The sequence below is a fragment of the Marmota flaviventris genome, chromosome 10 (assembly GCF_047511675.1).
Source record: "Marmota flaviventris isolate mMarFla1 chromosome 10, mMarFla1.hap1, whole genome shotgun sequence".
Lineage (NCBI taxonomy): Eukaryota > Metazoa > Chordata > Mammalia > Rodentia > Sciuridae > Marmota > Marmota flaviventris.
The window spans coordinates 37,369,357-37,439,292 of record NC_092507.1 but is presented as its reverse complement, the minus strand read 5'-3'; the positions used below and the strand labels follow the sequence as shown (position 1 = coordinate 37,439,292).

Sequence of the window (69,936 nt, the reverse complement as noted above, 5' to 3'; positions counted from 1 at the left end):
CTTATCTCTTGGTGTTTTCCTTTGTCCACTTGAGACACATAGACTCCTTGCTGTCCCCGTATACGCAGATAAGCTCCTGCCTTGGGGTCTTCACTCTAGTTGCTCCCTCTTCCTAGAAACATGTAAATCTCACTAACCTCCCTTGTCTCCTTCAAGTCTATGCTAAACTCTCAGCTTCTTAATAAGGACTGCTTTGACAAACCAACCTGAAAAAAATTAAACCTGCTCCCTCCACCTGAGGTCCCCTATCTCCTCACACTTCTTTATTTTTTCATTTATAGTATTATTATTGTCTAACCCACTGCATATCTTAATTATTATACTTATTGTCTCTTACTGCTCTCCCTCTCTAAAAATAAAGGTGGGGATCTTTGTTAGTTTTATAAACTGAGACACATCAACTGCTTCAAATATTGCACTAAAAACCTATGTTTTAAAAAATTATATTAACACAAATATTGGAGAATAAGTTTCAGTTCCAGGAAATACAGACATTTCAGAGACATCTTATGTTTCATTCACTGAATATCAGAATACTTGGAAAGAGTCAATATTCATGATTTTAAAAAATCGTTTGTCCTTGTCTGACTAGTGATTAGGCAAAAGTTTGTTTTGACCTCATTGGGTTGCATTGGATTGGTGGGGAGGCTTTTCAGGGTGTAGGATCAGTTCCCGAGCCATGGGGCTCTTAGTCCTATGAATTACATGTATGGAAAGCACCAGCTCAAAATAGCTTTAGACCACACCAAATATTCACAATGGCATAGCAGAACTCTTGTCTGACTCTAGAGCAGCCTCCTGGATTTATTTCCTCAAACAACATTGCAGGACATAATGTGGTGTTCTAGGTGGAAGAGGGTTTTTTCCTCTGGGAAGAAAGACATCAGATTTCCAGACAAAATGGCTTGTGTCATGTTCCATATGCACAAGCTAGTAGGCCAAACCAGATGCTTGTTCAGATGAACAGGAGAGAAGGAAATTTTACATAAACTATGTCTTTGAATGTTTTCAAGAAGAGTAATGCCAGACCCAAAGAGTACATTGGATAATTCAAGGCTGCACATATTCTGATAGACAAGAGGACTAAAGGATTGATTTGGGACTGACCTTATCATGGTCCCTGTAAACCTGTGTTTAAGTAATGGATCAGGTTTAGGGAGAATAGCTTAGCTCTGCCTCTTGTACTCAGAGGGCTCATGAGACTGAATGGATGAGGAGAAATAGAGTGTCCTGTGCTCACCTTTGTGCCAGCCTTACAATAATTCATACCTGGCTCAGCCTCACTCTAGAACTGGTTTTATTTTTCATCCACCCAGTCATAAATACTTCACCAAACTGGTTTGTATTTACTATTCCACGGTGATGGTATCTTGAGTGGGAACCTGCTTTGTATGAATCATCATTCGTAATTGGGTTGGTCCAACACCCCAAGTTTTCTAAGAAGTAAGATCAGTAACTTTCCAATTCAATTAACTCTTCATTTCTGTTAACTCTCCATTTCTATTAGGGCGGAAAATGTTTCTGCAGATGACAATTTGGTTGGTAATTCTGCTTACATTTCTGATCATATCTATATTCCCTATCATATATATCCATGTTACAACACGAATCAAAGGAAACCGAGAAGGTAAGTTGGTTTGAAGAGTAGGAAAGGCAAAGTGAGAGAACTAAAGATGCATGATCTTTTATTCCCTATTCTGTGCTCAGTACATTCTAAATTCTTGGGTGACCATTTATATACGTGTGCTGCACTCATTCCTTTCTCCTAGATATTTTTCTCTTATTGCTGGAGCTGCTTTCAGTGCTATATATATGAAAGCCTGAGCTTTTTTTTCTATTAGATCATTATAATTATACATACTAATTGGATTCATATTCACAAAATAACACTTTCAAAGAATTTGGTTTAAATCCCCATTTCCTGTGCCCTTCCCCACCCCCCTAATTTTCTCCCCTCTCTTCTATTGATCTTCCTTTTACTCCATTATTTATTTATTTTTATTGAAATTTTCTACATACATATACATGTAGGTGAAATTCTTTTTGGTACACTTACATATGTATATAACATTATATAGTTAAATTCATTACATATTTCTACATTATTCCCTTCTTTCCTCCCTCCTTCTCATTCTTCTTCTACCTTATATCTTTATGATATACTGTCTCCTCCCCTGCCATCTTCTTTCCCTATTTTGATTTAGCTTCCACATATTAGAGAAAATATTTGGCTCTTGATTTTCTCAACCTGCTCTATCTCGTTTAGCATGATGTTCTCCATTTTCATTCATTTGCCAGTAACACCATTATTTTATTTATCTTTATGACTGAGTAAAATCCATTGTGTATATATAACACATTTTCTTGATCCGTTCATCTGTTGATGAGCATCTAGATTGATTTTATAATTTAGCTGTTGTGAATTATGCTGCTATAAACATTGAAATGCCTACGTCTCTATAGTATGCTGATTTTTGTTCTTACAGGTATATTCCTGAAATATGAAGGATATAGTGAGGTAGCTGGGACATATGATGGTTCCATTCCTAGTTTTTTTGAGGAGTTTCCACACTGCTTTACATAGTGGTTATACTAATTTGCAGTCTCATCATCAACATTTGAATATACCTATTCCCTTATATCCTCAGTAGATTTATCATTGTCTGTGTTCTTGATAATTGCCATTCTGAGTGGGGTGAAGTGAAATCCTAGTGTAGTTTTGATTTGCATTCCCTAATGCTAAAGATGTTTAACATTTTTTCATGTATTTATTGGCCATTTGTATTTCTTTTTATGAGAAATGTCTGTTTAGTTGGATTATTTGTGGGTTTTGGCATTGAGTTTTTTATATATGTGGATATTAATCCCCTATCAGGGGATTGGCAAACAATTGTTTTTTTGGCTGACAAAGATTGCTTTTTCCCGTTCTGTTGGCTTTCTCTTCACTATCCTAATCATTACCTTTGATGTGCAAAACCATTTTATTTTGATGGCATCTCATTTATTGATTCTTGGTTTTATTTCCTGAGCTTTAGGGGTCTTGTTGAGGTCAGTGCCTCATCTCTTATTATTCCAAATGAATTTAAAGACCGATTTATCTAGTTCTGTGAAAAATGTCATTGGTATTTTGATGGGTAATTGCATTGAATGTGTATACCTATTTGATAGAAGAAAACACATGATGACCATTCTAACAGTTGCATGGCTTCTGGTCTACTTCCTAAGCCTTTGATCCATTTTTATTTGACTTTTGTGCAGGGTGAAAGATAGCTAATTTTATTCTTCTATATATAGATATATAATTCCCCTAGTACAATTTGTTAGAAAGGTTGTCTTTTCTCCAACATACACTTTTAGCATCCTTATCAAGTATCAGATGTCTGTAAGTATTTGGGTTTGTCTCAATGTCTTCTATCCTCAGTATTCTATTTCATTGGCCTTCATGTCTATTTTGGTATCAGTAACATGCTGTTTTTGTTACTATAGTAGAATTTGAGGTTGGGTATTATGATGCCTCCTGCATCATTTTTCTTGTCTAGAATTGCTTTGGCTATTCTACATCTCTTATTATTCCAAATGAATTTAAAGACCATTTTATCTAGTTCTGTGAAAAATGTCATTGGTATTTTTATGGTAATTGCATTGAATGTGTATACTACTTTTGATAGTACAGCCATTTTGGGCAACATTAATTTTGCCTACCCAAGAACAAGGAAGGCCTATGCATCTTCTGAGTTCTTTTTTTATTTCTTTCTTCAGTATTCTGTCTTACCATTGTGAAGTTCTTTTGACTTTTTTGGTTAGATTAATTCCCAGATTTTTTTAGGTTATTGTGAAAGGAATGTTTTTCCTGATTTCTTTGTCAATTGAATTGTTGTTGGAATACAGAAAAGCTATTGATTTATGAATGTTGATCTTGTATCCTGATTCTTTGCTAAATTTAGTTATCAGCTCTAGAAGTCTTCTAGTTCAATTTTTTGGGGTCTTTTAAATATAGGATCATGTCATCAGAAAACAATGATAGTTTGATGTCTTCTTTTCTGATTTGTATCCCTTTAATTTCCTTCTCTTGCCTGATTTCTCTGTCAAGAGTTTCAAGAACTATATTGAATATAAGTGATGGGAGTGAATATTCTTGCCTTGTTCCTAATTTTAGAGAAAAACTTTTAGTTTTTCTCCATTTAGTATGATGTTGACTTTGGGTTTGTCACATATTTATATTGTTGTGGTAAGTCCCTTCTATCACTAGTTTCCCCAGTGCTTTTAACATGAATATTTGCTATATTTTTATTAAAGGCCTTTTCTGCATTTATTTAGATGATCATACAATTTTTATTCTTCTATTTAAATGATGAATTACATTTATTTTTGCATCTGTTGAATCAACATTGTATCCCTTGAATAAAGACTGCTTGATTATGGTGTATTGTCTTCTTAATATGTTTTTGAATGTGGTTTGAAACACTTTTTGAGAATATTTGCATCTATGTTCTTCAGGAATATTGGTTTGTAGTTTTCTTTCCTAGATGTATCTTTATCTGGTTTTGGTGTCAGGGTTATAGTGGCTTCATATGATATATTTGGGGGTGTTCCCTCTCTTTCAATTTAATGGGATAATTTGAGAAAGACCTGAGGAAAATCTGGTAGAATTCTTCTGAAAATCTATCTGGCCCTTGGCTTTTCTTTGTTGGTAATCTTTTAATTGCTGTATCAATTTCATTACTTTATATTGGCTTATTTAGGTTTTTCATATCTTCCTGGTTCAATTTGTGCAGGTCATCTGTGTCTAATAATTTGCCAATGTCTTCTAGGTTTTGCAGTTTGGGGGAGTATGTTTTTAAGACAGTTTCTAATGATCCCCTGGATTCAGGAGTATCTGTGGTGATATATCCTTTTTCATGCCTAATTTTATTGATTTGTATCTTCTTTTTCTTTTGGTTATTTTTGGCTAAGGATATGTCAATCCTTATCTTTTCAAAGAGATAACTCATTTCTCTTTTCATCCTGTGTATTTTTTAATAATTTATTTTTTAGTTATAGGTGGACACAATATCTTTATTTAAATTTTTATGTGGTTTTCGATTAGATCATTATAATTATACATATATAATATGTATATGTTATCGAACCCAGTGCCTCAGTGATCTTAATATTTCTTTCCTTCTACTAATTTTGGAATTGGTTTGTTCTTTTTACTCTAAGGCCCTCAGATAGAGCGTAAGTTTATTCGAGATCTATTTTTTTTTTTTTTAGTGTAGGCACTGAATGCATAATTTTTCCTCATAGTACTCCTTTCATACTCTCCAAGAGATCTTGATATGCTGTATCCTTTTATTACATTGGTTTCTAAGAATTTTTTTACTTCTTCTCAGTTTTTTTATTTGGGCCATTCTTCATTTAATAGTGTATTGTTGAATCTCCATGTGTTTATGTGGTTTCTGTCATTTTACTTGCTGTTAATTTCTATTTTCATTACATTATGATCCAGTATGAGGCATAGGATTACAATTTTTTTTTGTATTTTCTAAGACTTACAGTATGATCTAGAATGTGGTCTATTTTGAAAAAAGATTCCATAAGCTGATGAGAATAAAATAAATTCAGCTCTTTTTGAATGAAATATTCTGTAGATGTCTATTAAGTCCATTTGATTTATAGTATTATTTAGGCTGGATGTCTCTTTATTGATTTTATATTTTTATGACCTATATATTGGTGACAAGTGTATATTGAAATCTCCCAGTATTGTATTGGGGTCTATTTTGGATTTAATGTCAAAGAGTATATTTTTAATGTAATTGAGTGCATTGACATTTGGGGCATATTTCTTCTTATTAGAGTGTTTCCTTTACCAAGATGTAATGATCCTCTTTGTCTCTTTTAATTAATGTTTGTTTGAAATCAGTTATGTCATGTATGAGAACAGCTACTCCAACTTTTTTTTGAACACCATTTGTATGGAATACTTTTTTTCCATCCTTTTACCTTCAGCCTGGTATCCTTACCTATGAGATGAGTATCTTGCAAATAGCATATGGTTTGATATTGTTTTTTGATCTATTCTGATAATATATTTCTTTTACTTGGGAAGTTGAGACCATTTATGTTCACTGTTATTATAGATATAATAACTTGCTGATAGATATAATGTAACTTCCTGCTATGTTTATTTTTTTGTTATATTTAATTGTCTTGGTTCTCATTTAGATGATTGGTTTTCTATTGATCATTTTAGTTTGTGGATTTGTTTTTAGATTCTTCTGTGTGCAGTTTATCTTTGAGTATTCTTTGTAATATTGGCTTGTTTGTCTTGTATTCTTTTAGTTTATCCTTGTCATGGAAGGTTTTTAATTACCCATCAAATATGAAAGAGAACTTTGCTGGGTATAGCAATCTTGGTTGGCAATTGTTTTCTTTTTAGAGTTTGAAATATCTCATTACATACCCTCCTTGATTTTAGGGTCTGAGTTGAGAAGTCTGAAGTGAGCCTTAATGTTTCCCTCTAAATGTGACCCAATTTGGACACCCAACATGGTGGCCAGTGGGGAGGCAGCACTTTCAGTACCTCCGCATTAACGGGATCAGAGAGACGCATTAATACACCTAGATTTTTCCTGCTGAGAAATTTCTAGCAAAATTCCGCTGAAAGGAGACCTGCCGGGAATTAGTAAGTTTATTGGAGGTGAAAGTTTGCCCCAGACGAGTGAATCTCGGCCACGTGGCGCAGAGGTCCAGTCCCGCCGGCCACCGCCCGCCCATTGCGGCGAATGTTCAAACGGCCCCCGCCGGCCCAGATCTGTGAACGGCCCCTGCCGGCCCGGCGAACGGCCCTCGACCGCTCGGCTCAGGCAAACAGCTCCCGCCCGCCCCGCTCTGCGAACGGCCCCCACCCGCCCAGCTTGGCGAAAGGCCCCCGCCCGCCCGGCTCTGCGAACGGCCCCTGCCGGCCCGGCGCAGTGAACGGCCCCGCCCGCCCGGCTCATCTAACGGCCGCTGCCCGCCCAGCTCAGCAGGCGACGTGAAGGGACTCTAACCAAGCCTTTATGAAATAGCAAATGGGAAACTAAAACCAGAGACTGAGTCAGACCAGAGACAAGCCACTCCCACCCCTCCCTTCGGACACTCCGGCTAGGAGCCTGGGGCCCGCCATAGCAGAGAGGTGACATCACCAAAGTTCCGCCAACGAGATTCCTTCCCAGCGGAATCCACTTTAGCAGGATACAAGGGGCAGAGCCGCCCCCCCCCATGCCTGCAAGGTAGGTGGAACTGCGACCTCCGACAGAACAGGCCCAGCGGCCCGCGGAGGGGCAGAGCCGCTGCCCGCGCCTGCAAGGTAGGCGGACCTGCTACCAACCGGCAGAACAGGTCCAGCGGACTGCCGGTGTGATAGGCACATTGCCCCAATTGGAGGAGGGGCAGAGCCGCCACCCGCGCCTGCGAGGGAGACTTTGCAACTATACAAGAGCAATATAAATTTATAGGGGGAAAATTCAATAACACAACAGTTTCATCAAGCAGAAAGAAACGCAAACAGTATGAAAAGACAAGGAAAGAAAGGACCACAAGCAATACAGTTCAACTCAACGATGGAAGAGGTAATATCTGCAGCAGATGGAATGTCAGATAAAGAATTCAGGATATACATGCTTCAGATGATCTGGAGTCTCAAGGAAGACATTAGACAGCAAAATCAGACAATGAAAGATCACTTCGACAATGAATTACATAAACAAATCCAAGAAGCAAAAGACCAACTATACAGGGAGATAGAGGTTATAAAAAGCAAACAAACAGAAATCCTAGAAATGCAGGAAGCAATAAACCAACTTAAAAACTCAATTGAGAATACTACCAGCAGAGTAGAACACTTAGAAGATAGAACATCAGATAATGAAGACAAAGTATTTCAACTTGAAAAGAACATAGACAGCTCAGCAAGACTGTTAAGAAACCATGAGCAGAACATCCAAGAAATATGGGATAACATAAAGAGACCAAACTTAAGAGTCATTGTGATACAGGAAGGTATAGAGGTCCAAACAAAAGGAATGAGCAATCTATTCAATGAAATAATACGAGAAAATTTCCCAGACTTGAAGAATGAGACAGAATCCCAAATCCTAGAAGCCTACAAGACACCGAATGTGCAAAATCATAAGAGATCCACACCTAGACACATTATAATGAAGATGCCCAACATACAGAATAAGGAGAGAATTTTAAAAGCTACAAGAGAAAGGAAGCAGATTACATTTAGGGGTAAACCAATCAGGATAACAGCTGATCTTTCAACACAGACTATGAAAGCTAGAAGATCCTGGAATAACATATTTCAAACACTGAAAGAAAATGGGTTCCAACCAAGAATTGTGTACCCAGCAAAATTAAGCTTCAGAATGGAAGATGAAATTAAAACCTTCCACGATAAACAAAAGTTAAAAGAATTTGCAGCTAGAAAACCATCTCTCCAAAAAATCCTTGGCAAAACATTACAGGAAGAGGAAATGGAAATTAACAATGAAAACTAACAGTGGGAGGTAGTACAGTAAAGGGGGGAAAATAATCAAAGAGGAAAACAAACCATGTTTAGAAACATAGATAAACACACATGGCTGGAAGAACAACCCATATCTCAATAATAACCCTAAATGTTAATGGCTTAAACTCACCAATTAAGAGACACAGGCTAGTAGAATGGATCACAAAACAAGACCCAACAATATGCTGCCTACAGGAGACGCATTTGATAGGAAAATACATACATAGACTGAAGGTGAAAGGTTGGGAAAAAAATCATTTCACTCATATGGACTTCGGAAACAAGCAGGAGTGTCCATACTCATATCAAATAAAATAGATTTCAAGCCAAAGTTAATCAAAAGGGATAAACAGGGACACTACATACTGCTCAAGGGAACCATACACCAACAAGACATAACAATCATAAATTTATATGCACCAAACAATGGTGCAGCTATGTTCATCAAACAAACTCTTCTCAAGTTCAAGAGTCTAATAGACCACCATACAATAATCATGGGAGACTTCAACACACCTCTCTCACCACTGGACAGATCTTCCAAACAAAAGTTGAATAAGGAAACTATAGAACTCAATAACACAATTAATAACCTAGACTTAATTGACATATATAGAATATACCACCCAACATCAAGCAGTTACACTTTTTTCTCAGCAGCACATGGATCCTTCTCAAAAACAGATCATATATTATGTCACAGGGCAACTCTTAGACAATATAAAGGAGTAGAGATAATACCATGCATCATATCTGATCATAATGGAATGAAACTGAAAATCAATGATAAAAGAAGGAAGGAAAAATCATGCATCACTTGGAGAATGAACAATAGGTTACTGAATGATCAATGGGTTATAGAAGACATCAAGGAGGAAATAAAAAAAAATTCTTAGAGATAAATGAAAACACAGACACAACATATCGGAATCTATGGGACACATTGAAAGCACTTCAAAGAGGAAAATTCATTGCTTGGAGTTCATTCCTTAAAAAAAGAAAAAAAACAACAAATAAATGATCTCATACTTCATCTCAAAATCCTAGAAAAAGAAGAGCAAAACAACAGCAAAAGAAGTAGAAGGCAAGAAATAATTAAAATCAGAGCTGAAATTAATGAAATCGAAACAATTGAAAAAATTGACAAAACTAAAAGTTGGTTCTTTGAAAAAATAAATAAAATTGACAGACCCTTAGCCATGCTAACGAAGAGAAGAAGACAGAGAAGTCAAATTACTAGCATACGGATGAAAAAGGCAATATCACAACAGACACTTCAGAAATACAGAAGATAATCAGAAATTATTTTGAATCCTTATACTCCAATAAAATAGAAGATAGTGAAGGCATCGATAAATTTCTTAAGTCATATGATCTGCCCAGACTGAGTCAGAAGGATACACACAATTTGAACAGACCAATATCAATGGATGAAATAGAAGAAGCAATCCAAAGACTACCAACCAAGAAAATACCAGGACCGGATGGGTATACAGGAGAGTTTTACAAAACATTTAAAGAGGAACTAATACCAATACTTTTCAAGCTACTTCAGGAAATAGAAAAAGAGGGAGAACTTCCAAATTCATTCTACGAGGCCAACATCACCCTGATTCCTAAACCAGACAAAGACACTTCAAAGAAAGAAAACTACAGACCAATATCTCTAATGAACCTAGATGCAAAAATCCTCAATAAAATTCTGGCGAATTGAATACAAAAACATATCAAAAAATTGTGCACCATGATCAAGTAGGATTCATCCCTGGGATGCAAGGCTGGTTCAATATATGGAAATCAATAAATGTTATTCACCACATCAATAGACTTAAAAATAAGAACCATATGATCATCTCGATAGATGCAGAAAAAGCATTCGACAAAGTACAGCATCCCTTTATGTTCAAAACTCTAGAAAAACTAGGGATAACAGGAACATACCTCAATATTGTAAAAGCTATCTATGCTAAGCCTCAGGCTAGCATCATTATGAACGGAGAAAAATTGAAAGCATTCCCTCTAAAATCTGGAACAAGACAGGGATGCCCTCTCTCACCACTTCTGTTCAACATAGTTCTCGAAACACTGGCCAGAGCTATTAGACAGACGAAAGAAATTAAAGGCACAAAAATAGGAAAAGAAGAACTTAAATTATCACTATTTGCAGGTGACATGATTCTATACCTAGCAGACCCAAAAGGGTCTACAAAGAAACTATTAGAGCTAATAAATGAATTCAGCAAAGTGGCAGGATATAAAATCAACACGCAGAAATCAAAGGCATTCCTGTATATCAGCGACAAATCCTCTGATATGGAAATGAGGACAACCACTCCATTCAAAATATCCTCAAAAAAAAAATAAAATACTTGGGAATCAACCTAACAAAAGAGATGAAAGACTTATACAATGAAAACTACAGAACCCTAAAGAGAGAAATAGAAGAAGATCTTAGAAGATGAAAAAATACACCCTGTTCATGGATAGGCAGAACTAACATCATCAAAATGGCGATATTACCAAAAGTTCTCTCTAGGTTTAATGCAATGCCAATCAAAATCCCAACGGCATTTCTTGTAGAAATAGAGAAAGCAATCATGAAATTCATATGGAAAAATAAAAGACCCAGAATAGCAAAAACAACTCTAAGCAGGAAGTGTGAATCAGGCGGTATAGCGATACCAGACCTCAAACTATACTACAGAGCAATAGTAACAAAAACAGCATGGTACTGGTACCAAAACAGGCGGGTGGACCAATGGTACAGAATAGAGGACACAGAAACCAATCCACAAAACTACAACTACCTTATATTTGATAAAGGGGCTAAAAGCATGAAATGGAGGAAGGATAGCATCTTCAACAAATGGTGCTGGGAAAACTGGAAATCCATATGCAACAAAATGAAACTGAATCCCTTTCTCTCGCCATGCACAAAAGTTAACTCAAAATGGATCAAGGAGCTTGATATCAAATCAGAGACATGGCGTCTGATACAAGAAAAAGTTGGCTCCGATCTACATACTGTGGGGTCGGGCTCCAAATTCCTCAATAGGACTCCCATAGCACAAGAGTTAATAACTAGAATCAACAAATGGGACTTACTCAAACTAAAATGTTTTTTCTCAGCAAAAGAAACAATAAGAGAGGTAAATAGGGAGCCTACATCCTGGGAACAAATCTTTACTCCTCACACTTCAGATAAAGCCCTAATATCCAGAGTATACAAAGAACTCAAAATATTAAACAATAAGAAAACGAATAACCCAATCAACAAATGGGCCAAGGACCTGAACAGACACTTCTCAGAGGAGGACATACAATCAATCAATAAGTACATGAAAAAATGCTCACCATCTCTAGCAGTCAGAGAAATGCAAATCAAAAACACCCTAAGATACCATCTCAATCCAGTAAGATTGGCAGCCATTATGAAGTCAAACAACAACAAGTGCTGGCGAGGATGTGGGGAAAAGGGTACACTTGTACATTGCTGGTGGGACTGCAAATTGGTGCAGCCAATTTGGAAAGCAGTATGGAGATTCCTTGGAAAGCTGGGAATGGAACCACCATTTGACCCAGCTATTCCCCTTCTTGGTCTATTCCCTAAAGACCTAAAAAGAGCATACTACAGGGACACTGCTACATTGATGTTCATAGCAGCACAATTCACAATAGCAAGACTGTGGAACCAACCTAGATGCCCTTCAATAGATGAATGGATAAAAAAAATGTGGCATTTATACACAATGGAGTATTACTCTGCATTAAAAAATGACAAAATCATAGAATTTGCAGGGAAATGGATGGCATTAGAACAGATTATGCTAAGTGAAGCTAGCCAATCCCTAAAAAACAAATGCCAAATGCTTTCTTTGATATAAGGAGAGTAACTAAGAACAGAGTAGGGAGGAAGAGCATGAGAAGAAGATTAACATTAAACAGGGTGAGAGGTGGGAGGGAAAAGGAAAGAGAAGGGAAATTGCATTGAAATGGAAGGAGACCCTCATGGTTATACAAAATTACATACAAGAGGAAGTGAGGGGAAAGGGGAAAAAAACAAGGGGGAGAAATGAATTACAGTAGATGGGGTAGAGAGAGAAGATGGGAGGGGAGGGGATGGGGGATACTAGAGGATAGGAAAGGCAGCAGAATACAACAGACACTAGTATAGCAATATGTAAAACAGTGGATGTGTAACCGATGTGATGCTGCAATCTGTATACGGGGTAAAAATGGGAGTTCATCACCCACTTGAATCAAAGTGTGAAATATGATATATCAAGAACTATGTAATGTTTTGAACAACCAACAATAAAAATTAAGGGAAAAAATGTGACCCAATTTTTCTCTCTTGCAGCTTTTATTTTTTCCTTATTTTCTGTGTTAAGTATTTTGGTTCTGGTGTGTCTTGGAGAAATTCCCTTCTGTTGAAATCTAGGTGGGGTGGTTGTCTATCTCCTTTCTGATGTGAGGAAGTTTTCTCTATCTAATTGAAAATGTACTTCATGCCTTTAGCTTGTATCTCCTTTTTCTCTTTTACCCCAATGATTTTCAGGTTTAGTCTCTTGATGTTGTTCCAAAGTTCTTCTATATTTTGATCATATTCTATTATTTTTTCCTTCATTGTATTTTGTGTATTCAAATCCATATACCCTGTCCTCAAGACTAAGTGTTCGGTCTTCAAGTGCTGAAGTTCTATGTCATACAATCTAATATGTTAGTGATGCTTTCAAGTGAATTTTTATTTGATTCATTGTGTCTTTCATTTCCAGGAGTTCTGATTGATTTCTTTTCAATATTTCTATTTCTTTATTGAAATTATCTTTTATTTCTTATATTTGCTTTCATAATTCATTCCTTAGATCTTCTTTCTCATTGAACATTTTGATCCTTAGTGAGATATATATATAAAATCTTCCTCTGGAATTTCCTCCAATTCCATTTCTGTGGGATCTTTTGGGGAGAATTGTGAATTTTGATGGGGGATTTGTTTGTGTGTTTCCTCATATCATCTGAGGTCCTGGACTTGTGCAACAATTGAGGTGGGTTCCCCTTCCTTTTTCAGGTGTATTTTTGTTTTTGATATTTGAGTAGATGTATAGGTTGGAGACCTAAGGTTTCTCCCTGTTGTTCCTCCTTGTGGCATGGCTTTTGGTTTGTGTTTTCATCTTCCCAATTCTTTGAGTTAAATAAATGTTTAGGCTCTGTTCTGCATTTCTCCCAAATTCCTGGATTTTCTGTTTATGTTTTTACCTGCTCTTTTAGACTAAACTCTATTATTTGATTCAAATAGATAACTTTTTCCACCACTCTATCTGTGGGGCTTGGGGAAAATCCATACACCAGAAAGCCACAAATTCACAACTTTAACTCCGGTTAGTTGCTATTGCACAAAACTGTTTTAGCTCATCTATTTATTGACAGTATTCAAGTTTCAAGAATTTTTTTATTATTTCTCTGCTTCATTTCACCTTTGAACACATTTCCTTTTTCAAAATCACATATATGCTTCTGTATATCTTACATTTTTTTGATCCTTCTAATTCCACATATGTTGTTCCAGATAGCTCTTCAGAGATTGTTGTCAAAGATCTTTCTAAATTGACCTTTACCAAGAAGATTACCTCCAATTATACAACTGTTTCCTACTGACATAATTTGAGCTCCTAACATTTTATTTGTCTTTATCTAGAAAGTGTTTTTGAATCCCTTCAAGTGGAACATTTTCAAGGGAGCAAAGTTAATTCCATAGTAATAATTATCATCATAAGACACAGTTTATTGACTTTTTAACTACTGAGAAACCCTATTCCAAGCACTTTACAGTATTTAAACTCTATATTGAATTAATAAATATTAATGTATTTAACCTCTATAATGAATTTTGAACTAAATGTTATTATTATCACCATTGATAAAACGAGGCATTTAAAATTGAAATTGTGGAGCTGATATGATAGAAAATGGGCAAGGGGTGGGGAGAATAGAAGTACCTTGGATTAGACAAAGAGGAATAAAAGGAAGGGAGGGAGAATGGGAGTAAGAAAGATAATAGAATGAACCAGACATTACATTCTCATGTGCATATATGATTACATGACCAATGTAATTCTACATCATGTACAACCACAGGAAGGAGAAGATATATATATATATATAAATTCTACTGTCACATATAACTAATAAGAACAAAAAATGGTAGAAAATAATATTGAATATAAGCCATAGGGACACTTATATTCTACATTTTAAACACTCAGTTAAACTGTTGCTTTAACTCTGTAGCAGAGGAATGGGCCCACCCATGGTAGTAACCCTCACAGCATGAAATAACTTCATGGAGAAAAGAGATAGCTGAATGATACTAGCAAGATATGTGCTAAATAAGATGTTAACTATTATGTTGTCTAAAGACCCTCTTACTCATGATATTCTTGTACATAGATATTTTATGATCCCTTAGGCAGTTCAGAGGTTTCCAGAGCTATTCTCCTCCAAGCCTCTTTCAGAAAGAATGATAATAATGATGATAATTCCATCTCTTGCTCTCTAATGAAACCAATTGATGGGCTAAAGGGAATAAGGATGAGTTGCTTTCTTCCAGACCAGTTTAGCCACAGCCCAAATGTCCTATCCTAAAAACAGCTCTGCTTCTTGTTCCTATCATCAACAGCTCTCTGACAGTCCTGTTCTAAATGAAAATTTGGAAATTGTATCAAAGCATAGCTCTTGTTTTCCAAATCCAAAGTACTTACCCATCAACAACCAGTGATTATTAACATTTTTCTTCTTCAGGTAGATGCTGCAGCAAGAATTCTCAGTTAGTGGTCAAAATTATCATCATTTCTTCATTAGTTGTAAACATCATACTTGGTACCTGTTTGAGTATATATCAAAAAGGTATGTGGAATCAAAGGTATGGAAACTTTTGTAATTATCTCCTTTACCAAATGCCCAGTCACTGCTAAGACACTTAGCCAAAGGGGAGTGATACTTATTTTAACTACAGGAACAAGAGACCCTTGGACTAGATGTCACAGGGTTTGGAGGATTCCAACCTCAGTGATTTTATAGGCTTAATGATACAATACAAATTGTTGAGGCTTCTCCTCCTAGAGGAAGAATTTCTTCAATTTAATAGTGTTATTTTTGCCCAAACTCAAGCCATCATCATTTTACCAAATGTTACTCTAATTCTTTCTATAATTTTCTCCTAGAAAAAGGAGTATTTCTCTATATATTAAGGGTTTTAGGTCACAGATTTATTTCAGATATTGTTGCAAAGCAAAGGACCTTCTCAAAATGATCCATTACTACATAAGAATTTTGTTTATTGTCAGGGTGTGCTGGACACCTAAAACTGATCCTTCTCCTCTTTGGTTCTCTTTGAGAGTGAAATTAAAATGGTAATTATGCAAGTCTTGGAACAGTTGAAGTCAACATTTGAAACACACCCTTTATATTACCTTTGCAGTCCCATGGAAATTGTATGTACAAGATAATGATTAGTGAGATAAAGTAATTTTTTATAATAAGTCAAAGTTATGGTAAAAATCATAATGCAGATGTCATGTAGTAGGGCTGGATTCTTTATAGGATTTTAAAATTTTTCTCCAGTGAAATAAAGACACAAATATTCCTTTGTAATTGATATAAGATATTTTGTTTATCCATTTATCCTCCAATGGATGATTGGGTTGTTTCATGTTTTAGCACTTAATGCCAAATGCTACTATGAACATAGTCATACAAATAGCTCTTCTAGATCCTGTTTTTAATATTTTGAGGTATATACACTGAAAGAACAAACAAGGCTCATCATCGGAGAAAATGCCCATTTATTGAGGAACAGCTCTGCTTATTTATAGAGCTGGGGGTGGTTTTACAGTTATGACAGTTTAACAGTTTAATGGTTTGACAGTTGGCATGGGGTGCTGTCTGATTGGTGGGTAAGGATGATGTGAGCCAGCAGGGCTAGTCTGATTGGTGGGTAAGGATCATGTGAGCCAGCAGGTCTAATCTGATTGGTGGTTAAGGATCATGTGAGCCAGGAGGGCTAGTCTGATTGGTGGGAAAGGATCATGTGAGCCAGCAGGGCTCACCATTGGACGGCTCTTCTCGGGGGATGGGGAAGTTAGTCTTTGGAGCTGGGGTGACTCCCAACATACACAGAAATGAATATTTTGGATCCTATTATTAATATATTTTTCTTAGGAATTGTCATACTACTAAGTGCTATAATAGTTACATTTGATGCACGAAAGTAATTTCTAATAGGCATAGCTATACAGTAATGAAACACATCACTTGATTGTTGGTGATGGTGCTGCCATCACAAAAACAATTACCTATATTATGAGCTGTAGATTTCTTCATTACAGAATCACCTAGAAAAGACACTTTAAGTTTCTGAGTATTCTATTCCACCATATCCCTTATAAGGTCCTAGGGCTCTGAGGACTAGATAAAGAAGATAAGGCATAATGTGCCCATCTTTCCTTAAGACTCTGGCCAGCAAAAGCAAGTACCATGGTGCTTGAGTAGAATAGGTATTAACCTCTTCCAGCTTTAGCCTTAATGTGATCATCTTTAGAATCATCCCCCCTGTAGCCCAACCTCCTTCTCCCTGACTCATATAAATTCAGAAAGTATGGAATAATATTAATCTGAAAAGTAAATCCACCCTAAATATTTAATCCAGCACTCCTTACTGAGATGCATTCTTCCTAATTCTTGCATCTCTCCCCAGTCCCTGCTTCAGATCCACTATTTGAAATGAATGCTGTCTGGATCTGTGATATGATCGTGATCCTGTGTATTCTGATGGTCTTCATCACCATGATCATTTCCCTTATTTACTTCAAAGTGAAAGGTAAATGGAATAGGAAATTCATAAAGCATGGTTCCTCCAACTGATGGCTAGAAGCATCAGTTCAGAAGCATGGACTCTCTGATCTTCATCTTAAAAATTGGAGAAAGGAATGAAGACCTCTGACCTATGTAAGGACTTGTGGATTGTATCCTTTTTGAGGTTTCTGGGGGTTCTACCCATCTTCTACCAGTTTCTCAGAATCCATTGACAGTCTCAACTCTGATTACACAATTATGACCCCTTTCCCAGAGAAACCTGGAAGGCCCAGCATTGTTTCATCCAGTCTCTGAAATTCCTGTATACTGAGCTCTTTGAAAGGCTCACATGATTTCTTCTCATTTTATATTCAAGTTAGAACTGAACATTTAAAATCATATTTTTCTCTTTCAGAAACATGTAAGTGTCCATAGGTGTAAGACCAGAAACATTTTTGAAACTATAAAGGGCATAAATCTTTGAAACATTTTTTTGCCCTAACTTGGGCAAAAAAAAACAAAAACAAAAAAACTTACTCTACTGCACATGTAAATTCTCCTGAAAATAGAAGGAAAGATAGAACTAGTAACCCATGAAGGAAAATTTTAATACTTGATTCTTGTGTCCTACCAAAGTCCTACAATCTTTAAAAGTTCTATTAAAAATATTTACATGACATATATCAAAGTATATGACTTTATTATACTCAGCTTTGCCTCTTAAATAATAATACAAATCTATGGTGAGTTATTATGCACAATACAGAGAAAATATTTTTGTTTTTGTTTAAGTAAAAAAAAAGAAAGAAAAGAAAAGAAAAAGAAATTGTCTTCTGTGTTTTCAACTAAAGCTGCATCTACTGGCTTTTGGTTTTCTCTAAGCCACCTTCTGAGAACAGCCAGGTGTTGAGTTTGTTAGTCAGGTAGAACAAGCCAAATGACAACCCCAGTCAAGATGTTATTCACTATTGCAGCATTATAAGAAAGATGCTAAAAAGAAATGTAGTACTGTCTTTCCACTCATTATAGTTTGGATCTAGAATGTCCCCAAAAGCTCATGTGTGGAAAGCATGGTCTCTAATACAGCAAGGTTCAGAGGTGGAGCTTTTTGGTAGTGATTAAGGCTCTGACCTCATCAGTGGATTAATCCTCTTAATGGATTTATGGATTTATAATTTGTACTACTGGGTGGTAACTGTAGGCAGGTGGTCATTAGTGGAAGAGGTAGGTTAGTGGGGTTGTGCCCTTAAGGAATATATCTTGTCCCTGGCTTGTTTCTCTTTTTCTCTTTCTTTCTTTCTCTCTTTCTCTCTTTCTCTCTTTCTCTCTCTCTCTCTCTCTCTCTCTCTCTCTCTCTCTCTCTCTCTCTCTCTCTCTCTCTCTCCTCTTCCCCACTCCATAAGCTGAGAAGCTTTCCATTGCCACACCTCTCCATCATGATGTTCTGCCTTTTGACCTACTGCAAGGGAGTTAGCTGACCATAGACTGAATCTCTGAAACCATGGGCCCAAAATAATCTCTTCCTCCTTTAAGTTTTCTTTTCAGGTATTTTTAAATATTTTTTTAGTTGTCAATGGACGTTTATTTTATTTATTGATATGTGGTGCTGAGAATCGAGCCCAGTGCCTCCACATGCTAGGCAATTGCTCTGCCACTGAGCCACAACCCCAGCCCATCTTTTCAGGTATTTTGATCACAGGGATGAAAAGTTGATTAACATGGTGCTGTTCTTTTTCCCTCCTAGACTAATACTTGAGCAAGGGGCAGGTGATGTGTGGCACAATTGAGGGAAAGTCTCATTACAAAGGGTTTTCGCCATTTGTGGGTTAGGAGCAGGGATGAGGGTATACAGGGAAGGGCTAGGAATGGAAATGTATTAAGTCAGAATGGATAAGGTCTTACTGAAGATGTTCCATAAAATACAAGGCCTCAGCAGAGATGATTGAAAATTGTCTTGGCTGAGAACCCCGATAAAGAGGCCTCTAAAAGGAGGTTCCTGGACCACATATGTCAATGAGTATGACTGCCTGAGGGTGAGGAACTGAGTCCTTGACTACAACTGCCTCCAGAAATGTCAAGGCTCTTGCTGGCTAACAGCTTTTCCCCACAAGGGTTGCTAGGCAAATTCTTTGTAATTTCCACATAGTGGGACGTACAGGATCACACATAGGATTTGGGGCAGGGGTCAGACTTCTCATTACATTGTCAATGCAAACCCCTCCCCCACACACATTTAGATGAAACAAATGCAGAGATGAGTGTTTATTTGCAAAATACAAATTTGTACTCCTTATGAGTTTCTGCCACTAATATAAACAACCTAGTTATTATCATTTGCATTCACAGGAATGGGTTAATGATAAAGAGGAGGCTACAGCCAATATTTTTTCTGTTCAAGTCACACTTAACTATTGACCCAATGGGGGTAGCAGAGTTGATTTAGCCATTTAAATGTTTTTTTCAATTTTGCTTTTTTATTTTTCCCAGAATTCTGTGGGGGGAAAAAGGTTAAAACAATGCATCTAAACTAGAGATTACACAATTCAGTGTACTTACAGACCAAATCATTGTTTTTCTCACCATTATTTTTAGGTTCTTCTAATGGGTCTCATATTGGTAATATTATAGAATTTCATAACAAGAACTTCATGATAGTATGATCAAAATTGAAAGTGATCATAATTGACTGCAAATTGAAATCCCCTTAGCCGCAAAATTTTTGCTTAAATAAACATAAAATTCTTCTTCCCAGGTCTGCTGTGCAGGGTGAACAGCCCCCCAACTCTGGACTGGTCATTGTATTGAGACTGTGATCATCAGGCGCAGCCTTGACTTGCTGCTGGGCTTCTACTTCCTCTTCCACATCCCCATCACTCTGTTTTTGGACCTGCATGCAGGTGGTGCTGCCACAAGAATTCTACTGGGTTATGTTTATAAACCTGCTAACTTGGTATACTAAATAGTTCAAAGACCCTCTGATACAGAGCACCCCAGTATGCTTTAAGTCCTTCATGTTTTGTGAGCTTTTGTTTCAGCTGCCTTCTTTCCCATTGCAACATACACTTTCTTCAAAGGAAATTGCAAGTATATCCACATGCTTGTAATCATCTACTCAGTTCACATCCTAACAACATTAATTCCAATTCTCTCCACATTTCTATTTGGGGATTTCTCCAAAGCCAGTAGTTTCAAAGGACTAGGTTCTGAGACTTTCCGTGAATGAATAACCTCATAGCCATCTATACCCCTACATTCTCATTCCCCTAATACTTCTGGTTTTCATGTTGAAAAACCCCCACTATGAGGTAAAAAGAAAGAAAAAATTAGGGAAACAACCACAGACCCAGGGAAGGATTCATGGGGCAATTGCCCTTCTTGACCCAATACAAGCAAAATTACTCTGAACCCATGTCTTCAGTAGCATTTGAAACACCAACAGCACTGCATAAGAGCAAGATAGTGACAAGTTACATCAAACCCTTAATCTTCCAAGGGCACTGGGATAAACAGATTGATCTGGGGGGCAAAGAAGTGGGGCTATCATAGGAAAGTCATGCCAAATACTTTACCATGTGACTAAGTTCCATTGCAGAATTTCTAAAAGCAGGACCAGACCAGAAACTGGGTAAGCTTCCTCAAAATATGGCCTGCTTGACTCATTCATGAGGCATCTGATCCACAGCATATACACATGACTAAACCTTTGACTCACAATTCACTATAGCTTATCACCAATCCAAAAAATAGTGGAGTGTTTCAGGCCATTCAAATTAGAAATTGTGTCTCTTTAATATTTATTAAAAACTATGTTTTCTTGGCCCTACCTCTACCCCTTGGAGAAAAAAAAGGAAAATATTATGCTGAAGAGGTTTAAACTTGTTCTCCTTAAGATTCAGCCTCAGCATGATTTGTCAAACAGGTTAAACTGGAAGGTGTTTATTTTTTAAACAGGTCATCCCAAGAGATTTCAAGTCACCTTGTTCATCTTATTTCCAAATCTTAGTCATCCATATTTTTAAAGACCATCTGAGGAAATTACCTTCACTCTGAAGGCTGGCATCTAAAGACTGTTCTGGAAGTGTGCTCCCTAATGGACAACTTCATCCTTTCTGATACAGTCTGGTCATTCCCATCCTGTTCAGGGGTGGAGTTAGCTGGGTGTGACAAGCCCAATTTGTACATGTCAGGTCTCTTCATGTTAATTCCATTAGTGTCCTCCAAATCTACTTGAGGCCAACACTAAAGAGGGAAAACACAAAAACAGGTCCCAGCCAACTCTGTTTTTTTTCATTTTTGTTCACAAGCCATATTGATCTAACCATTGGTACCATCTGACTTGGATGCATCTGGTCCAAATAAAGTCAGCTACTGACCAAAAAAAAAAAATAAATAAATATATATATATATATATATATATATAAAACTGCAATATCAAATCGATTTTATTTCTAAAAGGTTTTTTTGGTGTTTGTTTATTTTGGTTTGGTTTTAGTAGTTGCATTCTCTGCACTTATTCTCTGTTCCCTCTCATTGGATGAGAAAGTTGATTATTTCAATTCCATATTTCTAATATTTCATGATTTTTCCAAGTTTCATAAGCCAAAAAGATGAAAAAAAAAGAATAGCATTACCTTAGATTAGGTAGAGGGAAGTGAAAGGAGGGGAAGGCAGGGGACGTGGGATATGAAAGATAGTAGAATGAAACAGACATTAATACTGTATGTATGTATGTGACTGTATGACCAATGTGATTCTACAATATGTATACTCAGAAAAATGAAAAATTATATCCCATCTATGTATGATATATCAAAGTATATAACTGCATTCTACTGTCATGTATAACTAATTAAAACAAATAAAAAAATTTAAAGATGTAAAAGATATTTAGAAAAACTGAAAAAAAAAATGCAAAGACCCTAACTAGGTAAATTCTGATATGTCTTATGATATAAACACCAATTTTATTTTGCAATAGTCTTTCCTAAATAAAACACAACAGACAGAAATTTACTATTATCTGAGTTTTGAGGATTTATAGAGAGAGAAAGAGACAGAGACAGAGGTAGACATGCAGAATATCTTTTAGATATAATTTCAATAATATATGCATTTACTTTAGTTATGAAGAAATAATATGCAAGTTAAATCAAGCTTTTCTCTGGGACACATTTATTCCTTGCAGGCTTCCTTCCAGCAGATATTTTAAGCTAAGGAATTCAAGTTAATCCATTTAGAAATTAAAGTTGGGTTTTTTTTTTTTTTTTTTTTTTTTTGTAGCTTTTAAAAATATCTCTGACATTTCAGAGGGAGTCAATATGTTTTCAAAACATGTTCTCACTTCAACTATTTGCCTTTAGTAAGTTGTAAATTTATTATCTTGAGTAAATCACATGATCATCTCAATAGATGTAGAAAAAGCATTTGACAAATACAACAACCATTCATATTCAAAACACTAGAAAAACTAGAGATAATAGAGATAAACCTCAGTGTTGTAAAAGCTACATATGTGAAAATTCCCTCTAAAAACTGGAACAAGACAGGATGCCCTCTTCCACCACTTCCATTCAACATACTCCTTGAAACTCTAGTCAGAGCAATTAGGCAAAAGAAAGAAGTTAAAGGGATATGAATAGGAAAAGAAAAGCTCAAACTATCCCTCTCTGCTAATGACATGATCCTATATTTAGAAGAAGAAAAAAAAAAACCTCCACCAGAAAACTTCTAGAACTCCTAAACAAAGTGTCCAAAGTAGCAGGATATAAAATTAACACCCATAAATCAACTGTCCTCCTGTATACCAACTGATTGACAATCAGCTGAAAAAGAAATTAGGAAAACTATCTCATTCACAATAACCTCAAAAAAAAAAAAAAAACCTGGGAGTCAATCTAACAAAGGAGATGAAAGGCCTCCACAATGAAAACTACGAACACTAAAAAAGGAAATTGAAGAAGACCTTAGAAGATGGAAAGATCTCCCATGTTCTTGGATAGGCAGAATTAATATTGTCAAAATGACCACACTACCAAAAGTGCTATACAGATTAAATAATATTCCAATCAAAATTCCAATGCTGTTGTTGTTATAAATATAAAAAGCAATCCTGTAATTCATTTGGAAAAATAAGAGGTCCAGAATAGCCAAAGCAATCCTTTGAGAAAACTAAAGCAGGAGGCATCACAATACCAGACTTTAAATTTTACTAAAGAGCTATAGTACCAAAAACAGCATGTTATTAGCACCAAAACAGACTTGAAGACCCAAAGGAAAAGAAAACACCACAAACCCACATAAATACAGTTATCTCATGCTAAAAAAAGTTGTCATAAACATACATTGGAGAAAAGATAGCCTCTTTAACATTTGCTTCTGGGGAAACTGGAAGCCCATAGCAAAACAAAACTTAACCCCTACATCTCACCCTACACAAAACTCAACTCAAATTGGATCAAAGACCAGGTACTAGGCCAGCACTTAGTAGAAGAAAATATAGACCCAACACTCCATCATGTTGGCCTAGGAACTGACTTCCTCAACAAGACTCTTAAAGCATAGGAAGTAAAATCAATAATGAATACATGGGACAGTATCAAACTAAAAGTCTTCTTAGCAAAGGAAATAACCAACAGCATGAAGAGAGAACCTACAGAATGGAAGAAAATCTTTGCCACCTGCACCTCATATAGAACATTGATCTCCAGGGTATATAAAGAACTCAAAAAACTTAACACCAAAAACAATCAATAAATGGGCAAAAAAATTGAACAGGCACTTCACAGAAGAAGAAGTGTGAATAGTCAACAAAACTTATTGGCATCTGATTACCACTCCATTTTTAACTTTATGCTTAATACCAATTGATTTCATCACACCCATGTTTATTGCTACACTATACATAAAAACTGAGACATGGAATCAACCTAGATTGGCATCAAGAGATAAATATAAAGAAAATGTGCCATATAGTCAAAATGGTGTATTATCCAGATATAAAAAAGAATCAAATCCCATCATTGATAGAAAAATAGACTGAATTAAAAGACCTTATGTCAAGTGAAATGAGCCAGACATAGAAAGACAAGTATCACATGTTCTCTTTCATATGTGAAAGCTAAAAATAGTCAACCTGAATAGAGATTGGGATGGGTGTTGGTGGGGTGGGAAAACAAAGATCAAATTTGATCAGTACATACTGTACACAGATATAGAGATATCATATTGAACCCCATTAATATGTATAATTAATATATTATAATAAAATTTTAAAATAAAATGTTATTAATAACCACTATTACAATAAATGATTCTGGAGTTGGAAGTTTCTGTTTAGATTTCATCTTCAGGAATTTCACTTATCTCTGATGGAAGAAGGCTTTCTTAAATACAGTATTCCTAAATGTTTCATTTTACTTTTTTTCTGTTGCTATTGCTATTACAGCTGCTTCTCTCTCTCTCTCTCTCTCTCTCTCTCTCTCTCTCTCTCTCTCTGTGTGAGAGAGAGAGAGAGAAAGAGAGAGAGAATGAATTATTTGTTAGGGTTGGGGGAATTTTCCATACCACAAGAAATAGAAGTTTCCTTTTATGTTTTTATATTTTATAAAATTTTTACTCAAAATATAATTCATGCTAATTGTAACAAGTTAAATAACAGAGACTAGTAAACTTTTTCTTTTTCTATATCAATTTAATTTCCATGAGAAAGCAAAAGTTAACAATTTATTGTCCTCTCCTTTTATATCCATGTACATACACATATTTATAGGCATATATAGCATAAAGAGCATTTTTCTATATAAACACTATCATATTTTAAATATTTAATTTATTTTTGTTTAGTGGTCATATGATGTATTGTCAGTTATATATGTATATACAAATTCACAGTACAGGTGAAATTTAATTTCTATTTAACTATAATGAGTATCTTAGCTGAGTATAATCCCAAGAAATATGAGGATTTGGATACCTAGAACGCAACAAAGACTAGTAGAAGAACTCTGAAATGTAACCCTGATCAATAATTCTTCTGGTATCTGAAATTATCTGAGTCAAAAAATCGTATAACAATGATAAACCTCAGAGGATTTAAAAGTCAGCAGAGAAAGGACATCTTGGAGCAGCAGATCCTATTTTTCATGCATAGTTATCAGTTCAGAATGTCATAGGAATAAAATTATCTGGCTGTACTAATCATGAACATAAACAGACTTTCATGTTTTATATCCAATAAACATTCATCAAGAACTGGAATCTGAAAGAAAAAGGAAGATATATCAATTAGGAAATCAAGATTTTCTGAAGGAAATATGTCGAGAAGGTAGAATTTGCTCTCATGTCTCTAAGTTCTTATTGATCCTTGAATCTATATGGTATTATTTAGAAGTTAGGATCCATTAGGTAGAAAAGTAAAAACCCATAAATATGGCAGAAATGGGGGTTTGAGTAGTTTTTCAGTAAACCTAGCATATGTCTGTCATTTGGAATCACTCCCTGCAGGCAGATGTAATGAAAGATGTGGAGAGAGTCCCAGCTATGGCTTTAAGAACTTCTGAGGATACTAAAAGGATAGAAAAGCACTGGCATACTATAATAGGTAAGACTTTGGTATTATTCACATTTGCATTACTATGATAAAATACCTAAGATAACCACCTTATCTCAACCTTTTAGAGGTTTCAGTTCACAGTTAGTTGGCCATATTGCTTTGGGGACTGTTGAGAGGCAACACATCGTGGCAGGAACATGTGGCAGAGGAAGTTTCTCACTTCAGGGAGGTCAGGAAGTAAATAAAAAAGGAAAAAGAAAGTGACTGAAGTCGCTAAATTTCCTTTTAGGACACAGTCCAATGACCTAACTTCCATTCAGTGAACTCTACCACCTAAAGGTTCCACCATCTCCCAATTACCTCCACAGTTGGTAACCAAGCTTTTAACGTGTGGGCTCCTGGGGGACAATTATCCAAACTATACCAACTCCAAAATCAAATAACTTAACTCAGGGTAACATTTCTTGAATTGTTTAATCTTTTAATTTGATGATCAAAAATGTTTAAATCTTTCAAATGTGATGAACACTTCACAATGTTAATCAAGCTTCTACCTGGCTGAAGACTTGTGAATACTAGAATTTTCTTTCTGGACACATTAAATTGTACATCTATTTTAGTCAACTTTTGTATCACTGTGACAAAAATATTTGACAAGATCAATTTAGAGATAAGAAAGGCAGCAGAACACAACAGACACTAGTATGGCAATATGTAAATCAATGGATGCGTAACTGATGTGATTCTGCAATCTGTATATGGGGTAAAAATGGGAGCTCATAACCCACTTGAATCAAAGTGTGAAATATGATATATCAAGAACTATGTAATGTTTTGAACAACCAACAATAAAAAATTAAAAAAAAAAAAGATCAATTTAGAGAGGGAAAGCTTTGGGGTGGGGCTCACAGTTTCAAAGGTCTCAGTCATAGATGGCCAAGTCCAGTGCTCTGGTCCTAAGATGAGGCAAAACATCATGGGGCAAGGGCTCAGAGGATGAGGAAAGTTGCCCAGCTCATGGAGGGGTCAGAAATCAGAGAGGAAGTGGGAAATTAGTAAAAAAAAAAAAATGCATCCTTCCAGGGCATCCTAGTGACCCACGTTTTCATTCCATGCCCCACTGCCCACAGCTACTACCCAGTCCTTTCATAGAGGATGGACTGATTAGGTTACAGCTCTCACAATCCAATCATTTACCTCTGAACACTCCTCTATTAACACAAGAGTATTTGGGGAGGGGGGCCACTCATATCCAAACCATAACAACATCCATGTAAAAGGTTACACAATTAAACATCAAAACAACTTAAGTGAATACAAATTTTGGAGAAGAAAACCCAGATAAAAATTCCTGAGTAGAGAACATATCAAAAATACAATTTCCCACTTTTTTTGGCTAAAGTTTTATTGGTATTTTTGGAACTTGTAGATTACCTATTATCTGGGAGAATCTACGTCATAAGTCAGAGAAATCTACCAGAGAGTTATTATCATAAGGGTCCATTATAATCATGAAATTAATAGTTAACAGATCTTTTGTGTATTAAACTGAAAGAATTCTTTTGTAAAACAAATGGAAACATGGTTTGGCAATTGTGCTACTCAGTTTTCTATCACTATAAAACAGATCTGAGAAAATTAACTTATAAAGAGAAAAATTTTATTTTGGCTCACAAAAGTTTTGGAGATTCTAGTTTATGATCCTTGTATGGTTGTTTTGGGGGTGTATGCCAAGACAGCACATCATGGTGGAAGCTCACTGTAGAAATAAACTGCCCACCCCATTAATAGGAAGCAAAAGAGAGCAAAGAAGAAGCCATAATTCCATTATCCTCTTCAAAGGCATGCCCCCAGTGACCTAAATACCTCCTATTAGCCCCCACTTCTTAACAGTTCCACCACTTCCCAACGCTGTTGGCCTGGAGACTAAGTCTTTCACACGTGGGCCTTTGGGGACCACTCAACATCAAACTATAGCACCAATGAAATTAAAATACTTACTCTGATAGGTCATAGAAGGAGAAATATTAATATATTAAACTACTTCAGGATTAGAGTTCATAATAACCAAGATTGTAACAAAGGTCAGAACCAGGAACAAGCCTCTTCCATTGTCTTAAAGTTGGGGAAAATTCCCTTTGAGAATGAAGTCCATATAGTATATTTCAGGGAAATACAATTTCTGAAAAACTGGAAAGCTTGAAGCAAAAATACTGGATTAGAGAAATGCAGGTATTGATTGTGCTTTTTACACCATGCTAAAGATCTGGCTTTGTTGTTAACGTTGGATTCAAAAACTAGGAAATCTTGGTATTGTAAACATTTCTTTAAAATAAAATCATTTCTGTATCAATCGGTTTATTCAGAGACAAAAGAATCAATAAGAGATTATTGGATTAGATTAGAATAGAATATATTAGATACTATGAAGGAGGTTTAGAAGAAGAATTGGATCATGCTATTATAATAATAGAGACTTACAAGTTCCATCATGGTCCATCTGCAAGCTGAAGACCCTGGAATGTTGGTAGTATGGTTCAGTTCAAGTTTGAAAGCCTCAGAACCAGGGAAGGTGATGGTCTAATTCACAGCCTGAGACAGAAGGCCTAAGAAGGGGGGAGGGGGGGAAATCACTGAAAGTCTCAGAGCCCAAAGGCCAAAAAGCCTAGTTCTGATATCCTAAGAAGGGGGGCTAGAGAGACACCCTAGCTCCAGAAGAGAAAGAGAGACAAATTTCCTTTCTTCTGCCTTTTTGTTCTGAGTTCCTATCCAATTGGAAGGTGTCTGCCCACATGGAGAGTATAATTCCCACTGAGCCTACTGACTCATACATCCATCTCCTCTGGAGCTACCCTCCCAGACACATCCAGAAATAATGCTTTGCCAGTTCTCTAGGTATCCCTTAATCCAGTTCAGTTGATACCTAAAATTAACCACCATGATTTCCTTCAGATGTGATGTAATCATCTTTACTGAAGCTATATTTTTAAATGAAAATATTACTTGCTACAAAATCCTATTGAAAATTATCTCAATTTGTTAGATAAGTTATCCTAATGTTTCTAATTTTTATATCATCTTGTGAAAAGTCAGAACTCTATTTAATATTTGTCTCTCTGAAGGAAGTGTATTTTCTATTCTCAGGTTAAACATTTTTGCTTCATTTGGTTTTCACAATCTGATTATGATGTGTCCAATATGACTTCATGCCACAACCTGCGCAGCAACAACAAAAGATCACGAGGAGGGGTGATGGATTTAGTTTAAAATGTCTCTTTTTTAGGAAAAATTTTCTTACCTAAATCTGGGGCCAGGTGGAACACTGTCCTCTTATGGAGGAACAGTGACCAGAACTCGCTCTGCATGTTTATTATATAGGGTCTTTTAATCAGGAAGGTTTTGTTTGTTTGTTTGTTTGTTTGTTTTGAGAGAGAGAGAGAGAGAATTTTAATATTTATTTTTTAGTTTTCGGAGGACACATCTTTGTTTGTATGTGGTGCTGAGGATCGAACCCAGGCCGCACGCATGCCAGGCGAGCGCGCTACCGCTTGAGCCACATCCCCAGCCCCATTAACCAGGAAGTTTAACTACAGAAGCTTTTCAATTTTTCAGGGACTGTGATTTCCCAGGAGGCTTGTTTGTGCACTAAAAAGTTACAGTGCAAGAAACATCTCGCAGCTATCCTGCCATTCCCAGAAAACCCATTGTACTTTAACATTTGATACCTGATAGCATCAGAGCCGAGTGTCAAGACTATCCATGTATCCTCACCTTTTGGCAAGGAATATTCTCAGGCTTGACTTTTACCAATCCATGGGATCAGCCAATGACAATGGCTCACTCACTCTCCACAGCTTAGTTTGCATTTATTCTGCTTAAGGTTCACAAACCTCCTTGGTGTACAAACTTAAAAATAAAATTCCAATAACTATGTCTTCAAGAATTTCTTATGCATTGTTTTTATGCTCTTCTCCTCTAGGTCTCTAGTTACATGTATGTTAGATCCCTTCAGTGTGTCTCTTACCTCTCTATGTCTTCTTTTTGTCTTTTATTCTTTCTGCTCTCTGTTCTTCAGTCTGGATATTTATAATTGAAGAGCCTGACAGTTCACTAATCTTGTGTTCTCTCTGCCTATTGTGCTGCTAAGCTTTTAATGAATTTTTGCTTCAGAAATTATATATTCTCTTTGTATAATTCTCAAGGAGATCCCTTTCAAAGATTCCACTTCTATGGCAAAGTAATCTCTTTCTCTACATACTTACAAATTAATTACAGTTATTTTAAACCTATCAGTTAATTTCACCATCTGTGTGGTCTGTTTATGTTTTATTTATTTTCTCTTAGTTTATGTGCAGGTGGTCCTGTCCTTTCTCAGGTGTTAAAAATTTGATTTAATGATAACGATAGTTTCAGAATGTGTCAACTTAGCCAGAACATTTTTCAGAATGCCTTTTCTTGTAATGTTTTCAGATAGTGTGGGAAACAAAGGATTGGGAGATGGAGGGTGGAAGGGAAATAGCTTCTGTCTTGAAGCTTGTATACAACATTGCTTGTCTGCAGGTTCATGTCATTTGTATGAGGCAGCAGCTGAGACTGCAATTGCTCTACATTCCCATGAATCTTCCTTTCAACTTCTCTGAGTCCTAAGCCAAATGTATGTGTGTGTGTTAAGTCTGATGAGTTGGCCCTGGCTTCTTCAAGATAGTCTCCCCAACAATATCAAAAGCAGTAAAAATGAAGATGGGTTTCAGTCCATCCCTATGAGGTTCTAGCTCAATCATGTGGATTCCACCTTATGTGTATCTTTGTTAATGAGATCCATTCTCATTAACAATGTTATTTTCAATGCTGCCATTGAGCTGGGGAAGGGGGCTCAGAGCATAGGACCAAGGTAAGTTAAAATTCCGCAAAGTTTAGTGTTCTCACCAAAACACAGCTTTTTTTTTTCTTATAAATGTTCCCTTGGTTACTACAAGTTTTGTTTAGTTTCCAGAACTCTGAAGAAAAAGAAAAAAAAATGATGTTTTACTTTTCTTCTAGCTTACCTATTGTTCTATATAGGGAATATATTTGTCAGCTCAGACAGCCATAATAACATACTGTAAGCAGGTCAGCTAAAAAAACAGATATATCTTTTCTCAGAGATCTGGAGTCCAGAAGTCTGAGATCAGACTACCAACATGTTTGGTTTCCAACCAGGCCTCTCTTTGTGAATTGTAAGTAGTCACTATCCTATTGCATACTCACAGGACCTCTTCCTTATGTGTGTTCAGAGTGAAAGAGTGGGCTCTTCAGCATTTCTTCTTATAAGGACACTAATCCTACCTGATCAGGGTCCTATCCTTATAACCTTACTTAACCTTAATTACTTCTTAATAAATGCCTCCTTTCTAAATACAATAGCATTTAAGGTTAGAGCTTCAACATATGAATTTGGGGATTGTGGGGATAAAACATACAGTTCATAATAGGAAAGGATTTTTGGAATTTCTCACTTCATTCTTTACACTGATGTCCTCAACTGCCTTTTAAATGTATATTTTATTCATCCTTTTGAATGCTTCTTCTAAAAGGAGCTCAGAAACTTAAAGTAGAACTATCACTCTTGTTTGTTGTTTGTTTTTTTTTTTTAGTGTACTTTGTCTCTTTTTCTAGTAATAAATTTTAAAAATGTATTTGCTTTGCCAGGAGTGGAATTAAGTGGTCTCTATAGAATCAGAGATATTCAACCCAGACTACTCTGGAAATGGAGCATCCAGTCAAGCCACTGGACTCTCATGCCTTCTTTCAAGTATTTTGCCAATGGTATACCATCTGAACAATATCTCACACATATACAGATCTTTGAATTTTTTAAATATCAGGCCCATTTTTAACTCTTTGTTCCAGTCCATATCCTGTAGTAGTACCTACTAACGTTCTTAGATGAGCCAAAGCAAAAGTAATATGAGAACTATTCTCCCAGTGACAGGTTGAGTATCCCAATCTTGTTGCAAAATTTCTAATATATCTGCCCTCCTCAGAGTTCCCAATGTGATTCTGCAATCCCATATTACTTGTAAGTACCTTTTCAAGGCATATTTAGAAGGAAGAAACAACAGTACTATTAACCAACTAGATGTCTTGGGAACAGGACAGGAAATTCTTCACAGAAGAAGGAACAGCTGGGCATAGAGGTACGTGTCTGTAATCCCAGTGACCGAGGAGGCTGAGAAAGGAGGATCACAAGTTCAAGACCAGCTTTGGCAGCTTAGTGAGACCTTGTCTCAAAATGAAAAAGAATGGGGATGTGGTCAGTGGTAGAGTGCCCCTGGGTTTAATTGCTAGTACTGGGCAATGGGTGGGAGGAATAAAAAAGTTAACAGCAGTGCCCAGATTTATATCCTGGGAGATTATAAAGATAGAAGTACTAATAAATAAGATATAAAAACAGGAGGAAAAGAAGATTTAAGAGCATCAAAGGAAAAAGTGTTTCAATTCTGTACATAGATTTTGATGAGTTTGTGGTAAAGATGTTTAGTAGGCAATTGAATAAGAATTTGATCATATGTCATGATAGGTAAAATGTTGTAATCATTCATGTATGTAACAGCAGAGAATTAGATGATACTGCAGGAAAATCAAACTATATGGTAGTGAATGTAAAAGAGTTCTCTGTAATGCTAACCAGTCATTTCTTGGACTTTTAATGAATTTAAATTTATTTATTTCGCTTTTACTAACATTTAAGAAAGAGAAAAGGAAAAGGTAACTATCAAAATAGAGGATAAGTGCCTTAAAATAGCTGAGAGATGCACATATAAAGAAGCCATGATCGCTTTTATCTGAAACTTCGAAAAACTAAAGTCTGTTGCCTTTTTGGTACCAGTTGACAGCCAAGGAGTTGCTCAGTCCAAAATATCTTCCAATTATTATCATGGTGAAAGTCATATTCTTAAAATTCAGTTCACTGTTTTTTATATTACTACTTTATCCCAACTGAGACCACTGATAAAATGTAAGGGATGTCCTATTTCAGTAATGACATATAAAATTACTGGCATTTTAGTAAAAAAAAAAAGTGATTTATTTTAAAGTGGTACATTTTAAAATTCCACTTTTATACACAAAAGTGGAATTCATTATGATATGGGCATGTATATACTTATTAATTTCAGTCTTCCCTTCCTCTCCTTTCCCATTTCTCCTCCTCCCCATCACTTCCCTTCTTCTACTCCACTGTTCTCTCTTCTATTTTAATGAGATTTTTAGAAAGTTCTTATTTCTCTCTAGCTTCTGAATATAAGACAAAACATTCAACCCTGATCTTTTTGAATCTTATTTCACTCAGCATGATGCTCTCCAATTCCATCCATTTACCAGCAAATGCTATTTCATTCTTCTTTATATCTGAGTAATACTCCATTGTGTAATATATACTACATTTTCTTTATCTAATCATTTTATCAGAACTCATTAATAACCAATAAGGAGATGATATACCATACAAGTTGATTTAATGTTATTTATTATCTTGTTTCTCATCTTGTGCATGAAAAACAGAACTGCATCTAACTAATTGAAGTTCTTTGTTGCCAAAAAAGAACATTGATGTTTCAACAGTACAAAAAAAAAAGAATAAAATATCTAAGAATAAAGTTAACCAAGGAGATAAAACGTATGTACACTGAAAACTATAAAATACTGGTGAAAAAACTGTAGAAGACACAGAAAAATAGAAAGACATCTCATGTTCATGAATTGGAAGAATGAATACTGTTAAAAATTTCTGTACTACCCAAACTGAATTATAGATTCAATCCAATTTCTATTAAAATACCAATAGCATTTTCTACAGAACTAGAAAAATAATTCTAAAATTCATACAAAACCATAAAAGACCCTGAATAACTAAGGCACTCTCAAGCAAAAAGAACAAATCTGGAAGCATCACATTTTTTGAGTAAAACTATATTAAAAGACTATAGTAATGAAAACAGCATGGTAATAATATAAAATAATACATGAACCCATGGAGCAAAATACAAAGCCTAGAAATAAACCCTCAAGTATGTGGTCAAATGATTTTTTTTTTACCAAGAATACCTAATAGGAAAAAGACTTGTCAATAAATGATTCTAGGAAAACTGGATATCTACATCAAAAAGTAAAATAAAGAGCCAAGTGTGGTGGCACACACCTTTAATCCCAATGACTCAGGAGTCTGAGACACGAGGATTGCAATTCAAGACCAGCCTCAGCAATTTAGAGAGGCCCTGAGTAACTTAGTGAGACCCTTTCACAAGATAAAAAAAAAAATTTAAAATGCTGGGAATGTTGCTCAGTGGTTAAGGACCCCTGGGTTCAATCTCTGGTACCAAAACAAACAAACAAAATGGACGCCACTCTTACACCACACTCAAAAATCAATTCAAAAGAAAATAAATACATAAGTGTAACACCTGAAGTGATTGAAATTCTTAGAAGAGAAATTAGAGAAAAAATTTCTTTACATTTGATTGATATTTTTTTGACACCAAAAGCATTGCAACAAAAGCAAAAACAAATAAATGAGACTATTAAGTAAAGAGACTATCAGACTAAAACTTTTCAGCACAGCAAAGGAAATAATCAACAAATAAAAAGGCAGCCTATTGAATGGGGGAAAACATTTGTAAACTATATTTTCTAAAAATTTTTTTTTAATTTTTCTACATTATTTGTTATTTTGAATTTTATGTAAACAACTAAAATATTTCATATATTTTTAAAACTAAAGTGTAAATTACTGTATGAGCCATAGTTGTTTTCAGGCTCAATGAAAAACAATGAGTAATTTATGTATCTTTATATTCATATAAAAGCATTTCAACTTACTCTGAAAATCTTACTATATTGAATGAACCATTCTCATTATAATAAAATTTAGTCTTACATGAAAGCCAAGCATCTCATGATACAAATACCAGTAAGTGCCCATTTCTGTGACTTCTGGAAACCACTAGAATCAGCTGAATAAAGCACTTGACTTCTCAACTTATTAAACTGTCTCTCAGAGAATGTTGTTACTGTGTTCCTAGTTCCAATCCAACCATGCAGATCTCACAAAGGAACTTCAAAAAGAAAACTTTTCTTTTGGGGGTTGTAGCTCAGTGGTAGAGTGCTTGCCTAGCACATGTAAGGCCCTGGGTTCAATTCTCAGCACCAATAAAAACAAATAAATAAAATAAAGGTATTGTGGTATTGTGTCCATCTACAACTAAAAAGAAAAAGAAATCTTTTTATGTTTTACTAACTCATTAATTGTTAATATCAATGGGGGTTTGGGGGATAGTTCTATACATGCATACAACATGCATTCATCAAATCCAACCTCCTTTTATCCACTCACCCCTATACATCGTTCCCAGCTCCTATTAATCACAATTCTAAAGTCAGATTGACTTTTTTTATTTTCCACAAATGAGGGAGAGCATGTGATACTTGTATTTCTGTGTCTGGCTTATTTCATTTAATATAATGTCTCCCAGGTACATCGATTTTGCTGCAAATGACAGGATTTCCTTCTTATTTATAGCTGAGTATTATCCCATTGTGTAGATACATCACATTTTCTTTACCCATTTAGCTGTTGTCATGCACATAGACTGATTCCACCATATCTTAGCAATTGTGAATAATGCTGCAATATACATGGGCGTGTAGGTAACTCTTTGACTTGCTGATTTTATTTTCTTTGGATATATATTTTGGATCATATAGTAGATCTCTGTTTAGTTTCCTGAGGAAATTCCATACTGTTCTCCTTAATGACTGTACTAGTTTACATGACCACCAACAGTGTATAAAATACCCATTTTCTCTACATTCTCATGAGCATTTGTTATTTATTTTTTGATAATAATCATTGTAACTAGAATGAGACTACATCTTACTGTGGTTTTAATTTGCATTTCCCTTATAGCTGGTATTGAGCATTCTTTTACATAATTATTGATCATATGTATTTCTCCTTTAGAGATGTGTGTGTTCAGATCATTTGCCCATTTTTTTTAGTTGGATTATATTTTGCTATTAAGTTTTTTAGTTCCTTTTATATTCTGGATATTAATTCTCTAACAGATAAATAACTGGCAAGGATTTTCTCCCATTCTGTACGTTATCTCTTCACTCTGTTGATTGCTTCATTTGCCATATAGAAGCATTACAGTTTGGTATAATCCTGTTTGTCAATCTTTTATTTTGTTTCCTGTGCTTTGGGGTCCAATCCAGAAAATCATTGCCTGTCCCAACATCTTAAGATATTTTCATCACGTTTTCTTCCAATATTTTTGTAGTCTCAGGTCTGCCACACGACCAGAGCTGGCTTCATGAAAGAAGGTTCAATTTTGAGTAATTGCTAGGGAGTTTTAAATTAAAGAGACAAGACTCTAATTACCTTTAATACCAGCTCCAGGACGGCTTCTCCTAGCTCCCGCCTCCAGCCACCTAATGCTGCCGCGAGGTTTACAGAAGAGACTAGCAAGAGAGGGAGTGGGCTTTTATTGGGGAACAAAAACTTCTGGGGAAAATCCCATCCAATGAAGGTTAAGAGGGGCAGCATCCCAAGGTCAGGGGCGACGACTGGGTCTTTGAGGCAGTGGCCAGACACGCCTCTGCACAGACAAGCCCTCGGACCTGGAGAAGGGTGGGGAAAGCTCTGACACAGCTGTGTCTAAGCGCCTCTCACCCAGCCAGGGAGGTAACTCAAATCACCTGCGAGGATGGCCTCCCACACTCAGTCATACATTTAGGTATTAGATCCACTTTGAATTTATTTTTGCACAGGGTGAGCAATAGGGGTGAGGTTTCAATATTCTGAATAATGTATATTTAGTATTAGTATTCCTAGCATCATTTATTGAAGATGCTATCCTTTCTCCAATGTGTTTTTGACAACTTTTTTGATAATTAATTGACTACAGATGCACAGATTTCTGGATAGAAGACTTAGTGGGGTAAAAGAAACCCACTCTGTTCCATTGATCTATGTGTCTGTTTTTATCCTGATACCAGGTTGTGTGTTTTGGTTACTAGTACTCAGTAATATGTCTTAAAATCCTGTTTCGTGAGGTCTCCAGCTTTGTTCCTTTTGCTCAAGATTGCTTTGGCTATGTGATTTTTTTTTTGTGCTTCCATATGAATTTTAAAATTACTTCTCTATTTCTGTAAAGGTTGTCATTGATATTTTAATGGGGATTGCATTTAATCTATAAATCACTTTCAGTAGTACAGACATTTGGACCATATTAATTCTTCTAATCCATAAGCTTTTAAAAACACCAAGAACTCAGGAGAGAGACAAGACTACTTAAAACAAGCCATTCTTAGCAAAAGTATTAATCTTTAGAACCACGAGGTGCCTGGTTTATTTTTCTCTTGTAAGCCTGAGGTACAAACTATCTTAAAAGTCTAATTCAAAACTTACCTTCTTCAGAAATCCTTATCTAGTGTTAGTTTCACATCAAGTTTTTCTTCTGTGATGTCCTTGATTAATTTCTAATAGGTCCTTATCTTAAACTCTCATGTAGACATTTACAAATTGCCTTGGATTGATTTTGCACTGAGTTAGACAAGTGTAGTGTGTTTAAAAGTGTTGCTTTCCCCTCTACTTTATACTAGATTAGATGAGCAGTCATAATGGAATACAAAAAAATTGAAACCTCAAGAAGATAGCACCACATACAAACCAGATATTAAAAATTTCAAATACTGACACCTTGTGCTAACATGTAGTGGTCTTCTTTATCTATAGTATTTATGCTTTCTGTATAATACTAATGTAAATATTGGTGTATTCTATGAGTCTCCAGGAATTTGTTTTCCATCTCTTTTCATTAAAATTGCTTTTATTCTTAAGTTGTAAGCCTATGGCCTGAAAAACAAATATCTTCTATTTTATAATTTCATTCAACTTGAGTCTCAGACTGAAAACCAGAGGTTCCATTTTATTTATATTTCTGATTATGATATGTTTTGACTATTTCAGGGCAATGTTTAGATTTTATGAAACATTTGTTTATTAGCTTATCACTTTTCCTACAATTAGGTATTAACACAGCTTGAATTCTTATGAAGCAATTATATTTGACATAAATAATCTCAAAATTTTGTAAATAAGACATTCATATAATATGTTCTAGAAATATTTGAGTCTCCAGGAAATTTTTTATTTTTCTCCCACACTTTGGTGATTACTTGGCTTTGCTAAAAAATATAGGTTCTTGGTACAAAATGCTTCTTCCTCAAAGTTTTATATCATCTCTTTTACAGTCATCCAGCCTCTTTTGTTTCGGATGAAAAGACTCATTTCCTAATTAGAAAAAATCTGTAAAAAAAAGAAATAGATGTTATTGCATCCCTATTGATTCAAACCTAATTAAATTTACATTATGGGAGGGAGTTACATCAGAGATCTGTGATGCTGGAGCTCACTGGCATCCATAAAACATCTGACAAAGATGAAAAGCAAAATCTACAGAACACAGAGGAAAGAAAAAAAACTTTGTATGTTTTGTACAGTTAAATTCTGTAGCAAAACCAGTATCACCAATCTTTTTTTTTATAAATCATTTATGTCACTCAAGGAATTTTGAGAGGATGGAGATGCATACAGTTGAGAAAGGTATCATGCAAGCTGCTAATTTGAGAGCTGCTATTATAAAATTTAAGTTAGAAAAGGGAGTAGAGTCCCTTCAAGACAGATAGGATTTTTGTTTTTTATTAACTTGTATTAATTACACATACTAATTAATTCAATGAGGATATTTGGAATGTCAAGAAAGAAGTTAGAGGTACTAGTTTGGAAGTAGAATGTGAACTCGGATATCACAGCTGTGCTTCATTCCTTTGGCAATTGCAGTTCAGATAAAGAAAACCAGAACCTCCTCAATTACTAGATTTAAAAACAAACCAGAGATAAGACATATGCTCCAGAATGGAGCCCTTTCAGAAAGGGACACCCGTTTCCACAGGCTTAGAGCACTGGTGGGGCTTTTGGACACTTCCAATTTGAGATGAATTTAGAATGTACCTTATTTTCTTTGAGGAAGAAAGAAAAACCCTTGAACCATGGCAAGAAAAGGGAATAAACCAAGCCTGTATTAACACAAGCCCTGCTTTTCTCTGCATTTTAGACTGTAATTTCTGCTCTTCTTTTATTTGCATGAAATTCTTACATAAAAATTGCTAAAGATCTGGATGGTATGGCATCCCTCCCAGTACACATGCCTTCTACGTGAATTGCCATCCCTGGAAAGAAGCAGAGCTTGAATATAAATCTCTTTGGGGCAAACTCTGTTTTATCCTTTTGCTTTCTGATTTTGAGCCTATTTGGACTAGACTTTTTAGTAAACTCAACAGGCCCAAGCCTTCAATGGGCTTATAGATCTATGTTATTTGGTGCCATCTTAATTTCTGGTCTCAGACCTAACTCAGATTTAAGTAGTAGTGCGCCTAATCTCTACTTCACTGACCCCTAACTTTGTTTTGAGGAAAGTTCCCAATATTAAGGAGCGATGATTTTTCTAACATTGTTTATGTTCATTATTTCCCTGGAAATATTGTTGGTACAATTATTAGAGGGTAAGGAAGATTCAAGAATCCCGATTCTATCTTGGCATAATGGCATGTGTCTGAAGTTCCAGCTACTCTGAGGCTGAGACTAGAAGGATTGTGAGCTTGAGGCCAGGTTAGGAAATATAGTGAGGCCATGTCAAGAAAAAGAAGGGGGAGAAGAGGGAAGAGAGGGAGGAGGAGGAGGGGCAGGGAGGAGTAAGAGGAGGAAAAGGAGGGAGAGGAGGAGGAGGTGAGAAGAAGGAGGGAGGAGGAATGGGAAGAGTGGGAGGAGGAGAGGGAAGAGGAGGAGGAGGAGGAGGGGGAGGAGGGGGGGAGGAGGAGGAGTGGGAGGAGTGGGAGGAGGAGGAGGAGTGGGGGGAGGAGGAGGAGTGGGGGAGGGGGGAGTGAGAGGAGGGGGAGGAGGAGGAGTGGGGGAAGGAGGAGGAGGAGTGGGGGGATGAGGAGGAAAAGGACCAAAAGAGAAGAGGGGAGAAGTATTTTTCAGATTCTACAACATGCCCAATTATCTCTATCTTTTTATACTTTTAATATCCAGGATTGGAGGAAATGCTTATAAAAGAGACTAAAATTTTGTTATAAGACTCATGTTGGGGCTGGGGTTGTGGTTCAGTGGTAGAGCGCTCGCTTAGCACATGCGAGGCACTGGGTTCCATCCTCAGCACCACATAAATGTAAAATAAAGATATTGTGTCCACCTAAAACTTAAAAATAAATAAGTATTTTTTAAAAAGACTCATGTTGGGGGAAAGGTCTCTAGAATTAAATACAAAACTTCTAGTACAATGAGGACATTTTCAGTAATTGAGATTTGCTTTATGAAGTTTTGGGTATGACTTCCCCAAATTCTCCAGGCTTTGAAGGGCAGATAACAAGAAATTTAGATGTGGTTTTTCACTCTTTCTCATTATATAATCCTCACATCCTTAAAGGGACTCTTTTTTTTTTTTTTTTTAGTCCTACACAAGTAAAAAACATATTGATTAAGGGGGTAATTGATTAGCATGAATCCATGACAAGACAGGTATGAAACACACGTATGTTAGTGAGGCAGACTTGCCTGGCTCTTATGCCACAGCACCTATTTTTTGTTTGTTTGTTTGTTTGATATGTGACTCTCACGTGAGAATTGCTCATGATTTCAGAAGTATGCCTCCACTCCCTGTACACATGCCTACCTGACCATGTCATAAGGTTAGCTGAAGGAAGAGTTCAATGGAGGGGTCAATATGAGCCTTCCTGTGGATCTGCAGCATTCAACATTGAACCAGCAGGATATAGCTGGGCTGGGGTCTTTCTGTCTTTCTCTGGTGTTAATTAATCTTAAATGTGGGTAGCAAAATTTATAGTCTCACATTTATGTGTTCTTTCACAAGAAGGGCTTTGCAATTTAGTGGATCCTACAACACTTAAGAAAACACAGGGAAATTGTACAATGGTCCCAGTCTGCTTATGAAAGTAGAGAGAAACATGGATAACCCAAGCCACCATTTTTTTTCTATATTCTACTTGACCCTATAACAGAAGTTTCACTGAATGAAGTCTAATGACCTAGGGGATTTAGGTAGAGGTATGGGAGATACATTTGTGGAGTTCCCACCCTCACTGCCTCACTTACTGTTGATATGTTAAGTAGAGTGAGAATAAGCACAGAGAAAAACACCATCAATACAGTCAACATTATGCATAGATCCCATATCCATCCACAATACAATGAGTACAGGTCATCTGAAATAAAGCCTGGAAAAAAAAAGAAAAAAAATTAAACAGTACATTTTTAAAAAAAAGAAAATAGGGACTGGAAAACATGCACCAATTAAGAAACCAGATATGTTGGAGCCTACTTAGTAAGAGGAAGAGATCAAATTTAGAACAGTTACTCTAGGCTTTATGACATGATGAGACAAGAGTAGATAGTTTAAGTCAGATGATATGTGTAATTTGACCTGAGCTATAATGCAAATTGTGAGACGTCATTTCTATTCATTCATCCATAGCTAACCAAGAACATACTCTTATTTATTTTATGTCCTCATTTAGGATTTTTAAAGATAAAAAGTTCTGGAAATTTTACAGATATAACACATTGGGACTCTGAGCAGTTGGATAAATAAACATTTTTTGCAACTGCAATTTGAATGAAAGAGGAAGTTGTAATATGCAACATAATATTGGAGTAGAACAAAGTCGATCTATTTAAGTAATGGAAAAATGCATTAATAAATTATGTATTGAAACATAATTTTTGAAATTGAGAATTCAAAGTCTAAATTCTACAACAAATTAGTCAATTTTGGAGTGAGTTAGTAAACTTGACAATATGTTGAACAACATGAATATGGAAAGAAAAAATAGAAAATAAAGAAGAAAATATATGAGATAGAATAGAAAGTTCCAATCAATGGTCATATAAAAGTTGTTAAAGAAGAAAAATTAGATAAAGAAAGCAAAGGAAATATGTAAAACAATGATGGCTAAGAATTTTTGAGCCCTTATACAAGATACTAATGCAGAAATCAGGGAACCAAACATAGTTACTATGAAAAATAAAAATAATCCCACAATGAGGCATGCAAGTATACACACACACACACACAAATTCACAAGTCACAAAAAAAGTCTTTTGAATCTCCAGAGCAATAGAGGCTGAATTCAAAAGTGGCAAGTACACTGAAATCAGACTTCTCAATAGAACAGGAACAGTGGAAGCCAAAATAGTGAAACAATAAGTTCAATGCACTGGAAGAAAATAAATGCAACCTAAAATCCAATAGCTATTGCAATAAAGATGAGATAAAGGCCACCAGATAGTGTGATAGTATTTGTAAATTCTAACAGGTCAGAAAGAATAAATGTTATAAAATATTTTAAGTATATACTGATGGATAAATATAAATGATTCTATATAAAACAGCAATTATAATAACCATGAATTAGGTTTAAATACATAATTAAAATCCTCAACAACCATAATGTATATCTCCATGGAGGTTAAATGTTATGAAACTAGTCCAAGGTCTTATTATTCTTATGAGTACTTAAGATATTAATTGAATTTGGACATGATAGTTAACCTCCTCCTCCTCCTCTTCCTCCTTGTATGGATTTTCTAAAGAAACTGCTTAAATGATAGGGACCATTGTTTAAATTATGTCCATTATAAGTAAAAAGACATAGAATGATTAAAATTATGAAAGCAAAACCAGGATGATTAAAAATATTCAATAAAATGATCATAAAAAAAGAATGGAAGCATGTATAAAGAAAAGGAATGTGAAATAAACACAAAATAATGTTATTGAAACATTAATGTCAAAAACATAAGCAATTCATTTAAATTGTCAAATAAGATGAAAAATTAAAATCTAATTATATTCCTTCTGTAATAAGAACACAAAATCTCAAAAACTAAAAGTTGTCTTTGACAATTTTTCTTGAATCTTAATATCCTTTAGGGCAGTCAATCAGTTTTGGCTTTATCTTTAAAATACTAAATTTTACCAAGTTTTACCCATTTAATGACTTCAATCTCATTGAAGGAGGGTTTACGTCTATGAATTATCAAGGTAAGGGTACTTTTATTGGTATTCTTTGGTATGGTTTCAGTCAGATTTTTCACTGTGACCAAAAGAACTATCAAGAACATTATTGAGATGGACAAGTTTATTTGGGGCTCATGGTTTCAGAGGCTTCAGTCCTTAAATGGCCAACTCCATTGCTCTGGGGCTGAGGTGAGGCAAAATAACATGGTAGAAGGGTGTAGCAGAGGAAATCAGCTCAGGTCACAGCTCCAGGGAGCGGAGAGAGAGCTCCACTAAACCAAGGACAAATTATATACCCCAAACTATATACCCCAAAGGCAAGCCCCAGTGACCCACCTCCTCTAGCCACATCCTATTTATGTGCAGTTACCACCCGATTAATACATTCATGTGCATTAATCATATTATTATATGATTAATAAAAAGAGCTAACTAAAACAGAAATTGGTACCAAGAAGTGGAGTCATTGCTGTGACTAACCTGACCATGTGGTTCAGAAGATTTGGGAGATTTTCAGAATATGTGGGAGGAATTTCAAAAAGTGTATCAGTGCAAGCTGAGAAAGTTTTAGATTGTTGTAAGCAGAGTTTAATGTGTGAGGCTGGTGGAACTCAGAAGACCAAAATGCTGATAGGACCATGCACAATGAAGACTAGGTTCAAGAAGTTTCAGAGGAAAAAGAGGACTCTATTGGAATATAGACTTGAGGCCATCATGTTTTGCTCCGGATGAGAAGTTGTCTACATTCTGCCTGTGTCCCGAGACTTTCTGCGAGATATTGCTGGTGGCTTTTAGCCAAGTTTATTGTAGTAATCAGGAGTAGAAAGCAGAAAACATTTTTACACTTGCAGTTTGGCCAGAAATCTGTCAGCAAAACTAGAGCTAATGAAGGCATGGTGGTTAAAAACACTACTGTCACTAAAGAAACTCTACATACTTTTCCAGAAATAGTAGGAAAGATGTTTTAAGGGTATCTCAGGAATTGACAAGACTATGCCCATCTCAGAAGGCTGTAAAAGTAAAAATTCTTTGAGAAGAGACCAGTGGGGCACCCTACTTGCACAGGGGGACCTAGGAAGTTGTTTGACCATACTCAGCTGCCCGGACACTCAGAAGCTGCTGCAGTCAGTGTCCATGGAGGCTTGGTTTCAGATTAAGATGGTAGCAGACCTTGGCAGTAACCCTACAGAAATGCAGGATACTGGGGTTGGGGGGTATAGAGGCTTTCACCAAAGGAAGGCCTGGGAAGGCAGGCAGAGTGCCCCAGGGTTGGAGTCCCTATGGGCAGCCCTTAAGAAGGAGATGTGTGAAGATGTAAGAAGGAAGCTGAAGCTGCAGAGGAGACTCCCAAGACTGAGAAATGCCAATACCACAGACTGTCTGCCAAGGAAACTGCAGGAATTGAACAGAGATAGGCCAAGAGTGACGCCATCTAGGCTGCAAATAGCAAAGCCATAGGGGTGAAGCTACCCAAGCCCTTTGGAGAAAACATCACAATACCATGTGCTCCAGATGCTGGCTGTAGAGTTACAGGGCCTATAACTGAATTTCAGTCTTGCTCTGGTCCCATCCTTTCTTTCTATGCCATTTCTCCCTTGTGGAATGAAAATGTTTACTCTGTACCTTTAGATATTGAATATGTACAACTTGGTTTTGATTTTTACAGAGGCTCACAGATAAGAGTTTGCCTTGAGCCTCAGAAGATTTGGACTTGGACTTCTGGGCAATGCTAAAACTGTTAAGATTATGGGTATTCTTGAAAATGGACTAAATGTATTTGGCATTGGGAGATTAGCATGAGCTTTTGGGGAGTGGAATGTTATGGCTTAGATATGAAGTATCCCTCAAAAGTTCATGTGTGACAAGATGCAAGGAAGTTTAGAAGTGAAATGATTGGGTCATGAGTCTTAACCTAATAAGTGCATTAATCCCCTGATAGGGATTAGCTGGGTGGTAACTATAGGCAGGTAGGATGTGACTGAGAAGGTGGGTCCCTGGGGATTGTGTCTTTGGTGCACATATGTGGTAAAGGGAGTCCCCCACCTTTCCTTTACTCTCCCCCACCTTCAGGGTACCATGTCCTAAGCCTCTTTCCTCTACCATACCTTTCTGACATGATGTCCTGCACTACCTTATGCCCCAAGGAATGGAGTCAGCCATCTATAGACTGAACCTCTGAAACTGTGAGCCCCCAAATAAATTTTTCCTCTTCTAATTGTTATTGTCGGATCTTTTGGTCACAGCAGCAAACAAGCTGACTAAACCTATATCTCTTTTTTTCCATTACTCAAAATATTTTCTTAATGGTTCAAAACAACTTGAAAATGATAGTTGGACAGATATATAAGATTATAAATTAAATGGATATATAGAAATGTACACACATACATACATATGTAGATATTATAGCACATGTGGTCAGAAAAAGAATGATTTGGAGTTCTCCATAGTGTTAGAAATAGAATTATATCTTATACATTTTTACTCATCCTTGCTATTTTTTAGACAATCCTGGTGGACCTGTCTTTTGGGCTCATTTAAGATTTGAGGTTTGGAATAAGGTTTGTTATCGGCAACTCAAAAAATACATGTTAAATTTGAAAAAGCAATCTGTTTAACATCTGGTCCAGTTTTGTCTAAAGAATGAAGGCAAAGCTTTTGCAAATAATAACAGCTCCTTTCGTTTACTTTAATAGTCATTGTCCCATGTAAACACTTCTCAGTAAAGGCAAACAAGTTAAGGGTATTGTTAAACATAACAATTACTAACATAATAAAGTATATGATATAGTATAGTTGCACTTCTAAATAGCCTCTGAATACATAGTCAAGAGGACCAAATGATAGCTTTCAATAGTCTGGAAACTGAATCAGGAATCAAGTTATATTCTTCATTTGGATTTTTAAATTAATATTTCAAAGAACACCTCTGTCTAAACCAAAAACAGCCATAAATTACTGGCTGGGTGCCAATGCATAGGTGACATTAATAATTTGTCTTGTAAATGGCTCTGAATTAGATGGCTTCTAGACCTGACAAAATACATCTTTCCTTTGATGTTTGTGTGCTACTATTTGAGTAGTAATGGAAACACAAACATCCAGGAGAGAAGCTTAAAAACTCTGGTCCTTACACAGCTGAGTGGGCAGCATCTGAAACCTCAAGACATCATCTAAATCCAGACTCCTTATCCTGTTACTGCTACAAAGGCCACTCAACTTTATCTAAAACGTGCATGTAAAAAGGTATCAGACAGGAAGGACATCAACTAAAAAAATCTGATTTTTCCAGTCCCACTTACCTCTGCTCCTGAACCTGAAGTAGAGAGGTAAGAAGGCCACATGTAACACTAAAGGAAGACCCTGAAGCACAACTTGAAAGCAAGTTCTTCTATTCTGTAGAACTGAAAAAGAGTGGAGGAGATGGAGAATTAGGTAACTAGGACGTGGGGAATGCACTGAAATAGCCACATATACGCAGGATTCAAGAAACTTAAATGTCCTGAGGCTTTATTCATTGAGGTCTACTAAACCTATGTCAGGGCCTGGGTCTGATAGGCAGGACTATGTGTGAGGATATATCCCAGCACTAGGGATGAGGCCAAGACTGACGGTCAGCTGGGCTGAGGATAGAGCGGGGTAAGGAAGAAGAGTTTCTTCCTACCGTTCTACACAGTACAGCATGTGATCAACCTGGAAATAAGACCTAGAGAGTGTGGGACTCTGGTTCACCGTAACATGTCTGAATGCTTAATGTTTTGCGAAGGCAATTTTGGGAAACCTGGAGTTAGCTAAAAGAGGAGAAAAGAGCCTTGGAACTCAAGAATTTCACAGTTGTAATGGCAAGGTGTAGTGCCAGAATCTTCTCTACAGCACCCCTGGTATTTAGCCATTCCATCTTTACTTGAATACCTACATTCATACTACAGTATGAGAAAGATCATTTCAAGGTTGGACAACTCTCCTTATTTTTACTACATAAAGCTAGATGTTTTTTAAAAACTATTCATTTACTGAACCTAAAGTAAAATGGCAAGATTGATCAATTATTCTGAGATATTGCAAGGAACAATGAATACTTGAAATGAAAAAAAAAAACCTAGAAAAGACTATGGGTTCTTTTTGTTTGTTTGTTTTAACTTAGTTCATAGTTTTCTATGTGATTTTTTTTCTAGGAGATGTCAGTTACTTCAGGGTTTTCTTTTTTGGTTTGTTTATTTTGTTTATCACAGATACCAGCAATCACTGCCAGGAAAGTTCTAAAAGAAAGAACTTTTTTCACATTATTCTAGAAGTAAGCTCTAGGAGAGCAAAGACTTTTATCTTTTCCCTCTTTGCTTTATTGTTAATATATCTTAGAAACTAGGCACTGAGATTAGATGTGCCTAGTATCTAAGAGATGTTCAATACACATTTGTTGAATGACTTTTAAAAATAAGTCAAGTTCTTGAAGGCATTCCCTCTAAAATCTGGAACAAGACAGGGATGCCCTCTCTCTCCACTTCTGTTCAACATAGTTCTTGAAACACTGGCCAGAGCAATTAGACAGACGAAAGAAATTAAAGGCATCAAAATAGGAAAAGAAGAACTTAAATTATCACTATTTGCAGATGACATGATTCTATACCTAGCAGACCCAAAAGGCTCTACAAAGAAACTATTAGAGCTAATAAATGAATTCAGCAAAGTGGCAGGATATAAAATCAACACGCATAAATCAAAGGCATTCCTGTATATCAGCGACAAATCCTCTGAAATGGAAATGAGGACAACCACTCCATTCACAATATCTTCAAAAAAAATAAAATACTTGGGAATCAACCTAACAAAAGAGGTGAAAGACTTATACAATGAAAACTACAGAACCCTAAAGAGAGAAATAGAAGAAGATCTTAGAAGATGGAAAAATATACCCTGTTCATGGATAGGCAGAACTAACATCATCAAAATGGCGATATTACCAAAAGTTCTCTATAGGTTTAATGCAATGCCAATCAAAATCCCAACGGCATTTCTTGTAGAAATAGAGAAAGCAATCATGAAATTCATATGGAAAAATAAAAGACCCAGAATAGCAAAAACAATGCTAAGCAGGAAGTGTGAATCAGGCGGTATAGCGATACCAGACTTCAAACTATACTACAGAGCAATAGTAACAAAAACAGCATGGTACTGGTACCAAAACAGGCGGGTGGACCAATGGTACAGAATAGAGGACACAGAAACCAATCCACAAAACTACAACTATCTTATATTTGATAAAAGGGCTAAAAGCATGCAATGGAGGAAGGATAGCATCTTCAACAAATGGTGCTGGGAAAACTGGAAATCCATATGCAACAAAATGAAACTGAATCCCTTTCTCTCGCCATGCACAAAAGTTAATTCAAAATGGATCAAGGAGCTTGATATCAAATCAGAGACACGCCATCTGATAGAAGAAAAAGTTGGCTACGATCTACATACTGTGGGGTCGGGCTCCAAATTCCTCAATAGGACACCCATAGCACAAAAGTTAATAACTAGAATCAACAAATGGGACTTACTCAAACTAAAAAGTTTTTTCTCAGCAAAAGATACAATAAGAGAGGTAAATAGAGAGCCTACATCCTGGGAACAAATCTTTACTCCTCACACTTCAGATAGAGCCCTAATATCCAGAGTATACAAAGAACTCAAAAAATTAGACAATAAGAGAACAAACAACCCAATCAACAAATGGGCCAAGGACCTGAACAGACACTTCTCAGAGGAGGACATACAATCAATCAACAAGTACATGAAAAAATGCTCACCATCTCTAGCAGTCAGAGAAATGCAAATCAAAACCACCCTAAGATACCATCTCACTCCAGTTAGATTGGCAGCCATTATGAAGTCAAATAACAACAAGTGCTGGCGAGGATGTGGGGAAAAGGGTACACTTGTACATTGCTGGTGGGACTGCAAATTGGTGCAGCCAATTTGGAAAGCAGTATGGAGATTTCTTGGAAAGCTGGGAATGGAACCACCATTTGACCCAGCTATTCCCCTTCTCGGTCTATTCCCTAAAGACCTAAAAAGAGCATGCTACAGGGACACTGCTACATCGATGTTCATAGCAGCTCAATTCACAATAGCTAGACTGTGGAACCAACCTAGATGCCCTTCAATGGATGAATGGATAAAAAAAAATGTGGCATTTATACACAATGGAGTATTACTCTGCATTAAAAAATGACAAAATCATAGAATTTACAGGGAAATGGATGGCATTAGAGCAGATTATGGTAAGTGAAGCTAGCCAATCCCTAAAAAACAAATGCCAAATATCTTCTTTGATATAAGGAGAGTAACTAAGAACAGAGTAGGGACGAAGAGCATGAGAAGAAGATTAACATTAAACAGGGATGAGAGGTGGGAGGGAAAGGGAGAGAGAAGGGAAAATGCATGGAAATGGAAGGAGACCCTCAGAGTTATACAAAAGTACATACAAGAGGAAGTGAGGGGAAGGGGAAAAATAATACAAGGGGGACAAACGAATGTCAGTAGAGGGGGCAGAGAGAGAAGAGGGGAGGGGAGGGGAGGGGAGGGGGGATAGTAGAGGATAGGAAAGGCAGCAGAATACAACAGACACTAGTATGGCAATATGTAAATCAATGGATGTGTAACTGATGTGATTCTGCAATCTGTATATGGGGTAAAAATGGGAGCTCATAACCCACTTGAATCAAATTGTGAAATATGATATATCAAGAACTATGTAATGTTTTGAACAGCCAACAATAAAAAATTAAAAAATAAATAAATAAAATAAAATAAAATAAAAATAAGTCAAGTTCTAATGAGTTAGTGACTTCTCCATCACTTTAAGTATGCAAAGTAGGTCTTGCTACCGCATATCTTCTGATGAGAAAAGCATCCTTTTGCCATTACAAAAGCAAAGTGTTTGTTTGGTACAAGGAATTGAAGCCCTGGGCACTTTTACTCTGAGCCACATCCCCAGGTCATTTTTTTAAGTTTTTATTTTAAGACAGGGTCTCACCTGGCTAATTTGCTGAGGCCAGCTTTGAACTTGTGATCCTCCTACCTCAGCGACTCCAGCCCTTGGATTTAGAGGCATGTGCTACCCTACTTGGCAGAGCAAAGTATTGACCTTTGACACATCTAGGTTTCAATCCACATTTATAGGTTGCTTCAGTTTGAACAATTTTCCTAATAACTCTGATTATTATTTAATGTCTTCATCTGAAAGATGATGATAATAAATGGGACCTGCTTTTATAGGGATAAATTTATCTTAATAAATCAGTTAAGATATGGATGATAAATTGTTGATTACATCTTCTGGCACATGATAAATACTCATTTAAATTTGTGGAGGTCTTTATGAATTGGATAGAGGACTAGCCAAGATGCACTCTCTATTCTTTTTTTAGCCCGATTTCCTGAATCAAGGTAAGTCTTGCTCAGTAACTCCCAAAATGCACCTTATCCTTTGACTTGTGCATACCTCACTACAGATTGGATCACCTCCCAGAGGTTTCCTGTCCATCACATCCTCCATCCAGAATAGCCTAGAACACCTTTCTCTCAGTGACAGGTGATGGAATCTGCGTGTTATCACCTGTCACTTCTGTTACTCATCTTTCATTGTCTAAAGATCTAATGTCCAGTACTATTTGAGACCATTCACAATTGTATCTCATGCTTTCTCTCAGCTCCCTGAAATTAAGGTGGCATTTTATAGCCCCTAATGAGGGGGCGTGGGGGGAAGAGTGTATATTAAGGTTAATTTCACAAGAAGAACAAAAGAGTAATGGAAAAGAGACACAGAAAGACCAAGAATTGGGTTAATTGGTTCTTACATTTTTCTTTTTCTTTGAGCAAAAGTCTAAAAATATATGGGTGCCTAAGGAAGAGAACAGATCTATTATTATTTTTCATATTCCAGGAAATGGTCCAGAAAGTGGGAGGAAATCAGCAATGACCTCTGAAGGGACCAGGAGATCTTGGTGGTCACAGCTGCAATAGCAGTGGCAGTGTCTTGACTCTGAAGAGCAATGTGAGGAGGGAGGGCAGCAGCTTAGTCTGAGACCTGGCTCAAGACAAGGAGGCCCCCTTTGGCAAACACAGTAGTGGCATGCAGTAAGATGCAGATTCACACAGTTTTGTATCACCACCTCCAAACACTTGGTATCAAGTGAAGAAGAGATGAGAGCTCTTTAATGCTTTATCCTTCCTAAATTAAATACCTCTTTTTCTGCAACATTGAAGAGCCAACACAGGGATCATAATGATCGCATATATCAGAGCAATTGTAGCTGACCAAAACATACACTCTGATTTCAACAGGATATCTGAAAGAGAGAGCAGAAGTACCTGGTAAGTAAAACAGCAGGATCATAAGACTCCATTGTACATGGAAGCAGGATCCACCTGCACGTAAGGTCCCTATTACCCTCGATATTATGTACTCTGGGTTTAGGTGAGGGCTATTGGCCAATGAAGCTGGACCTGGGGAAAGAACAGGACTTGGCAGTTATTGGGCCAAGGATGAAACAGGATTGGATAGAGGAATAACTTACTGTTTTGGTTCTTATATTCTAGTGGGTAATCTGTGAGATGGAGGAAATTCTAGAACAGGATTCTGGGATCTGAGGAAGTCATTGCCTATAGAACTGGATCAGAAGTGTCACTGGTAAAACTCAAAGAAGTTTCATAAAAATATAAGAGCTCTAAAATAATAAAGAATTAAAATTGAGAAAGTCTTCTGACATTCAGTATTAAATTCCTTTTAGGTACTTCCTGTAGGACCAATATGATAGAAAAATTCTCCCAAGACGAGGATGCCTAATATTGTACTCAAAACATTGGAAAAAATCAGTAAGAGTGAATTGCTTAGTGGTGACATTGCAAGTAACTACTCAAATTCCTCAAAGTCCAGAAAATAGGGAGAGCAGAGAGTTAGCATTTGGCTCATTCTTATATACCAATCACTAGAGGAATTTAAAGAGGCTTATATAAAAAATGTTATTAAAAGAGACATTTTCCCAAGGAATGAAGAAGGAAAGATTGAAAGCAAATGAACCAACCAACCAACCACAGAATCATATAATTAATACCTCTGTATGGTAGATGTTTTCAGATGCAAAACTCAAAATAACTATTGCAGTATATTTAAATTAATAAATCGTTTGAGGCATACCAGAATAACTTAATAAAATAGCACCAAACTATAGGAACTTGAGGATTACATGGATTCTAGAAACAACCGGGGGAAAAAAAACAAGTAAAACACAGCTTCATTGTCAAGAGTCTCCCTTAAGGGCCGGGCTGTGGCTCAGTGATAGAGCACATGTGAGGCCCTGAGTTCAATCCTCAGTACTACATAAAAATAAATAAAATAAAGGTATTGTGTACAACTAAAGAATGATATTTTTAAAAAAAAAAAGAGTCTCCCTTAACTTATCTATCACCATGACTGAACTTGATTTTTCATTTTATGAAAGGCTTTGATTCAAATTTTGAAAAATCAATCATCATGGAGTTCAGACTCTACCTTCACATTTTAGCTTCAACAACATTGATTGTTCTTGTCCAGTTTCAGAAGCTTAAGTGACTCCGAATAGAAATAGGAAAGGACAACAGAAGTAAAGTCCCAATGAAGTAGAGCAGGATATTGAAATCATGAGTTAATTAAGGAGAACATTTTGGATCACAAATTATCCCTCACGAAACCCCATCTATAGTGGGGTTTTAATGAACAGGATAAAGGGCTTAGAAGATTTGTTTCATCATCTTCTTCATTGTTCCTCCTTGACTGAGAGGGAAAAGGATAATTTCATAATTCCCTGATATTGAGCCTTTATAAACTGGATCTAGTTAACCGTTACCTTCTCTTTGTGGCATTCTAACAATAGAGCTAAAATTGATCTGAGCTCATCTCCCAGGACCCCCTGGTAGACACTGATGGTGTCTTTCTCAAGGAACAGTCCCCATTTTCCTTTTTGGTAATAGTATCCCTTAAGAAATGAAACGAAAACAATCCTTGTATCTGAGTCAAGCAATACTGAGACCTAATAATTTCTTGTTCTTGTTGTAAGCAGTTTGGGTATTAGTCCTACTTTCCTATCTTTATGTTAAACAACTGAAAATGAGCAATTATAACTTGGCTACTGGCTCCAGGAAACACTTGTTCCTGGGAGGTAACATTGTGAATCAACCCGAGTAGCCTCCTCAACAAGATTAACAACTGGCTCATCAAGACACTTTAGGACTTTTATCTGTGCTCACCAGTCCAAAGCTATCTAATCACTTTCCCACCTTGCAAGACCTATCTTTAAACTATCTAGAAGGAACTCTAAAATTCTATAAATCCCCTCTCCTAATATCCCCATTTGAGGATATTAGGAGAGGGAATTTATAGCATTATTTCTTATAAACCTATCTGTGCTTAATAAACAGGTTTTCTAGGTTTTTTAAGGGGTTCATGACCCATACTCAGAAATATTTATTAGGCATATGGTCACTAAGTGAAAGAATATATACAACAGCCTACCTCGAAGTTGGCCATAGAAATTAATTTGGGCCATTAGAAGAGAAATAGGGTGATATATGCAACCTCTAGATATAAAAAGAAATTTGTGTACTGTTTTCTCACTCCCAAGAATTAGAATAAGGTTATAACAATGAAAGCCGATTTAACCACACAAATGAGGACTGAAGCCCCTAGGATGGTTCAGCAATAATGAGTTTGGGAATTGCTTCGAGGAGTAGAGCCGCATTCACTGTGAGCTATCTGACAGTCCATTGTCTGAACTGGTGAGTCCTCTTGTATAGCAGTTGAGCTGCTGGGCCCTTTCCTTCCTTCTACATCTTATCCTTTCCATCCACCTTAGGTCCCCTAGCTACTGCACCTAGTCACTGAAGCACAAAGGGCACAATTTTATGATGCTTGTTTCTAACCTGACTCATCACACCCATCGCTTCCCAGAAAAAAAAGCCTTGAATCATGGATGAGAATCTGGGATCTAATCCTGGGTTTGTCACTTGCTTAATGGATCTATAGTAACTGACTTCTCTACCCGCCTGCTTCTTCATAAGGTAGCAATGAAGTCAACTTGTGCCATGTATACTTTTTAACTTAGTCTTACTTAAGCATACTGATTTATATCTTATAAAACCATTTCACTCACAATGTTTAATTTCAAGCTCAAAATACCACACATGTTATTTTTTTTCCAAATTAGAAATATCAATGGTCATAGAACTGTTCAATCCTTAACATGCCACAAAAAATAAGAGCTCTTTCTCTAATCATGTCAATACCTTGTACTTTTATTAGTATTCCCTTCAGTGTCTGGTATTTTACTTGTTCCTAGCAATTTAATATGATTTAAATAGTACAGGTCTGCAGAAGCTCATAGTTTATCAAGCAATTTAACATTTATTATTTCACTCAATTTCCTTCTTATTTTGACACATTGATTAAAACAGCTCTTCCTTTATAAACCCCACCACAAGCACTCACCTGATATGACAATACCTGCTCTTTTCTCCTGGCCAGTGGCTGGGTTGTAAAAGCAGCAAGTGACGGGACCATGGGTGCTGTTTTTGAGAAGAACACTCATCTTCAGGTGTAATAATCCAGTTCCATCCTGAGAGTAATATTTTGATGAGTGTGGAATTGTATTTCCACTGCTGTCTCTCCACGTCATCTCAGCTTGTGGGAACCACCCTCCTGAGTCACATTCCACCAGCAGCCCCTCTGTGTCAGAAACCTGAACACTAATCTGTATGTCTGTGCCTATAGCTGGGGAGAAGAGAGAGAAGTGATACTACAATTAACAGTGTGGACTCAAGAATTGAGAAGTCAATGGGCCTTCTTAGGTATGCCATAAGTTTCATGAAAGTAGCCACAAGTAGGGAAAGGATGATTCCCCAACCCAAATCTAAGCTAGCAGGACACAAACCATATGAACAATAGGAAAAAAAGACTGGTAAATTAGACTTTACAAAATTTATTAAATTTCTGTTTATCCAAAGACAATATACAAGCAGTTAAAAAGAAAGCGACCATTAGAAGATGACATTTCTAACACATCTGAGAAAGGAACTGTGTCCAAAATATATGAAACATGTCATTAATCAATAAGACAGACAAACTTAATTTTTACAGTAGACAAAAGATTATATGAGGCATTTGATTTTAAAAGCTATCCAGATGAACGACAAGTATCTTCAGATACGCTCAACATCACGAAGCATCAGCAAATACAAAGAAAACCTTGGAGACATATCACTTCACTGCCACTGGAATGTTCAGAAGGAACAGAACTGGGACTGACATTACCACGAATTGGAAGCCATAAAGTAACTAAAGCTCCCCAGTGTGGCTGGCTCCAGGACACAAATTACAAACCATCATTGATAAACTGTAAATTTGATTTTATCAGATTATATCTTTCACCATAAAAATGTCTGTAAAACATATCAATACACTAAAAATTATTGCATCATGTAAAAAACAGAAAATTGATATCTAGATTAAAATTAATTCCCATAAATCAAGAAAAAAAATCAAAGAACTCAATAGTAGTATTGATAAAGATAATAAGCAAGAAACAGACAAAATCTAGTCTCCAGCAAATAAGAAAGAAATAAGCAAAAGTTTTCTAATGAGAAAAGTCAAAGCTAAAATCAAACTTGCAAAATTAAAAGCATAATACAAGTATCCATAATGATATAGTGTTTTCATGACTTGAGTCCCGTACAAATGGACCTAATTATTTCAATGAGCAATTTGTGAAACTAATTTGAAGATAATTATGCACAAAAACCTAGCAACTTAACTCCTAGTTCTATATTCTAAAGGAACTCTCACACCCAACATAACAGCATAGCATAGGAAAGAAACTTCTCTGCATGCATATGTCCACAAATGTTGGTATACAGAAGTCAATGGTTAGATACTTACCTGGTGAAATACAATACTGCAGATAAAGAGTAAGCTGCATCTACTTGGATAAACTTGGACTGATATCAATAATAACACACTAAGTACAATTAGATTAGTTAGAATATTTATAATGACACTGTTGTATAAGATTTTTAAACACAAAAAAAATAATAACATCTATTTTTATTGATGCCTATACATAAACCAGATGAAAAGATACATAATGTGAGTTTAATGGTTATTCTTGAAAAGGAAGAAAGTGAATGGCACCATTGAAGAATACAACAGTGACTTTAACTTGATCAGAAGGAAAATATAATATAAAAATATAATGTAATATATTATATGTATAATATAATTGATGGTATCTCAGTTATTCTATTATTCACCATAACTTTTCTATAAATTCTACTATTCGGCTATATTATTGTCATAAATATTTTTAAATGCCCCAAGATCATTTTCTCAGGATCTCCCATGCATGAATTTGGGGTTGTGGACCCAGAATGGCATTAGCAAGGAAACCTGGAGATGAGGTTTCTCTAGTCTTACCTGCCACCCTCAAATCCACAGTGGCCTCTTCATAGGTGTCACCATCCCTAAAGAAACAGTGGTACAGCCCTCCATCAAAAATACTGATATTGTAGATTCTAAGGGATATTTTGCCCTCTTCTAGGGCGTCCTTCAGGAATAACGTGGGATTCGCAGAGTTCTGCGTGCTTTCTCCAGAGCGCTCTTCCTCATTCGCAGGCAGGTAAACCAGCGGAGAGGACTGATTCCGAAACCAGCCCACCTCCATGTGCCGTGCATTCTGGGGTGGCCACAGCTGGCAGCTGAACTCTGTCTGTGCGCCCACCGTGACCACCCTGTGGCTCGCGGAGCTGCGCACAGTGAACTGCTCTGTGGAGGAAGTGGAACGCCAAGCATTTAGTCTGAAAGCCGCAGCAGAATGCACCACCTCATCCCCTTCACTTCTGCATCTCCACTCTGACTGCCCTGGTCTTCCCTTGGGGTCTCCCATAGCTGCCTCCTTCTCATCTCTCAGGTCCCGGCTTCAGCTATAGCTCCTTAGAGGACGGTCTCATGACCACCCCTCAATGACAGACACATTTTCTTTTTCAACAGTGGGGATTGACCCCAGGGCCTTGTAAATAAGTGGGTAAGCACTCTACCGCTGAGTCACATCCCAGCCCACTGCCCGTCTTTATAGCACATGTCACTCCCTGATGTTCTCTTTTTAATTCCTTTTCTTATTTTTTTCTCATAGTCCATTAATCCATCAGTCATGACACATAACACTCCATTTTATTTCTTTGTATTTTCTTGGTGCATAAAACATTATCTAAACATATGAGGCATTTTATAAATTTTTAAAAAATGAATAAAAGATGCTCCCACTGGCAGGAAGCGGGATGTGGACCTCAGCTGTTGAACAGCAACCTTTACTTTTTTTTTTTAATTTGTTCTTTTTTAGTTAAACATGACAGTAGAATGTATTTTGATATATCATATATACATAGAGTATAACTTAGCAACTTTTACTTTTAAAATACACTGGCTACTTTTTCCTGTATCAGTTTTGGATTGAAGGGAGCCACAAATTTTGTTGCTCCTTCCTTGAAGACAAAGTGCCCCTGTTCCTTCCTCTTGGAGCTGTGTGTTCTGTAATTTATATACCTCATAGAATATAGTAGAATAGAGACTGCAGTAGTTTCTGATCCCATCTCAAAATATGAGCAGCTCTCAGTCTATCCTTTTGTAAAAATTTTTCTGAAAACCCAGAGCAGCTAGATATAAAGTCTGACAGTCCTGAGGTTACTATGACGTAAAGGCCACATGTAGATTTGTTAGTTGAACATTTCAGGTGATCCCAGCCTTCCAGCCTATTCCACCAAAATGCCAGACATGTGAGAAAAGCCACCTTGGGTCCTTCAGATCACCCTTCCCACCAGTTGAATACAGAAAGTGACCTCACTTTATATCACATGTAGCAGAAAAATTACCCAGCTGGGCAGTGACAAGATTCCTGACCCACAAAACTGTGGGTTTAAATCATTAATTTCGGGGATAACTTTATTATGAAATTACAAATAATAATCACCCTTTTTCTGGGGGATCCAATCAACTTCTAATTCATATGGTCATATAAATGATTGTGGTGGGTCCTCAAATAAAAGAGGTATATTCATTGTAATTTACCAATGTGAATTTGAGCTCCCCATTGGGAGATGTTAGACGTTTATCTGTCTTTTCTCCTGGGCTTATCATCGTAACACTGTGGCATATAATCACGGCTGAGAAAGACACAGCAATTCAAATAACATTTATTATTCACACTCATTTCCATCCTCAAAATTTTAACTGATTGGGTTGGGGTTGTGGCTCAGTGGTAGAGCACTTGCCTAGCCTGTGTGAAGCACTGGATTTGATTCTCAGCACCACATACAAATAAATAAATATAAAGGTCCATTGACAACTTAAAAAAATTATAACTGATGGGTAAAATCTGCAGATTAGCAGCAAGAAAGCTCAATCATTTCCTTCAGTATCATTTATTACCATTATCTTTTCTTCATAGATGAGATGAAATCTTGAAAAATAAATAGATTTCCCTACCTGAGGTGAGTATTTCCATCTGTAAGAGAAGAATGGCCATGAAGTACCCAGAAAAAGAGGAAGTTGCAGGCGGCATCATACCTAGAAAATGAAATAGTCACTGGGGGATCAGAAAAGAACCATGCAGACATGGAAACAAATAAAAAGCAATAATTTTGAAATCCTGTGTTTTGAGAGGATTCCCTCTCATGTCAACCAATGACTTAGTCAAACCACAGATACCGGACCCCTGTGATGATCCTCCTTCCCTTTCTTTACATGGCTCAGTGCCTGCATCACATTACTGCTCTGAAGGGCAGCTGTGGATGAGGGCATAAAAGGTTTGCTGAGTCCTGATTATACACATCCCACACTCATGGCTCCATCTGCCCATCACCTAAGCCACTGGCTCAGTGAAGAATCCTGGCTGACTCCAGAGTGGCTTGATTTCCTATGCAAACTATCGTTTTTCTTCTCATATGGTAAAGGGCAGCTTCAGTAAGACATTCATTAACTCCACTGTTGTAGTCAAGGTCTGGCCTTTCTGGATCCTTGGAACTTCTGGATCCACCTACTGCTTCTGCATTCAAAAGAAATGCCATATCACAGAGGTAGAATCTAGATTCCCCAGTAGCTGCACACAGGACCTGAGTACAAAAGCTTGTGGTAAAAGTCTTTAAATTAAACTTGGACCAATCAGATACAAGAAATAGAATGTAGCAAGTAAATAAATGCTTTCTTGTTTCATTTCCTGGGGGAAATATAATAAGGAGGATGATTTCTAAAGCACATTAGCATCTTTACTAGAGTGAAAATAAACATAGCCCATGTTCCAGAAATTCTGCTTCTGAGTATGTTTGTTCAATAGAAATAATATATGTGTGCACAAGATACATATGTAATAAAGTTTATTATAAAATTATCTAAAATGTAATAACCAAACTGCAAACACGGAAAATGTCCTTAATGACAGGTCAAAACATACAACCTAAAATTATGTCAACATTCAATAAATAATTTCATAAATATAACTGCTATGTTATTAATTATGTGATATAATCTTTCATTACTGGTTTTGTATTAACCAAGTTTTCAAAATCTTTTCACGATTATCATACCTGTGTATTCTTTAGGATTTTCTGCATATTTTTCTGAATAATCCTTATTTTGCTTTTTATTAAAAAGTCAATAAAATATGAATTCCTCAGGAATAAATTTAACAAAATATAAAATTTTATTAATGAAATTATGCCACTTTATTGAAAAATATTACATTAATACTTAAAATCAAAGAAAGACAAATGTTTGTATATTGCAAAAACTAGGATCATAAAGTTATCACGTCTACTAAAATGTTCTATAGATTCAATGTACTTTCAGTCAAAATTCTGATTTTATGTTTTTATTGTTTTGTTTTGTATTACAAATTATAAAATGATGTCTCTAAAACATACATAGAATGGTGATAATCCAATAAGAGCCAAGATTCTTTCTCTGAAAAAAAGACAATGTGAGAAATATTGCATTAAATAATATCAAGTCTTATTATAAAACTTATATAATTAAAATATTATATCTTTTATATTGATGTAGATATAAAAATAGATCAATCAAACACAAAGGACCCAACAACAGATGGATGAATAAAAAAAAATGTGATACAGATATGTAATGGAATATTATTTGGTCATAACAAAGAATAAAATTCTGTCATTTGCAACAAAAGGATGGAACTGGAAAACAAAAGTGAAAAAAAAAGCCAGTTTCCAATAGACAAGTACAGATTGTTCTTTCTCATATGTGAAAAATAAACAAAGTCAACATGAAAGTAGAAAAGGGATTACCAGAGGTTAAGAAGGGGAAAAGGGACAGATAAAGGGAAGTTGGGTCTGGTAAGTGTATGCCGGATATGTGTGTTGAAAAATCACATTGAATTCCATTAATACAGACAACTCATATATATTTTAATCAAAAATAAAATAATTTCTAGAGCTGAAGATGTGGATCAAGCGGTAACGCGCTTGCCTAGTATGTGCAAGGCCCTGGGTTCGATCCTCAGCACAACATAAAATAAAGATGTTGTGTCCACCAAAAACTGAAAAACAAGTATTAAAAAATTCTCTCTCTCTTTAAAAAAAAATAAATAAAATAATTTCTAAAAATAAAGAGCTTAAGAATAGGGCAGGCACATGTAGAAATCTATTTAATTATAGATAAATATTGCAAATCAGTGAAGAAAATAATTACTATTCCATAAACAGTGCTGAGACAATCACTTTGGAAAATAGAGATATAGAATCTCCACACCTTACACAGAAGTGACCCGTATGGATCAATGACATGAATATGAAATACAAAACTATAAAAATGTTGGACTCATATATAGTAATATTTTTATAAAATTATGGGATGGACAAATTTATTAAACTATGAATAAAATAGCAAAGGAAAATGTTAAATTCAACCCCATTAAATTTATATATTTATTTATTTTTCTTTATTGCCGTATAATTGGCAATTAAAACTTGCACACAGTGACAGTATACAATGTGAACTTTTGATATATGGGCTCTGTTTCAGTCTGTTTTCAGTCAGCACTGTGAACAAATTTCTGACAAGAACAATTTGGAGGAGGACAAGTTTATTTGAGGCTCATGGTTTCAGAAACTTCAATCCATAGATGGCCAACTTCCATGCTCTGGGCCCAAGGTGAGGCAGCATATAATGGGGAAAGGGCCCAGCAAAAGAAAGTTGCTCATCTCAGGACAGAGTCAGGATACAGAAAGTGGGAGGGGGACTGCAGGACAAATCTTCCAGGACACACCTCCAGTGATTTACCTCCTCCACCCATGCCCCACCTGCCTACAGTTACCACCCAGTCAGCCCATCCAAACTAAGATGGACTGATTACGTTTCAGTTCTCATAACCTAACATTTTACCTCTGAATATTCCTATATTAACAGTAACTTTTGGGGGACAACTCATATCCAAACCATAATATTCTGCCGCTGGCCCCCAAAAAACTCATGTTTATCTCACAGTGCAAAATCCAGTCTTAACAGTTTAGCATTGCCCAAAAGTCCAAGTCCAAAGTCATCTCTAAGACTCAAGGCAAACTTTTGGTTGTGAGTCCCTATAAAAATTCAAAAGCAAGTTATATATAACCAAGACACAGTGGCTCCGAGTAAACATTTTCAGTCTACAAAAGAGAAATAGGGACATAGAAAGAAGGGATGAGGCCAAAACAAGACTGAAACCGGGCTGGGCAAACAGGTCCTATAATTTTGCATACAGCATCTAGGACACATGCTGGAGAGATATGCATTCCAAAAGAGTTGGGAATCCCCACCCCTTTGACCTTGCTGGTTGCAGCACACATGGACTCTTTTACCCTGGCTTTTTCTGAAGCCAACAGCTTTCCCAGCCAACAGTAAATGTCATCTCTTAATTTCTGTGGTCTCCATTCAAATGTTAGCATGTCCTTCACAGTTTCATGCATTGCCCTCACAGGGGCAGCCTGCAGGGACTCTGATGGTGGTACAGATTTCCTGACCTCCCAGAACTGCCTTTGAAATCTTGGTGGAAACCTCCAAGATCCTTACCTCAAGTATCCTGCATTCCTGCAAAAGAAGCACCATGTGGATGCCACCAAGGTCAGCTATCAGTTTGCACTGTAGCTGAGCTCCCTGGTATTTGGGCTACACTGACCTGTGAGTACATATCTTAGAGTGGTGAAACACCTTCCTAGGCCCCTTGGGCATATCCCCAGGATCTCTTCTCAAAGGAATATCCCTTGAGCCTGCAGGGGGCTTGGTTTACAAATTTCTAAGATGTCTTCAAGCCATTTTTTTTTTTTATTGTGTCTGTGCAAAGTTCTTAGCATATATTTAGGGGCTGTAATCTCTTCAATAAGCTTCCGTGGCCCCAGTTTTACATCCTTTTCTAATCACACTACAAGTTTTTTAAATTCTTTAGCTCTGCTTTCTGCTCCATAATCTCACTGGAAACCTGACTAAAGTCGGCCAGCAATATCCATGCCACTGATTGAATGCTGTGCTACATTGAACCTTCCCTCACTAGACTAATGAGTCCACCACCTTTAAGTTCGGCTTCACACAAAGTCTCAAGACGTGGACATAATGCAGCCAAGTTCTTTGCCAGAATGTAACATGAGTAGTCTCCATTCCAATTCTCAATAGTGTGAGTCCTCGTTCCCCTCTGAAACCTCATAAGCACAGTCCACATTCCTTTTGGCATTCTGGTCTTCTGAGAACCCACCAGAATTTCCCATTAAGCTGTCCTTCCAAAATTCTAAAGCTCCTCCAGTCTACAACACTAAAATTATACAAATTTCTCATGCAACCCCTTTACAAAAGATTCTGAACCACACGCTCAGATGAGCCATAGCAATGACCTCACTTCTCGGTACCCATTTCTGTTTTGGTCAGCCTTTGCATCACTAGGACCAAATTACCTGACAAGAACAATTTAGAGGAGGGAAAGCTTTTCTGAGGCTTACGGTTTCACAGGTATCAGTCCATAGATGGCCAACTCCATTGTTCAAGGACCTAAGGTGAGGCAGCACATCATGGCAGAAGAGCCAGCAGACAAAAATTTCTCATCTCATAGCAGTCAGGTAACAGAAATGGGGAGGGGCCACAGGAAGAACTACCCTTCCAAGGCATGACCCCAGTGATTCACCTCCTCCAGCCATGCCCCACCTGCCTATGGTTAACAACCAGTCAGTCTACCCAAACTTGGATGGACTGATCAGGTTTCAGCTTTCATCATACAATTATTCAACCTTTGGATATTCTTGTATTAACAGGAGCTTTGGGGGAATACCTCATATCCCAACCATAACACACACAATGTGAAATAATTACCAAAATCAAGTTAACTCACATAGCCTCTGACAAATACTATTCTACTTTCTACCTATATAAATTCAACTTTTTTAGATTCCATGTAAAATGGAGATCATACAGTGTATTTTTCTGGGCCTGGCCTCTTTCATGTAGCATAATGTCCTCCAGGTACATCCAAGTCATCACAAATGACAGAATTTTCTTATTTTAAGAGTCAAATAATATTTCGTTGTATACGTGCCACATTTCTTATCTTTTAATCTATCAGTGGATACTGGGGTTAATTCTATATACCGTGAAGAGTGTTGCAATAAATATGGGAGTATAGCTGTTTCTTCAATATACCAATTTCATTTTTTTGTACAAAAATTCAGTAGTGTGATTGTTGGAAATATTATGGTTTTATTTTTTTAAGGAACTTCCACACTGTTTTCCACCATGGCTGATCTAATTTACATTCCCATCTATTACATTTAATAAACTGTTAGCTATAAGCATTATAAAGAAAGTGAAATGAGGTGGGTGCAGTGGCACACCTATAATTCCAGCTACTTGGGAAGATGAGGCAGGAGGATCACAAGTTTGAGGCTGCCTCAGCAACAGAACTAGACCCTGTGTAAAAATAGTAATATAAAAAAATATATTTTAAAGACCAGGGATGTATCTCAGAAGTAGAGCACCCCTGGATTCAATTCCCAGTATTACAAAATAAAGAAAGAAAGAAAGTGACACACTCTAATCTGGGGAAGATATTTGACACAAAACTGAATCTTTCATAGACATGCCCTTCAGAAAGTGGATTATCTAAATATCTTATAAATATGCAAAGAAACCACTATCAGATGTGCTGTAATCATGTAGCCATCAGTGGGATTTTCTGTAAAAACCCAAGTGAAACCTGCATACAATAGTTTATTTTTCCACTCTAATAAGTACATCCCTTTTAAGATAAATATGAAGGTGGCAACTCCACCCATGTGTAGGATTGTTTCCTTAAACCGATCTTTAACACAATGATTCAACAATAATTCTCAAGCAAACACAAGCTTCATGTTGACCTGCCTCTCTCTGAAAATTAAGCATTAAATTAATGTTGCATTTATAATATTATTTGGGTCCCTTAAATTGTCTGTGATGGATAAATTGCTACATTGTGTCTTAAGAATATCATTTTTAGGAACATTATGAGCTATGTTCAGAGTCTTAAAAAATGGAAATCAGAAGGATATTTCTTTTTTCTTTTCTTTTTTTTTTTTCTTTTGGAACCAGGGATTGAACGCAGAGATGTATTTATTCATTGAGTCATATCCCCAGCCTTTCTTTCTTTTTTTTTTTTTTTGTATTTTATTTACAGACAAGGTCTCACTGAGTTGCTAAGTGCCTTGCTAAGGTGCAGAGGCTGGCTTTGAACTTGCCATCCTCATGGCTCAGCCTCCCAAGAGGCTGGGATTACAGGATATGACATCATGACCAGCCCAGGATACTTCTTATCTTGATAAAAAGCTGTCTATAGAAATCTTTAAAACATCACATTTAATGAGAAAAAAATCTTGAAAATACTTCACTTTAGTTCTAAATTACCAAAAGTTTTATCTAATGCAATAAAAAAGTAAAGGAGACAAGGAAGCATAGATTTAAAAAGCAAGAAGAAAATGAATAAATGTAGATGATGTGATATTTTTTCATACAAAGCAAAAAGAAAACAATTACAAATAGACATTTTTAAATAGTACTCCTCCTGTTTAAATTAACAATGCCTGATAGTCTCTTGGAGCTTAAAATATGCGTACATACCCGAATACCTGGATAACTATATTATGCTCTTGGATAGGAAGATATATTAACATTTTAAAGATAAATTTTCATTACCATCATGTTAATTTATAAATTTTTAATTTATAAAGTTTTAATATTGCTCCACTAGATATTCACATACATAATAAAACCATAATAAAAGAAAAAACATCGTGCTGTTAATCTAAGAAAAGACAAATCCAAATGAAAAAGACTAGAGTTCAATATGATATTTGAAGTCTGTATTCTGGCTTTTTTCCTCTTATCCCCTCAAATCCATTCTCACCTTTCTTGGCCTTATTCTGTGCCTTGTAGAACCAAGCTCTACCAAGTGACAAGTGAGCATTCTGAGGTCTCTTCCTTTCTGGCCTGTGGGAAACACTGTTAGGAAACTAAGGAACGGACGGGGGGGGGGGGGGGGGGGGGGGACGGAGGGGACAGTGAGGAGAAGACAAAGCACTTCTTTCCCTGCTCCGTTCCTGCTTTGTTAAAATTTGTCAGTGACTCATGGCCCTACTCCTCTCCCAGGCTCTGGCAATGCTACTTCCTGCTAATAATAAGGATGGATAACTTCTCCTGGTAGCTAGATCCTGAGAATCTTGTTGGCTCATTTAATGATGGTTCAACTTTCCATAAACATTCTCTTCATTCACTCATCTTCAGAACCGTATCAGAAGCAGCCTTTTTGATTCCTGCCCTAAACCCAATTAAAATAGGTGGAATCACATATCAGTGGATAAAGAATGAGATCTTGAGGATAACTGGCTCACTCTATGGAGAAAAAAATATATAAATAAAAATTCAGGGTCCTTGATGACATTTAAGCAAGATGAATTTCTTAATGAGAACCCCCAAACAAAAATATAGGGGAAAAATAAAATACATGGAAAAAATTAACTTCATAACTTTAAAATAAATATCTATACTAATTTAAGGGCATTGTAGAGTAAGTTAACGGATGTTTGCCATGGGAAGATATTTTAAAACTTGATTACTTAGTAGATTATAAGAAATGTCTATAAATTGGGGGGAGGTAAATGATGGACACTCTAACAAATAAATTGTTAAATTGTATAAATAAGAACTCACCACAGGATAAAATTAAATACCTAAAACCCATATGAAGAAAAACATAATCTTTACAGTCATTAGATAATTGGAAAAATGAGGAGAAAGGAGACATAATTTCTAACCCATGAGAAAAGCAAAATTAAGAAATCGGATAATACTGCTGTTGAGGATTGGGACAGTGGGAGTTAACATCCATTTCAAATAAGAAGGGAAATAAACCCATCTATTCTGAAGTGTAATCTCTTAACGTGGCCTTAAATCAAGAATCTGTATGCCTATCAAACACTAAGGAAATATTTTGGAAGATACCTTTAAGAGACTCTTTTCATAGGTGCTATTGGAGTCACATAAAAGAACATTTCCCACAGTTCACTTGTTAGAAGAAGGCTGGGGACAATCCAGGCAGCAGTCATTCAACAGTGAAAAATAAAGGGGCAGCAAGTGAAACACAAAGGAAATCGCACAAAGGAATATCATGATTAAATTAATCAACTATTGATCAAGAAAAAGTGGCCAAATAGACATATTATATACAGGAGAAAGCCAATCAGAATTACCATTGATGCATCTAGAGAAATAAAGCAAGAGAGAAGAAAGTGGAATATGTCTTTAAATTGCTGCAAGAAAAAAAAAAAAAAAACAGTCTTAATTTCCATATCCAGAGAAAAAAAGTAAGTGAAAAATCAAGGAACTCAGGCCTGCTCTGCCCACAGCTGTTAGAACCAATATGACGGGCTGGGGATGTGGCTCAAGCGGTAACACGCTTGCCTGGCATGCGCAAGGTGCTGGGTTCGATCCTCAGCACCACGTAAATTAAAGATGTTGTGTCCACTGAAAAATAAATATTAAAAAAAATTCTCTTTCTCTCTCATTCTTCTCTCTCTCTCTTTAAAAAAAAAAAAACCAATATGATAAGGATTAGTCCATTTTTTTCCAGTTTCATTTTACCTGACCCAGTCTTTGTTTAAAAAAAAAAAAAGAAAAGAAAAGAAAAAAGAAGTAGTCAGCTGTTAGAAGAAAAAAAAAAAAGACTTTAAACCCACCAACCAAGTTCAGCACTGTCTATTCAGGGCATGCTGTTTGAGCCTGCTGTAAGAGAACAAGAAGTCACTGAAAGAAAATATTTTTTTCTTTGTCCTGAACCATTTGACAAAAGAAAGACCTTCTACTTTGAGTTGATTTTTGTGCAAGATGAGAGAGAGAGAAAATAAGTTAGATGTATACTGTAAAGTTTCAATCTTTTGTACTGTCAAGATTTCACATTTTAACAAAATATTTTTCAATTTATAATATTTTGAGCAATAATCTCAAGAATGAAGTCTTTTGGGTTTTGAGTATCTATATAAATAACGTGAAGATAAAAAAAAGAGAATGAGAATAGTACAGTGAAGATGGTTTAAGTTTAAATGTTAAAGTTAATGAAATTTATTGAAATGATTGCTATATTTTAAGTCCAAAGTATGGGTCAGATCATGGAATGTAATTTCTCAAATATTGTACACATTCCTACACATTGTTAGGTGTAGAGGAAAGTGTAAGAAGAATCACTTATCTTTTTAAATCACTTCTCAAGAATAAACTAGCAGGCTGACACTTTAAACAAAGATTTGAGCTAGGCATGATGGCATGTACTACTCCGGGAGCTGAGACACAAGGGTGGCACGTTCCAGGCCAGCCTCAGCCACTTAGCAAGACCCTTTTTACACACAGTAAAAAGTAAAAAGGGCTGGGGATGGAGCTCGGTGTAGAGCGCCCCTAAGTTCAATCCCTAATGCCGTAAAAAATATAAGATTTGGATGTCTTCAGAGCAAAACATGAAGTCTTTTCATAAGTAATTAATATGATTAAATGGCATTATGAAGAGTAGTTTATAGAAAGTAGACTCTTCTTTTTTCTCTCATTGTCCAACTTTATAAAATTAAAAGTGTATCTCCAGTGGAAGAAACATTCTTCAATAAACAAAGTGGACATTGTTATCAAATCAAGTGATAAAGATGTGAGCCTGATCCACAATATGGTTTTTTAAAATTAGTTATTTATTCTAATTTGTTGTATATGACAACAGAATGCATTTAAATTCATAATACACATATAGAACACAATTTTTCATGTCTTATTCTCTAACTAAGGGATGTCTAATCCCCAACTGTGGTGGTAACTCCAACCAAATCTCTATTAGTGTCTTGTGGTCTTGTGTTGATAATGTTTGACTTGTATCACAATATAGTTATTTTGAAACTGAATGATTGATTTTGATTCAGGCTTCACATAAAAAATATTATTTCTTCCCTTTTAACCCAAGTTAGACATTCTATTCCATTTACTTAAATAAGTGATATACATTTAAAGCAACCTAATATTTATTGTTTAGTTTACTGAATACTGAGTTTAAATACTGAGGTTTCTGTTCAAACTATGAGTTATATTTTGAGTTAATGAGAAATTTACACATATTTGAAATTAAAATATGCTCTAAGTAAATAAATATTGCCATAGAATTACCAGTTTAGAAAGAATAACTATTTCAACTACAACTATTATCTTTATATTTAGAAGTACACTGAGATAGTCAAAGAGCAATGAACCTCTTAAGACAGTATTAAAGTTGTGAAATTTTTAAAAAATTCCAATTTTTTAGAAGAACACACACATCTTAGGAGAAATAAAAACCTGCAGGTTTTTGTTGCCAGAAATGTAAAGCAAAGTCCTCCAGACAAAGAACTATTACCCCAGATGCCAAACAAAATTTGTATCAAAGAAAAGAAAAGTAAAAATGCAGGCATATTTAAAAGATGGTTTTCTCCTTTCTAAATTTCCATATATGGTAATAAAATGTTTAAAGAAAAATAATAATGTATAGTACAGTTTATATATAATATTAGAAAATAAAAATATATCAACAATAACCCAAGAATAGAATAGAGAAACACATAATTATAACTTGGATGTTTTTATATTATATAATCACTGGTATAATACAATTCTAACATAGAACTTGACAAGTTAAAATTGCAAATTTTAAACCCAAAGGCAGATATTAAAGTGGAAAATGCACAGCTAATAAGAAAATAAGGTACTCATGTAGCACAAAACAAGGCACAAAAGCAAGATATGAAAGACAGAAATTGTTAAATAAAATAAGATGTTGAATGTACAAAGACAAAAGTTTCAATGAGGCAGCTAAGAAGAGGAAGCTTTTCAAGCTTGAAAAGCAATGTACCTCATGAACAACAAGCATATTGATATCTTACTATATTAACATCAGACAATATTGTCTGTAGACTTCAGTACAAACAACAATGACAGAAATATAAAGAGAAATATTTTAGAATGATAAAATTCAATTCATCAAGAAAATATTAAAATTATAGATGTGTATGTCCCTAATAAGATTCAAAAACATGAAGCAAAAAACTAACCAGACTAAGAGGAGTTCAGAAGGGAAATTAGAAAATGTTATGAACTGAATGCAAATTAAAACACAGTAGATCAAAATACATGGGATGCAGCCAAAGCAAAGCTTAAGAAAATGATCATTTTCAATGCCTATACAAGAAAACTGTGAGTTATACTGATGTCTAAGCTTCCAGAT

At 36.1% G+C, this 69,936-nt stretch overlaps 1 protein-coding gene and 1 pseudogene across 1 annotated transcript; one reads left to right on the top strand and one right to left on the bottom strand.

The window, feature by feature from the left end:
• Positions 1–16,497: 16,497 nt before the first annotated feature.
• Positions 16,498–20,793, top strand: LOC114094072 (sigma intracellular receptor 2-like; annotated as a pseudogene).
• Positions 20,794–21,430: 637 nt separating this feature from the next.
• Positions 21,431–58,707, bottom strand: LOC114094073 (selection and upkeep of intraepithelial T-cells protein 9-like). Its single transcript, XM_027937021.2, has 5 exons — positions 58,632–58,707; positions 54,588–54,869; positions 46,378–46,479; positions 41,152–41,273; positions 21,431–21,628 (listed from the first exon to the last, which is right to left on the bottom strand). Exons 1-5 carry the CDS (start codon positions 58,705–58,707, stop codon positions 21,431–21,433), a joined length of 780 nt encoding a protein of 259 aa, XP_027792822.2.
• Positions 58,708–69,936: the final 11,229 nt, after the last annotated feature.

What these genes read in the sequence shown, in the direction of transcription:
- LOC114094073 (XM_027937021.2), bottom strand. Translation starts at nt 58,707, where the DNA reads ATGCCGCCTGCAACTTCCTCTTTTTCTGGGTACTTCATGGCCATTCTT. An exon ending in AGCAGGTATTGTCATATCAG is followed by an intron (nt 46,480 to 54,587) that starts GTGAGTGCTTGT and finishes ACTCTTTTTCAG; the next exon opens with TTCTACAGAATAGAAGAACT. An exon ending in CTCTACTTAACATATCAACA is followed by an intron (nt 21,629 to 41,151) that starts GTAAGTGAGGCA and finishes TTCCCTCTTTAG; the next exon opens with TGTTGGCCTCAAGTAGATTT.